The 56818-nt window shown below is 27.3% G+C and overlaps 2 protein-coding genes across 13 annotated transcripts in view; one reads left to right on the forward strand and one right to left on the reverse strand.

The window, feature by feature from the left end:
- LOC112693203 (maternal protein pumilio-like) overlaps nt 1-11649 on the forward strand; it is a 94230-nt gene extending 82581 nt beyond the window's left edge. For 3 of the 11 annotated variants that reach the window (XM_025568166.1, XM_025568172.1, XM_025568174.1), the window contains 11 exons: nt 1127-1424; nt 1767-2063; nt 4169-4273; nt 9239-9379; nt 9448-9612; nt 9733-9916; nt 10088-10337; nt 10412-10639; nt 10722-10884; nt 11037-11205; nt 11305-11649. In XM_025568166.1, coding sequence (XP_025423951.1) covers nt 1127-1424; nt 1767-2063; nt 4169-4273; nt 9239-9379; nt 9448-9612; nt 9733-9916; nt 10088-10337; nt 10412-10639; nt 10722-10884; nt 11037-11205; nt 11305-11554 — 2250 coding nt within the window. In that variant the 3' untranslated portion in view covers nt 11555-11649. The remainder of the gene's footprint in view (nt 1-1126; nt 1425-1766; nt 2064-4168; nt 4274-9238; nt 9380-9447; nt 9613-9732; nt 9917-10087; nt 10338-10411; nt 10640-10721; nt 10885-11036; nt 11206-11304) is intronic. The other 8 variants (XM_025568163.1, XM_025568165.1, XM_025568170.1 and 5 more) reach the window with 7 other exon arrangements.
- A 13127-nt stretch (nt 11650-24776) lies between these two features.
- On the reverse strand, nt 24777-37066 carry LOC112693175 (coiled-coil domain-containing protein 39-like). Of its 2 annotated transcripts, none has more exons than XM_025568123.1 (17): nt 36952-37066; nt 35947-36066; nt 35488-35634; nt 32922-33080; nt 32633-32854; nt 32378-32569; nt 32089-32304; nt 31810-32025; nt 31588-31752; nt 31413-31512; nt 31192-31346; nt 29802-30207; nt 29625-29731; nt 27250-27462; nt 26444-26667; nt 25436-25515; nt 24777-25106 (listed from the first exon to the last, which is right to left on the reverse strand). In XM_025568123.1, the coding sequence occupies exons 2-17, from the start codon at nt 36055-36057 to the stop codon at nt 25081-25083; spliced, it is 2739 nt and encodes a 912-aa protein (XP_025423908.1). In that variant the 5' UTR covers nt 36058-36066; nt 36952-37066; the 3' UTR covers nt 24777-25080. The 2 variants fall into 2 exon arrangements, with proteins under 2 accessions (XP_025423908.1, XP_025423906.1); XM_025568121.1 differs by lacking the exon at nt 36952-37066 and adding an exon at nt 36434-36638.
- Between the last annotated feature and the right edge of the window lie 19752 nt (nt 37067-56818).

Consider the following 56818-nt stretch of genomic DNA (forward strand, 5'->3'; position numbering starts at 1 on the left):
ATAATTTATAAATTCTGATAAAAGACGATTCTTTAACTACGCACTTGTTATTTATTTATTTTTTAATTAAATACTATGCAATATGATTGCTTATTCTTAATACAAATAAAAATGAGTTTTGCTTTGGTTGATTAAAATTGTATATAGTACTAGAATGAATATTTTATAACTATTTGTACAAACTATTTAAGTTAAAAGAAAAGAAAACTAATTTTTCCATTTTTATTAATAATATTCTAACATTTAATTTATTCACGTATTTGGTTCTTATTTGAAAACCTTTTATTATTTTTGACGTTTTGGTATGCAATAAAAATTACTTTATTATTTTTAAAGCATACTACACAAACTATCGGCATACTACATAATACAGTTCATAAAAATTACCGTTAAAAATGTACTTGTTAAAAATATTTGTTTATAAAATAATAAGTTCACATCCCATCGTTAATATAAATACATGTTAATTAGAAATTACAAAAAAAAATTTGATCATATTTACGTGGATTAATATATAAATATCTCGGTTATAATAATAAACTAAACTTTCGATTGTAAGTTTTATATTGTTATTCATTATATTTGTATTTATCTATTGCTTTGTTTCATTGTTTTCTAATAATAATATTTAATATCCTTCCAGTAAAATAAGTAATTTGCATATCCATTCACGATCTGGTTCCATTATTTTTGTTTAGGTTTTCGATTACGATATTTACTACAAAAAGTTTTTTTTTTTATTAAAAACTTATATTGAAAGTAGTAGTATATTATTAAAAATAATTTTAACGTTTATATTAAGTATTCACTATTAAAGTATAAACCTATAATGATAACCACGATATTATATAATAATATCATCGACTAAGCCTTTATAACAAGATATAAATAATTAATGTGTGCATAATTGTAAATAACTGTGTAGAACAGCATGATGATTTTTGGACGTTATAGTGATGATAAATAAACTGTACTTTTTTTGACGTATGGAAATTTTTTAGATTTTTTGTACTCTCATGGCATGGTAAAAAAAATGCTTATTTTTTAAAAAAAAAAACAACACAAAATCATAATGTGTATGTCATCATCGATCGTCAACTTATTCGTTTTATCGCCTATCGTTTAGCAGCTGTTTCGTAATCACCAAGCCCAACAAGCAGCGGCAGCGGCAGCAGCTGCGGCAGCCAATCCAGCCGCCGCGGCTGCGGTAGCGGCTCAACAACTGCAGCTCATCCAGCAACAACAGCAGCAGCAATTCCATCTACAGCAACAGCAACAACTGGCCGCAGCGGCTGCCGGACTGGCGGCAGCCGCATCAGCTCCAGCTGCTACCCCAGCAGCGGCCGCGGCCACGTTTGCGCCTCCCGGAACCACGGCCACCACACCGTACCTTATCAACCCTCAAGAACCATACGTGATCACCGGTAAGTTTCTTCATTATCGTGACACAATAATTATAGAATCATATACCTAGTATATACACATCAATCAATACACACTATGTTCTGCGAACTACATACCATGCATCCTTTGTGTGTATACATGTTAAGTCCTACATCCTCGTTCTGTTATTCAAAATAACCTTTCCAATCCTGCTGTAATTATTCGCTATCAGTTAATCATTGTTGTCACCTGGTTATGATAACCCACCAACTTCTTAATTTTTTATTGTTATTATTATTATTATTTTGTACCGTCTCTATTCAACTGTTTCATTACTATTCTGTGCGTGCGTGTGTGCGTGTGTGTGTGTTGTCTCAATAAAGGCTTTATGGGCTCAGGTCCGACCGTGGTGCCGCAATACTACGGCGTGCCGTGGGGCATGTATCCGGCTGGCAGCATCATACAACCGGCTGGTGCGGCAGGACAACCCGGCGCTGCGGCCAATGGAACCAACACGGCCCAGCAGCAGCGCAGGCCAATGAGTCCGTCTCAGGCTGACGGCACCCAGTACCAGGTCATACCGGCATTCTACGACCAAAACGGATCACTCGTAATGACCCGTAACGGCGGACAGCTGAGGCTCGTGTCGCCCGCGTCCGTTATCGTCAACGCCCAACAAGGTACGTATTGGTAGTGTTACCGCTCTTTCTCTCCGTTCGTAATATTTTTTCTCACTGTACATTTATATTTATTATTTTTATTACTATTATTATTTTTTTGGTATATTAAAACTATATGTATATATATACATACATACATACATACATACATACGCGCGTTCACAAAGTCGGACAAATTCCATTTTTTTTTTTTTTTTTATCGTTTCCTCCATCCCCCGGTCATTCACCCGGAATATTTAATTTCAATGAAAATAAAAGCGCACCACTACTACACTGCTGCACTATCTTTTATGACGGTTGTGTGTACAATACGTTTGCGCCAACAGTATTTTTAATTAATACTCAACAAAAATATTACATATACAATATTGTAGCGCGAGATTAATCCGTACGATTGTCATCGTGTAATACTCGCCCCGTCGTTGCCATTAGCAGATATCAATGGCGACAACGGTAATTACCTACCTACGCGTTACTTGCTAACAGGGATGGGTAGTGAGTGAGCAAGTGAATTGATTCAAAGAGTCGACTCTTTTAGGTGAATTGAATGTGTCGAATAATTGTGTCACACAAATTAATGGCTCGATAACTCGGTGTTACCTCCTAGTTCTTATCAGTTCCCGACTTAATATTATAATTTTGTCAAATATATACTATATAATAATATATTATATATATAAATTGCATAGATAAATAAAACATATAGTTGGTAAGAACTTATTGAATTAGGAGTTAACTTGTTGAATAAAATCATTGAAATGAACTGAGCTAAGTGAATTGAATCATTAAACTGAGTCGAAATTCCCATCCCTACTTATGAATGCTGACTACGCGTGCCACCGAGGGATTAAAATTAGTAATAATTAGGGCCCGGATTTCATTGCAAACTACATATTTTTTTAGTTGATCATACACAATGCTCTCTAAGAACATAATTAATTTCATGTAACGAGGGTTTCAAAACAACAAATTTTATTTTACATTTTTTTTTGCATTTTTCGACGTTTTTTCATTTTTAGAGCATTTTTAGTATTATTGGATCATTTTGTTGGTTTTTAATACATATTTATATTCGATATACTAAACAAATTTAGCCTATTCAAAATAAAATCAAAAGACAAATTATTTTCTTGATATTTAAGTAGGTTTATCGGGTTTTTCCATACACATTATCATAATATTAATTGTTTCATTTATTTTATAAATTGTCAATCTAGTTTTCGATTCAGTTTTTATCTTAATTTATTTTTGACTATGGAACGTCACAAGATTCGATCAAATAACAAATAATCAGCTAGTTCGTGAGCTACCTCTCAGATGTTACTCGTATTTACGTGTATTTGTAATTTTAATGTATTAAATAGTATATTAAATAAACCCAAAATAAAAAAAAATTATGTTATTTTTTCATTTTTAAGGTAATTTTTGTGATAAAATGCATTTTTTAAGGATACTTTTCGCTATTTTTTAGAGCATATTTGGTTTTAAGTGCATTTAAATCCGGACCCTAGTAATAATAGTTGTGTTTGTATGTGTGTGCGCATATAGTTTGAGTTGTAATGAATACCTTTGATGAATTTTTGCGTTTATCTTATAACTGATAATCGACCAACTAGATAGCCCAGTCCATTCTCTGTAGCATTATTAAGTACTTGCGTAATGAGTACTCAAGCTCCATCTTAACATTTGCCGGGTTCAGGACTGCCATTTCTCCCCTAAAAAAATATAAATTTTATTTGATTATTTAAATATGACTTAACACTTTTTATTTTATTTATTTTTTTTTTTTTATGAAACGAACAATGAATATTTATAAAAATATTAATTTTCGATATCTTTGTGTTTATTTTATAATAACACTATATAAAAAATAAATATAATAGTAGGTAGATGATTCAATTTTCTTGGTTAGACTTTTAATTTCATCATTTAGTAATCAGGAATATTATTTTATCATTATTATCAAATATTTTTGATCCGTTTAGCTCCGATTTAGCTCTTCTCCTTTCCTGGGATTATTTATTATAACTTAATAGCCCTGCAATTGTTCTGCCATCACCAATATTTTCGTGATATTAGTATTTTATCGGGGTGTTTTTTAACAGGACTCCAACCACAGCCTCAGCAGGCGGTCGGTTCGGCAGCCAACAATTATTCAACCAACTTGACCTCACTGACATCCAGCCTTTCTTCGCTGGGGGTCAGCGCAGGTACGTTTTTGTTGTTGTTATTGTTGTTGTTGCATGCGCATACACCACCTTTAAAACACGCGGCCGCTTCCGTCGTTTTATAGTAACAATTTATATCATCAATGGTACAACTAGGAAGGGGGACTTGTATTTTAAATAACTACGAAGTGATGATTATCCTCCCAAAATATTTATTTTTATTGTCAATCTTAAATTCGTCATTTTCCTAATTATTTCAATTTTTCTTGAGTAGTGTTTGTAGGAAAAAGTAGGCCTACTACAAATACGATTCTACCATGTTTAATTTAAACATTACTTACAGAAAGCTGTTCCTAAAATATACTACGTTATTTGAAAGTTTTTCAGAATACTCAAATGTTCCTTTAAACACCAACTGTGCCAATGAGGGTCTATTTTTGAAACTTCTGATCCTTCTCAGAAATAAATCCTTGTTGTGCCACTGAACATCTTATCCGTATATCGTGCAACAACAACATTTATTGTAGGATTCGCGTGTATTTATATTTTATTTTTAGCGCTGCCTTATTGTGTATTTGTTTTTTTTTTATATATATATATTTTGTATGCTTCTGTATGTTCGCGCACGGCCATTTTCAATTCAGTTCTCTTTTCAGAGATTCAAATGTGATGACGGACGTGTACAGTGTACATACTCACTTTGTGGTGTAAACACATTTGCAATTTATATACTAACACATCACACGCATAAGTTATAACATTAATTAACCATCACCACCACCCTTTTCACGGTAAATACTAAGTTATAATGCCGCCCTCTGTAATCGTCGATATAATAGCTAACAAGTGAAGTTTACACGTCATTGTTCTACTTTTCTCCTTACCATTATATCGTTATAATATTAATAATAATATTAATGTGTGATTGCATATTCAAGTGATATAATTTGTCACACACGTGGTTTTATAAAATATAATGTGTATATATATATATTGTTTACATATATATTTTGTACAATATACGTGCGTGTGTATGTGGATAGGGTGTAAACAAATTTCATAGTAGAAACGTGTAGGTACTTAATAGTATGTATGTTGGAGTATGCAATTATACACTCTTGTTACATTTTTTCGCTGTGTATACAAATTTATATACCGCTACAACTAACTAGCATGTTTAATTTATTTAATATTAATATTACTGTTTTGTTTTTTTTTTTTGTTCTTTTTTTCACATTCTAACAGTTTGAAATATGCATACAACATAATAGTTTGTTTATGTATATGTAAATGTATATCATCATTTATTTATTATTTTTCTGTGTTCATCCCTTAAATTGGTTTTGCAGTCGTAATAAATGTACATAATATGTGTATTCTAGGCTATGGGCATATATATTCGTAATAAATAAATTAATGGGTCAAACATGAAATGGCTGATTTCATTGTGAAATACTACGAAACAATTTCTAATTTTTTTTTTTACACTCGTGAAATAATATTATAAAATTTACATCAGTATTTTTCATTCGATTTTATTATATATATATATATAAAAAAAAAAAAAAAGTATTAGTATTTTACAATGATAGCAAAATTATCATTTTGTGATTTTACCTTACCTCTTAAACTACCATTTTTGGATAGTTTTAATATAAATTTTGTATTTATATTTTTTTGATACGTATTAATTTTATAAAATAATTTGTTTTGATACTACAAAATATATGCAGAAGATAACCGCTATCAAAATTCGTATGATTTTTTTTTTATATAAAAAAAGTCTGAAGTAGGACCGCGGGTAATATGAAAATAATGCGTATTTTTCCTGTCTTCTCCCTTTGTGTTTCCCTCTTTTACGCCATTGTTGCGTATATTGCATTTTTAAATCGATGCAATCTGAATTATCGCTTGTAAGTTATTTCAAATTTTCTCTGCTCACTTTTTACTTGTGTCTTTGTCGTTCATATACCGTCTATTATGTAGTTACGTTTTTATTAGGCACGAATTTACCCCATCGAACAACGCTACCGCCGCCATCTGCGTAATTATCTCGTTTTCAGGGTTTGATAGATTTATTATTTATACTAGTATCCATACATAATTAGTGCAACAACAACGACCTCTTTAGTATCATCCTGCCGTGCGTACACGTGGCCATTTAAATCTTAAGCAGACGGGTTAATTAAAACGGAAATATTCTGATAACGCGATCAAGATGAATGTGCATTAAACTTAAGCTCCCGGCCTTACCAGTTCCTTTAGAATAGAAAGGGAGAAGAAAGGAAATACTCGGGCGCAACAATAACTTACTGTTGAAATTTAATATTTTTATCATCATCCCATAGTAAAAGTTTTTAGGATCGATTAAATTAAAGTTTGGTAGTAATTTTCATGATCATACATTTTAGGATAATATCAATAAGTTTTAAGCTCAATTATTGTTTTCTCTAGGATATAGCCTCGCTCTTGTTTATATTATCTACTTATGTGCTTTTACAGAGTGGGCACATATTAACAACATTAATAAACAGAAAGATATCACTGCCCACCCTGTATATGCATGTATACACTTTCATTATTCAACCTTAAAAATACGTAATAGGATCAACAATTTCCCGACATTTTTTTTTTTTTTTATATATACTTATATACACAATATTAACTTAAATTAATTTAATTTTCTTCAAAATATCGTCCTTTAACACTGATATACTTCAGCGAATTTGTAACTTCTGGAAACGTCTTTGATATTCCTCAATTGATTTGGTACTGAGGTTTGCCATCGCATTAATTGTAATGTTTTTATTCGTCGCAAAACGTTGATCTTTGAGTCCAAGTCTTAGGCCTGGCACATACTGAGACATGGCGACGCAACGCAGCATAGTTTTCTATAATCTATTAGTTAAAACGTATAAAGCATATTGGGAAACAGGACAGGGAAAAGCAGAACTGTGCCTGTGTCGACCTCTGCGTCTGCAGTGTCCGTGACACAGTTTATTGCGCATGCGCTACACGCGTTTGGAACATTTTCCAGTTACGTCGACCTACCAATTGTCACCTTTTTAATTTTAATTCGATATTTTATTTTTTAAATTTATTTTATTATGGAAGAGTTTGTGATCGAAGCTTTTCGATATTATAGTGACTTATATGACACTAGTCTTATCGACTATATAATGAAAAAATGAAAAAATAACTTTTTTTTATAAAATGACTTCTACAATTTTTTACGTATTCTTAATAAATATAATATAACAAATTTATTAAATTCATCATCAGAAACAGATTTAGAACTTACATTTATTAAATTTTCTGCTATAATTTCCTTCATGGCTGGGTGACACTAAACTGCGTAGCAATATGCACTCACAGGTAATGCAGTTTTTTCTACACTACGCTGCATAACGTCACCCACGCCTCAATGTGTGCCCGAGCTTAACGTTTTGAAATTCCATTATACAAACTAGAGTTAAATGGTTTATTTATTCGATTCGAATTCCCGGTGCACAACCCTATATTGTCATAGAATACAATAAACATGATCTTCAATTGTGATGATAACACGTGCTTTTTTTTTCTTTTTTTTTGACAACGAAGACATTAATATATGCCATTCTGATGACTGCAATTTTATCTCTAGATCGTAAGCGAAAACCTGAGTTTCATTCCCAGTAATAATTTTGGACAATAAGTCATTTTCATTTGTTAAACGTTCGAAAAGTTCAGCGGTAATCAATTTTCTGTTTTCCATTTGGTGTTTGGTAAAAATGCATGGAAAAAATTTCACACAAACGCATTCCTAATGTATTTGCCATATCTTAAATGCATTAACGACGATCTGATTGAATCAGATTCCGAACTTTTCGACCGTTTCATAATTTTTTTAAATTGATAGTCGGCCACCCCGCTCTTTGTCTTGAAATGACTCTTAACCATTTTTGAAACGTTGAAAGCAATCATGAACGGTGGTTTTCTTTATTGATTTATCACCATAAAAATAAAAAATAAATTTTAAAACATTCGAGTTTTTTTGCTGCAATTTTGCCAAGATATAAACAAAATGTAATGTTGGCCCGTTGTTTGAATTGTGGCATTTTGAAAAAAAAAACGCGTAAATTCATACACACAATTAGGTACGGCAAACGCGAGTCTAATGTAGTTTTAAAGACAACCTACAGACAGCAAATTACAATTTCAAATTACAATAGTTAAATAATAACAAACTTTTTGATCCTATTGCGTGCTTATTCTTTACTCATACGAGTGTAAGACCGGGCGCATATTGAGACATAACGACGCAGCGCATATTAGGAAGCAAGGCAGGGCAGAACAGAACTGTGCCTGTGGTGACCTGCGTCAAGCAGTGTCCACGACAGTTTACTGCGTATGTGTCACACGCGTTTGGAATATTTTCCTGTTACGCCGGCCTAAGATAATTTCCACTTTTTTTCATTTTAATTCGATATTTAATTTTTCATTTTAATTTTACTGTGGAAGAGTCTGGATTGAAACCGTCCGGAATTACAATGTCTTATATTTCATGGTCGATTGTATGAAGAAAAAAATTAATTTTTTTTCAAAAAAATCACTTTTCCACAATTTTTTACGTGTACTTAACGAATATAATAAAAGAAGTTCTTCAAATTCATCATCAAAAACTGATTCTAAACTGCTACTTTTTGCTATCATTTCGTTCATGACTAGATGACACAGAACTACGTGTAATATGCCATCAAATGGGTCACATAGTTTTTCCTGCGCTGCACTGCCTTACACTGTGTTGCGTTACCTGCATCCCAATGTGCGCCCTGCCTAATATTCTACTAGTATATATTTTCGTTTTTAACCGTAGATATCTGCGTGTAGAGGCACGTGAACCAAAACATTTCTCAACTATTAAAACAGTGTAAATGACACCACTGCTTTTATCTAATTGTTACCTTTTATATTTTATGTACACCTTTTTACCTACTTACGAGATATTTTTACTTTTGTTTTCGACAGCAGGCGTACACGATGTCAACGTCAGTCTTGGTCTTGGTTCCGGAAATGGCGGCAGACGCGATTCTTTTGACCGCAATACGTCCGCTTTTTCACCATCTATGGACTATGCCCGTCACAAGTGGCCGCAGTACGGAACACTGGGTAAACATTTACGGTATTTTGTTTTTTTATTAGACCCCGGTTTAATAAACAAATTATTTTCTATACAGCGTCACAAAGTCCTTTGGGTCTTGCTTCAGGATCTCCTCCTCCTCCGTTAATGGGCTCCGCATCCAATTTACAATTGGGTCTGATGGGTTCGGCCAACAATGCCAACAGAGGTCTGATGAATGCTGCGCCAGGTGCTGAAACAATGTCCAAGTTCAGAGCTAGTGGTACGTGTGACAGTGAACATTTTCTTGTTTATTAGTAGTATCATATCACTATAAATCACATTTACTGGGTTCCATTGTTGCAAACATCAATATACTTATAATTTTTGTATTGTGTATTAGATTTTGCCATGGGTGGTCTAGCCACCAATGGAGCCATGTTCAACACTACGGCAAACCCGAACAATTCGAGTTCCTTATTCAACAAAATGGGTGGCGTTCGAGGTAGTGCATCCTCACTAGGAGGTTCTTCCATCACCTTAGATTCAAAACCGTCTGGTAGAAGCAGGCTATTAGAAGACTTTAGGTAGGTTACCTTCTTAGTAATATTATAATATTGCTTAACAGTTTGGAGATGAGCATAGATTATAATTGAGGTGTAGGCGTAAGATCCTACTATTTTGATAACTCATCTCCAACACTATGTTTTATTGGCTTGATTAATCGTAATCGATCCGATTCTCCTGCACTGTGGCAGGAACAATCGTTACCCCAGTCTCCAACTACGAGACCTGACCAATCACATCGTTGAGTTTTCTCAAGACCAACACGGCTCTAGATTTATACAGCAGAAGTTGGAACGAGCTTCTACACCAGAGAAGCAGTTGGTGTTTTCCGAAATATTGGCTGCTGCTTACAGCTTGATGACTGACGTTTTCGGTAATTATGTCATTCAAAAGTTTTTTGAATTTGGCACACCTGAACAGAAATCTACATTAGCGCAAAAAGTATGTTTTTTTAATCTTTTTCATAATTAACGTGAATATTGTATTCTAATAAATTAGTGTTTTCTATATGTAAGGTGAGAGGACACGTATTACCATTAGCATTACAAATGTATGGCTGCAGAGTTATCCAGAAAGCATTAGAGAGCGTAAGTGGAGAACAACAAGTAGAAATAGTACGTGAGCTTGATGGTCATGTCCTTAAATGTGTTAAAGACCAAAATGGTAATCATGTTGTCCAAAAATGTATTGAATGTGTTGACCCACATGCTTTGCAATTCATTATCAATGCTTTCCAAGGACAAGTAAGTGTTAAGGAAATAATACTATTATAAAAAGTAAAAACTACATAGAATCTACTACATAATTTTGATTTTTAATCACCAGGTATTAACATTATCAACTCACCCATATGGATGCAGAGTTATTCAACGTATACTTGAACATTGTACATCGGAACAGACAGCACCAATACTTGATGAAATGCATCAACATGTTGAACAATTGATTCAAGATCAATATGGAAATTATGTAATTCAACATGTATTGGGTATGTTGAACTATATAATTATATTAAACTTGATTTCGGGTGTCTTGCAAGTGCAATTTGTATTTATATATAATAGCGCTTTTGGGTGTACTTTTTATGAGTACTACTTTGTGCCATGTACTTAATAATTCAAATGTAATTTAATTTTATAGAACACGGTAAGCAAGAGGACAAATCTAAATTAATATGCTCAGTTCGTGGTAAAGTGTTGACATTATCCCAGCATAAGTTTGCATCTAACGTTGTGGAGAAATGTGTTACACATGCTACACGTAGTGAACGATCAATGCTGATAGAAGAAGTGTGCGGTTTCAATGACAAGTGAGTAACATACTCTTTAAATTAGTTTTATATATTATTTTCAAATTATAAATTAATTATTTTAATGTTAATATTATTATTATTATTATTATTTCTTAGTGCTTTACACGTGATGATGAAAGATCAGTACGCTAATTATGTGGTGCAAAAAATGTTGGATGTATGTGAGTCTTCACAACGCAAGGTGCTTATGCACAAAATCCGTCCACATTTTGCATCTCTGCGCAAATATACATATGGCAAGCATATAATTTCAAAATTAGAAAAATATTTCATGAAAAGCAACCAACAGTCAGTACCAGTATCTGAATTGGGACCTATTGGGCCACCTACAAATGGAGTGCTTTAAACAATTCTACATTTTCTGCTTAACATTTTTTTTTTTTTTTTAATCATTGTATCCCATTATTAGTATTTTGAATCCAATTTAAGTTGTATTTATTTTTAATTATTACTTCATTATTATTATTCAAAGTTAGTGGGTTTAACTTAATTTTTGTGCATTAAAAATATTAGTATCCAAATTTAATAGGCAATTATATGGCTTTGGATGTTTATTATTATTATTATTATTATTATTATTATTATGATTATGATTATGATTATTATGATTATTATGATTATTATTATTTGTTAGAAACAAAAACAAGTAAATAATTACTAATTAGCTTATTAGCATGGGGCTTTAATATATTATAATATTAATTACACTTTGAATACTGTATCACAAATACGACAAATTTTTTAACGAGTTAGTTAATATGGTGACGTTTACAAGGTATGTACATTAAAAAAATTAGCACCCAATTTATGACCTTAGCAAATTTCTTATACAGCGTTAATGTATATTTTGCTTCCATTATATTATAGTGTACAGAAAATTAAATCTGGTCAATATGTTTCTCTTTTTAAATACGTTTTTTTTAACTTAACAAAATGATTGTGTATAATATTTTGTATAATTTTTATATAGTATTTCATTTAATTTTTAAACAGGGTTTAAATTAGATTTTGATAGTAAAGTTTTGTTTGTTTTTCTGTAATATAAAATCAGGTTTCGTTCTCTATATAAATATTATGCATATATACATATAAATTGAGAGTAATTCATTCCTGTAATATTTTTATTTTTATTTTTTATAATTATATATATAAATATATATACGCTGTATAAAGAAATTATATTATGTACACATTTTATCGCTACAACGCTTGTATTTTTTTTTTCAAAATATATATATTATATATAATTGTATAAAATTGCATATTTTTTAAATCTGTGAAAGCTATTATGTTTATGTTGTATATGAAAATCTGTAAGCTAAATTCTTACCAGTTTCAGGTACATAATTATTTTTTATTTTTGTTATTAATCTATCCGTATTTAATAAAAACTGGTGATAAATATGTGTATATAAGTTTATGTTTTATATATACATATATATATATATATATATTATATGTATACAAAAATTCTTTCATTCGTAATAATTTTTTATTTATATTTTATTCAAAACGTGTTTCTCATAGACGCATAAGTTAGGCTATTATGTTCCTGATAATATGTACATAATGAAGAAAAAATGTGAACATTATTCTTTTTTCAAATAATAAATTATTGACGTTTTGTTTTTTTCCCCTTCATTTATGTATTAAATATTTAAAACAGAAAACTAACAACACTAATAAAATCCATTATAGAGCTGGAAAATATTTAGCATTTTAGAATTTATGTTATTATTATATTCTGATTAAAAGAAGAGTAAAACATCCTTAACAAAAAAACAAAACAAAACAATTGAAAGACTGCTAATTTTTAGTATAACGTGTATTTAAATTTTTTTCTAATTTAAAAAAAAATATGTATCTATGAACATACAATTGTACATTTGACTCCAACAAACTTAACTAATTTACATTTGCTTGTTAATTATACATTATTATTTATTTCAGCGCCTATTTTGAAATGGATTTATATAAAACTCCATTGTCATCATGGCTGTTGTTCTCTTGTAACTTTCCGTTTTTAAAAAATATTGCAGTTTTATACATTTACATATATCCTTTTATTTAATTGTTCATCATTCAATTATACGCAATCATTATTCAAATTATAAATTTCTTACCATAACTCACATCCAATGTATTTCGAAAATGTAATCACATACAACGCAATTTATATTTATATATTATCGAGTACAAAAGGCATCCTTCATTTAATTATTAAGGTCATACACCTCATTATCTAATTTATAATGATATACATAACTATGTTTATGTACGGAATTGTTGCCACCATCTATCATAAACACTTTCAAATACTAATAGATGTGATCAAATAGATTTCAAGATGCACTTAAAAAAAAAAAAAAAAAAAAATTGTAATTGTAGTCTTGTATTGAGTTGTTTTAAACAACTATAAATTTTAGACAAAAATACATAATCATTTTTTTCTTTTTCTAACTAGACGTGTAATATTAATTATAATCTATGACATAAATATTATTATTATAATATTAAATTTATATAAAATATACATAAAATAATATTTGGATGTTCCAGTATCCCTTAAATACCTTCGTAAATCTACATACATTAGAGTTTAGTTGGTACTAATATAGTTATATAAACTTATTTTGATTTTTATTTTTAGATTTATTTAATTATAATTTTTCGTTTATTATGATGATCATAATATTTTTTTAATGTATGTTTAACTAATGAAATGATTAGATTCTAGAGGTGTTGTACACGCTATATGTGCTCGATGAACACTTAATGTTCAATATAAATAATTATTTACATACAAACTTATTTTACTCGTTAAGTAGTAATACACTTATATAATATATAAATAAACACAGCCCGTTTAGTCAATGACCTTGCAATGGTTATAATTTTTTATTTCTTCGTATCTATATATTTTAATTTATTATTCCTGTGTAAATTTGTATGGGGTTATCTATTAACAATTAAACATTGGCAGTGTAAAGAAAACGTAAAAAATTTATATATTTCATAGCAAGACTGATGTGTAAAGGTTTATTGATATTTCGACAGTGTAAAATTGTTCATTATTATTTCCATTATATGATATTTATAAATATATGAAAATAATGTTAAAAAGTTATTAATTTTTATTAGGTTTTTTTTTTTATTCTAATTTGACATTTTGTTAGTATTTTTTTTTGTTTTTTTTTTTTTTTTTGTTTTTAGTGAATGAAGATCAGTGTATGAATTTCTTTAACTATATGTAAACAATTATTAATATATATATATATTTCTTTTTAGGAAATTCTAAACAGCATTAAAACTTCATGTGGTTTTAAATATAAAAATGTATTATTTTATTAAACCCTATTCGATTTACTAAGGAAATATCGTAGAGATATTTGATTAATATATTAATACTTAAGTAATAATAACATAATACTCTTAGTATATATAACTATTATATAAATATATACATATATATGCCTGTATATTCAATCGTAAAAACATTAATTTTATTTTTGTGTATTAATTGGTATAGTGTAACATTTGAATTTGTAGTTATCGTGTTAATTTGAAATTAAAAATTTGATGCTATACGCACGACAAAAACACATAAAAAATATAATAATATTTGTTATATTATATAAATAAAAAATGAAAATATTCTTAGTAATATATAAATTTTAGTTCTCTGTGTAATTTGATGTAATTGATGTAATGTTTAGCATTTGTGTAATAATGTACTATGTAAAGGTATATAAAAGTATAATAAAAAAATTAAAAAAATACTGTTTTATTTATTAGTTACTACCACCATTATCTTATTGCACTTTTTATTTCACAATAATTTCACCTTCCCCGTACACCCAATTAAATCATTATGGCATTTATTATGTTTTCAAATAATTGAGCAACCATGTGATGCTTCGCATTATAGAATATAAATAAATTCAATACCAAATCCATTTGAATAATATGGTACCATAGTAAGTGAACCGCTCTAGAACAAAAATGTTGATGAGGACTGTGCGATAGTTGGTAGTATTTATTTAAAAATCATACGATTGTATTGTATTTGTGTAATTGTGTTTACTATTGTGTGAAAAGCCATTTGTACAGGTTACATGTCTCCTCAAAAATCCAATCCCAAAAGTGTGGAAAAATCATAGGAATCGTATTTGTCACACAAACCGTTTGGTAAAGTACACAGATATGCAAACGATAATAGTGTTACAGGAATTAGATCGCGTGATTTGCCGGCTTTCGGTCATAACCCATTCAATGAAGCGATGGCGATTTTATTATTTGAAATATTAAATTTGCCGTAAAATGTATTTCGAGAATCAATATTATTGTAATTTGTTTTCATCGTTACCTCTAATGATATGAAGTATGGAACATTTTTTCGCTTTTCGATTCATTTTGATTGATAGGATTTTGGGATAATAAAATCGAAACTGTGGAAAAGTCTATTTATTTAGTCTATCTATTTTGGTGAGACTATGTACACCAAATGCAAATTTTTTTTAAACACTTTTCACAATCTACAATTGATTGTTTTTCGAATGGAATACATTAGAATAATTAATTACCTACCGCACGTGGCTCATGACAGACGGCAAATCTAAGGTTGTCATATTTTATTTGGCGAAATCCGGAACAATTTTTTTTTTCATTCTTATTGACGTATCTTTTATTGATTTTTTGATTAAACAACACACGCTACAATATTTTAAACTGACCTAACAAACGTTCTTCAAATGACATGCCATTCTTTACTTTGTTTTTTGAAACCGTTTAGAACATTACATTTCTCGAAAGAATTATTTTCGTCAATAGGAGGTAACTTCACGGTTTACAGGTTAATATTTGTTTACGTACATGCTCCGGAGCGCCTCCGAAAACGGCAATCACCAATTGTGTTATCCAAAGTTCGTCCCAGGCGGCCTTCACGCTGTAGACGTGTGAAAATTACGTAAATAACGAATGCGGAAGAGGGAAGGGGGGTAGTTGACGGATATCCATCGAAGAAACGGCTTCGTGGCGAAAACCGATAACTCACTCGTCGAGTACACAATACGGTTTTGTCGGAACTTACGTCGCGTGATTGTGTACTTAGCGACGGCCGGTGAAGCAGAGAAAAACGTACCAGTAAAAAATAAAATACCATAATAAGCATATAATAACCAAATAATTATTGACCGAACACCTTACCACAACAATTGAATGTAATATCGTGTGTAATTGCAAAAGAAAAACACATCGTGTAAACACGATATTGCCGTCACCGGCATCTCCGTAGCTGTGGCGCGCGTCACTGCTGCTGCAACTTGTTTCGAGTAGGTACCTATTATGCACGTATGCGAAGATTATAAATAATAATTAAATGTATTTATTTTTAATTTTTTTTTTTTATTTCTTTACACAAGCTTCAGATGGGAATCGGTTCAATTTTCGTCCGGAACGTTTTGAATGTTATCTGGTGATGTTGCGCCATCGTCGCTAACCCTTAATCTCATAATATAGTATAATTGTAATGCGCCGCTGGTGCAATTTGCCGCACGCAATCTTCCGCACTTTTTTCGATACAAGTTGAACACCGTCCACTTGGCGGAGCTCAGATTTTCCAAATTCATTATTCATACATACCTTAAAAGTTATAACGACACCGAGGCTTGACAAAACCGGTTGTAAACAATTTTTTTGTTCGTATACCTATGCAAATAAATAAATTAAAAGTAAATCTCTACGCAAAAATAATAATTTTTCTGGTTGTATTCCTTCCTTAATTTTTTCATATTTAGTATCGTTTTTATTTTTTTCATATTCAGTTACAATTTTATTAACTTGGTATGTACACCTGATGATGAATTTTTAATTCGAAACCGGTCTTACTTTATAAATATAATGATACTCCTGGCTAAGTTTTCATTTATTTATTTATATTTATATATAAGCTTTTTGTTTATTTATTTATATAATAATTTTTATGTTATTAATAATTATTAATAGAACAGTAAATATAAAAAATGGGTTAATTATGTATACTACAGATTTAAGATGTTTATGACAGAAAATGTTCACCATTTTCATATTTGGTAAGACATGAATATTGCGGTTTATTTGGGTTATTTGGTTTATTTGGGTCTTAAAAAAAAGATTCCTTAACAAAATAGAGGGTTAATACTAGGTTACTCGGTAATTGAAACTTTTCCAGTAAAAAAAGCAAGAAAGAAATCTTTGTTATTTTAAAACTTCTTTTATGGTAAAATGTTAAAAAAACATAAAAGTATCATTCTTTTTATTTCATTTTAATTATATAAGGTGTTAAATCAATAAGTTGTTTTCCATTTTTATGCAGGATTACAAATTATTTTGTTTTAATTACTAATAATTTTAATACTATTAAAATTCTATAGTATTTTTAATGTTTTGATATACTATAATGTAGTTATATTATTTAATAAGTTGTATATTTTTATTGTTCTTAATTTCTTCCTTTATTTTCTGCTGAGTTTTTAGGGAAATTGTTGATTTAAAGACCTCAAATAAATTGCTGCATTTGGCTTTAATTTCATTAAATCAGGCTCTGGTAGTCATCAAACCGAATGGTAAACGCTCCTAGGGAAGACCTCAGCAATTATAGCAAAATAGAGTCAATACAGATATAAGAATGATAGACGGAACAGCAAATATCGAGACCACTACTGACCGTGACGTATGGAACAGATTAATAGAAGCTGCGAAAGGCCTTAATGACCCATAAAGTGAAAAAAAAACTTAAGTTATAAATAAATTTATATTTTAAAGCAGTGGCGTAACTGGGAAAAAGCCTAGAGGGGGCAATATAATATATTTATAATTACCAAAACCCTGACACCCCTCCCCTCACCAGTTAAAATATATTTTTATTATATGTATTTTATACACTAATTGTTTGATTTTACATAAGTCTTTTATCTCATTTTATCGTTTAGATAAACATAAATTGTAGGTAGCATGTATTAGATACCAATATTGTTAAATAATATCCATAAGAGTTCATTAATAAAAGGTGCTATTTGTACTGTTGGATTATCTGGGGTGGAGGGGAGAAATCATACCTTTATCTCTTAAAAAATGGTCAGAGGAGGCACTCGCCCCCCTTGCCCCCACAATTACTCCACTGTTTTAAAATACTTAATCATAATTTATTATTAGTACTAGTTTAATGTTTATAAATTATAAACACAAGTAGAAACTGTTTTCGAAAGATTAATAGTAATGATTAATCAATTTACTATCGGAACTATTTCTAAATTCCCATGATATAATAAATTACCGACTTTCTCAGTAAGATCCTAGATCGAAAAAGGTAATTTAAATTTAGAAGAATAGGTACATTGTTTACACTGTGCATCTAGTTGCGCTTTAAATCTTTCAGTATTTTCTACATACTACTTACACAATATTTCTTTTCCATATTGTTAATAATATTATTATTCAGATAATAATAGTATATACGTTAGGCAAGTGGGCTACCACGCAAAAATAGAGTATTGAGTGATCACTGTTTTGTGATTTTAAATGTTATATATTCGTAATGGTAGGCTTCATATATTTTTTTTTTTTACTTCTATTTGACTTTATTGGGATAAGTTAAAATGTTGTGTAAAAACACAATATCATTTTATTTCTTCTGTTTTTCATTATCTTGACGTACATTCAACAGGATATAATAATTCTGTATTTTTAGAAATTTCATTTATCTTCTATTAGGATAAGATATTTTATATACTACCATTGGTTATAAATAATTATGAATATTTTTGTTGATAGTCAAAAATATATGTATATTTTTATAATATTGTTCCAAATATCTAAAATACATCATTTATTTTCAATTATGATAATTTAAAAAACAAAAAATAAACCAAATATATTATGTATGATATTGTAAGTGTTAAGCTTTGTCGTAGCAACCAAAGTACGCTCTATAGAAGTAATTTTTTGGATTTTCGGCACTTAAACTAAACCTTTTTACACTTAACAATTTAACCCAATTTTAAAAAGTTATTCTAAAAACCTAGTAAAAAATTGTAATATTATTTTTAGATTCTGGGTGAAACATAATTGTGAAGAGAGGAATATATAAGTTTTATCATGTTGTTTTTTTTCCCCCTTTACGATTTTATCCAGAAATCGTGCTTACATTATCAAACAAAAGTATAGTTTCTGATAAAAAATAAGTCTAATTGATGCATTCAAATAATTATTTTGAATTTCTCTAGAGTTTTCTTTATAAATAAGAAAACTGACGAAAAGTGGCCAAATCAACTGCAACGTTAACGGAATACCGGTGTTCGTCGAAATGGAAATTTTTCTCGTAATTCGAAAAATGTTATAGACTTGAAATTCTTTTGAAGATGATAGGATTTTCGAAATATTTTAGTTTTTTTATAGGGTAATTATATATATTTTTTAAATTATCACGTTTCCATAGCTTTTTTCTCGAGCCTAATGCAAACTCGTGGGACTTCGAAAAAACTTTAGAAAACCGTGGCTGTTCAACTGTTCGCTCACGTCATTCGAGAATTATGTACATAGTATGCAAATACACGGCTAATAACAACTCTGGTACCGTCCGGTACTACGCGTGGTCACCGATTTAATTCTACGTTTTTATATTACATTGTGTGAGAACGTGGAACGTTTGTTGACGACAACATTTTAATTTTTCACCATATCTGACATACTGCATTACGACATTATTTACGTATTCTGTGTACGGCATATATCAATTCGTATAAATGTAGATACATAACACAACGGTATTACGTACACGTCATAATGTGTGCGTATACCTACCTCGACGCCCGTGACCGTGTGCGGTGTGCAGAGCCGGAGAAAAGAACTATTGTTGCGTCGACTTCGTGTGTGCAAGTACAAAGAAACCGCATTGGTCCGGTCGCACAGTACACGTATACTAAAATAATACATAATAAGTACTTTATACAGTGGCGAACGAGGTTGCTGTAATAATAACAAATATGATATGTGTAATGTGTATACATAGGTATTCGTATTTTATAGTCCTGCACAGTTTATGTTGCAGAGGTTCTAGTCCCCCGGCGTTGTTAAACGCATGTACCAGGGGACCCTGTTCTTCTGTAATTCTTTGGGTTTTGAATTTTAAGCGCTGCGATTAAAACGATACTTAAATCATGCCCAAGTCTTCGCCTCTCAGAGTTCTTTGCACATCTTCTGGGGACACTTATACTACTGGAGTATTTGCTATATAATAATATTATACCGTATACAATTTAACATGATTCAACTATAATTAGGCACACTGTTACAATATATTATTATAATGTCATCATCATTGCTGCGGCTTATGATTATAAAGTACATACGGTCGTGTAATTGTGTAATAATTTCTGGTAGAAATTCCGTCGATGTGTCAGAAAAATTTTTTATCGTTTTTAGTGAGTAGGTCATCGCACTCGGACCGTATGACCGCAGCTGTTTCCTGTATCTATGAATCTATATATATCAAAATCTCGTGTCACAGTGTTTGTGACTATACTCCTCCTAAACGGCTTGACCGATTTTAATGAAATTTTGTATATACATTTGGTAGGTCTGCGAATAGGTTTTTATATATTTTTTAAACTCCTAAGTGCTATTGTTTAATACATCGTAGTTTAATAATTTAATTTAATAATTTTTGACATGGTCGATAACTGTGCAATTGAAAATTAATTATTAAATAATACTATTAAAAAACTATTAAAAAATATTTAAAAAATATTCATTTTATTTTTGGTATTAAATGACGGGTATTGCATCAATATTAAACAACAAGATCCCGTAACAGGTGCCAAAACAAATAAAAATATTAGTTCGAAGGATTATTATGCATATCAGTTGATGATTAGATGCTATCAGGATAACGTTATTCTACAATGTTGTGAGTTTTATCAACAATTCATGGTCGACATGTATGTAAAGATAGAGAGCGAACGATTACGATACTTGCGATTCAATCAAAAAAAAAAGCTGCGAGCGGAAGATTCTCAAAACAATTGTTAGATATCGGTAATCGGAAATTTACTACATATGAAACTGGATGCATAAAATTACCAATCGATTTCTGCACAATCATTAATAATACACAAATCATGAGTGGCTGGCAGAAAAAGCAATTTTAGCAGCAAAAAATGTGGACGTCAACAAATTGAATTCAAGACACAACATTTGTTACCAGGAGACTTGGTGTCATACAAATGTATTGATACAGTTTGCGACGCTACTGAAGCTGTAAATTATCCAACAGAATTTTTAAACTCATTGGATTTACCAGACATGCCACCATATAATTTACAACTAGAGGTTGGATCTCCGGTTATTTTACTTCATAATTTGAGCCCACCATGGTTGTGCAACGCCACACGATTAATCATTAAAAAATGAATGAAAAATGTTATCGAAGCCATAATTTTAAATGGCAAATTCTGAGGTGAAAATATATTATTACCACGAATCCCTATTATACCAACATATGTACCAGTTCAATTTAAACGCCTTCAATTTCCAAATTAGATAGGTATTTGCAATGACTATCAATAAGTCTCAAGGCCAAATGATGTTTGTCTGTGGCTTAGATTTGAGCACATCATGTGTTTCACACGGAAAATTATACGTGGCGTGCTTTCGAACCATCCAGTTTGTGTTGGCGAAAGATGGAATAACATAAAATATTGTACACTCTGTTTTGTTAAGAGATTGATAGTGTTTTTTACTAATATTGTCATAATTAGCGATATATATAATTTTAAAGGATCAATTTCAATAAATTATTAAAAAAATAAATGTTTGATATTTTTTCATTTTTATATTCCGTCACCATTCATAGAACTCCATACCTCTTACACTTATATACCACATCCAAACACACTTATATTAAATTTAGTTATTTTTTTCTAGCAGAATATTTTCTAGAAATAATTTATATGACAAAAAACGTTTGTCGGGTCAGCTAGTATATATTTATATATATTTATCAAACTATATTTATGGATCGCGTGCGATGATGTACAATCATTTTACAAAACATAATATTATATTATACATTATAACTGATATGATATTTGATCTTTTTTCTAGAATATTATTTATCTATACTAATAATCTGTATGTCTTCTCCGGTGTACTATTAATAATAAGATACAATTACCAATCGTCTTAAAATAATGAAAAATCATCAAATTTTAAAAATAATATTTACAATTATTTAATCTATTTTTAAATCGAATAACCAAAGAATTTTAAACAGATATTTTGAAGTATAAAGTCATTCATTTTAAATACTAAAATTTTATTTATTTTGTACAAAGGAGTATAAGTGATTTACATAAAAAATGAATGTTATTTTTTATATTTTGCTCGACTTTCCACAATGTCACTTAGTGTACACGTATCGCACTTAAATATTAATTTATCTTATTAAAAATATTTTGAAAGCAATGTTGGCTATTTATGCTTTGTCTATAATGCGTTACGTAGACAAAACGCATTCGTTTTGGAAGGATCGGATGACGAGTGTTAGTAAAGTGCACTCGCGTTTTGATGATTCTATGCGATACATGTATTATAAAACAAAATATTCACGTTCTTATACATTATGGCAGTAGCGTATATAAAAGGGGGTCTAGTGGGCTACAGCCCCCCCTCCCCGAAATGTTTTAAAAAACCTAAAAATTATTTTAAACGAATTTTATATTTGAATAGTGCTTTATGTTTATTTAGAATTTGCGTCTAATGTCAAATCGTTTTGGGACATTCTGTAAATTAAATGTAGATAAGTACCTACTGAGTCTTGTTAGTAATTCTTAGATAACTGTGGTAATTTAACTCTGTCCATAGTAGCCCTTCCCGAAAATATTTTCTGTATACGCCACTGCGTTATGGTGTATAGGCCGTGAAAGCGGGATGTTGCGCGGTAAATAGTTAAAGTTTTAGACAAATAAAAGAATACACTGTACTCAGGAGAAAGGAGGCGGGGATTGGTCGAGCAAAGGAATTTTCGACATAAGCTGATGATTTGTATTAATTGTATTTACACGTAATGAATGATAATAAATAGATTAAGTACACTCACCTATAAATGTATTTATATTATTATGTATGGGTAGTGTCACATGCTCGGACGAAGTTTTCCTCTTCGCTGTGTGATGAACAGTGACCGGTATATACTTTGTAAAACGATTACGCTAATCCACCCCCAAAGGCGCCTGCGGAGACCGCTGCAATGTGTGCAAGCCCATTATTATCGCAAAGTACTGACGCATAAAGGTTATATAATTGAATAATTTAACGGGATGGTTTCCTTCTAAAACCATATTAGTAACAAATAACATCTGTTTTACTGTATGAAATATTGCACGATGTGTTATTTAATATAAGTATTTACTCTGTAGATAGGTAGGTTGATAGACATATATAGGTATGTGTGTATGTGCGGTAATAAGGCGTCCGAGCATACGGAAAATAGTAAAATATATAAAATATCAAATATGGTTACATCAATGTAAAACAATTAAATTATGTTATAATGTTATATTAATAATGTCATAGAGGTAAATATTAACGAATTAACTATAGAGTAAATATAATTTTTAATCAGCACCCATAAAAGTAAAGAATGATTAGGTATCTATTGTTCAATTCATTAAGTATAGCAGTAGTTCTCAAAATTTTTGGTTCACGAAGCCCTTATGTTGCTAAAAAAATTTATGGAGTCCCAAAAATTTGAGACAACAATAATTGCCAATTTAATATTGAGTAAAAAAGCTTGGATTTACTCGGATTCACATTTGCTATAAAAATGTTGTCATTTTATCTTGTATTGATAAATTTACTTAATTTTATTTTGTGAAAATATCAGCCAATCAATAAAGTCAATGTAAGTCTGACTTTTAAATTAAATGAGTGTTACTAAAACCTAAAATGCATTGCGCAATTCAAGTAATCGTACCAGTGTTTTTCTTCGATAACTTAGAAATGAAATAGTATTTGAATTTAATTTACTCAAATGTAACCACAGTATAGACTTCTCTCGTGGAGCCCTAAGGTTCCATGAAGCACAGTTTGAGAAACGCTAAAGAATATTATTAAGAAATATTATTTCCTCCATAATGCAACATTTTATACATCATGTGATTTAACACCAAAAAATAAAAATTAATAATTAAAAATATTAATTACATTTTTTTTTTTATAAATTTTACATTTCCAACTTAACTATCACAGGAGAACATTGTTTTGTCAATAACCTCAACCAATATCATTATTATCACTACTTTATTATTATTATTATTATTGATATTATAGTAATTGAAAACTTGTAAAACTTTGTATCGTAGTTCAGTTAAAATGCATGCGAACAATATTTACCATGTGCCTTACAACAATAATTAATTTTGATTAAACAGCATATTTAATAGCAGCTTACCTCAGATTGAAATAGGAATTTGCGTAATGCTAGCATATATATTGATATAACCCTAATACAAAAATCTTTGTTTGGTAAAAAATTAACAATTAAAATGTTTATTACAAATTGGTCACTTATTTTTGATAAAATAAAGTAGAAAATTTTATTCAGGTACTGTGCTGACATAAGCCCAGCAACCTGAACACAGAAACATTGTTCATTTTTGTTACATTTTTGATTAAAAATTACAAATTCTATAAAACAAATTATTACTAATTGGTTACTAATTTTCCATAAAACAAAAGTCGACATTCCCATTTCATGGTGATTTTGTATTAAAGTGTGTATGATATTTTATCTTAACGTTCTCTTTATATGTAGTCCAATGGATCCAACTATACCTTTTATGTTTTATTAGCAATTGAAGCATCTGTTGGAAGAAATATCAGAAAATTAATAACATAAACAAAAAAAATAAAAGACACAACTTAATAATTGTTTAGATTTTGATATCAAACAACTTAGAATGAAAATTATGTTCTTTTTTCCATTTTTTTCAAGCTACTATTTATCTATGCTACTATAACGAATATTATACTAGTGGATTAAACAACTAAAACTAAACAACTAAAAATACTATCCTAGTCAAATTATATTCTTTATATTCTTTATAATAAATATGAATAAAATTATCATTTTATCATAATATTTATATATATAATAATATATAATGATATATATCCCAATACAGCCACTTACCGGATTTCCGGAGGTAACCTCTAGGCGAAGGCTCCAAATTGATCACAGAATACAAACTCTTTCTGTCTTCGTCCGAATTGCTGTAATTTTATTAATATTTGATAGTATTATTAAAGTTTATTAATCTAATACTACTGATACTAATGAATATTATCATTATTGTTATACATTTAAATATGAGTGTATCACTATTTTTATTTCTCCCCAACAAGACTATAAATACTATTAATATTCTTAAAACTCATATGACAGTAATTTATTTTTTTGTTTCTCAATTTTAAATTATTTCAAACAGATTTCATTCAGACAAAACGTATATTCTGTTACAAAATTCAACTTTATACTTTAACATTAATATCTGTCGTTAATATTAGTTATATTTATTATTTTAATTATCAATGCAGTTAAATCGAACTTGATTGTTAAATAATAAAATAAAGTGAATTTCGATTAGTAAGTAATTGTATTTTAATTGAAAAACTGAAATTAATTTGTTTAATATAAAATATGTACCAATCAAAATAATAGTTGATTTTAATAAATGATTTTAATACCTATACAACATTATTTTGCATAGTAAATAAAAATATTCTTTATAAAAATATTGTTCATACATTTCGGTTGAATTTATTAAATTACTAAGTGGGTTTAATGGTTGTTACGTTGTTTAATTTTTATTTTAGATTGTTTCTACCGTCAAAAGTGTAAATATGTATCAAATACAATAAATAAATATAAATTCTCAAAATATAGCTGTACTAATTATAATTATATTATTTTTAATAAGGCTCTATACAGAAATGAAAATCAGAACATTATATTTGTTTCATGACACTCTCTGATTCCTATAGCTTCATAATATAAACAATAAAAAAATTACATGACATTTTTTTTGTTACTGTGTATAACTGTGTATAAAGAGCATTTGTATGGTTCTTGTTTATACTGAACTTATCACATTATCACTTATTATATTTTTCTAGTTGTTAAAAGTTTTGATTTTTGCACCTTTTTATGCTGCTATTACTGCTGATTAAGGACATGGCACTCGAACCGCAACTAGATTTTATTTTGTTTAGCATCAGACCTGACACGGTGGGTAATTCCAAGCCCTTTTCTGACAAGTACTGTTTCACGGTCGGTTCGACTCCGATATGTCGTACAGACATTTCTGACATTTGTTCCAAAACACATTTGTTCATTTTTTTTAACATCCTGACCACGATGTCCCGCTGTGAAAATACCATTATAATTAATATAAACTATTAATTTTGTGTTTGTACAGTTTTCAAAATTGAATTCTGTTTTTACCGTCGTTTTTTTAACTATAATTGATAAAAAATGTACAATTTATGTGTAAAATAAAATAGTTTAGATTTAAGTATAGTCAATTCAAAATCGATTTTTCTTGTATTATTTCACTGATTTTCGAATCTGATCATTGTTTGACATGTAATAATATTAAAGTGTTTTGCATTATAAATTTGAATAAGATTTGAATAATAATGGGTGCAATAAAAAATAATCAAAACCACTTCCTTACTCCATAGATCTTTGCTATATTTATAGCTTGTTGGAGATATTTTTGTTGGTTATTAAATGACTAAATAATAATAAATATCAAATATGAACTAATTTAAATAAATTATATATTAAATGTAAGTAAGTACATCGTATGCATTAAATATGATTACTTACAACAATTATCTATTCATAGAAAAAGGGATTTCTTTTTCTTCAACAAAACTTTTAAAATATTTGATCCAATATCTCATTTTGATATATGAAAAAGCAATAATTTAATAATATCATACTTTAATTAACTCGAGCGTATTTCGTTTATCTGGATCACATTTCTTATCAATTTTTTTCATTTCAAACTGAATTCGGCTATTCACTCGATTAAATTTATTCGTTTGCTCATCAGCCTCTTTGAGCACACGTTCGAGATCGCATTTATAAATGTCCCGAAGATTAATTAAACTTTCTAACTCTTCATTTTTCGTTTTATACTGATCTTCTAAATCCTAAAGTATATAATGAATTATAATATTATATAATTTGTAAATTACATGGTTTAATCAAATTAGTACCAATATACATATTTGTATACTACTAGCTGTCCCGACACGGCGTTGCCCGCGTATTAGTTGGTTTTTTGGCATTTTCGTAGGCCATGTATTAGTGTTATTATGTATGAGAAAATTTAAAAGTAATAGGTAAAGTATCTAAATGTTGAAATTAAGTACAAACCAACATATATATTTTCTGAATTTACGTCGTACCGAACTTTGCATTTTATACCTTTGAACATTTCTCGAAAATTCTATAACTTTCTTCATTACAACAATTGCAATGCAAAAAATAATATTGAGATAAAAACTATCCTATATATTTATTACAATAATTGCAATGCAAAAAATAATATTGAGATAAAAACCATAGGTTAGGTTAGTTATATAATTCTCGGAACAATTCATATCTACACGCCGCCGACGATAAAACACACACAATAGAAAAAAGGTTAGATTACAGGTAGCTATATAGATACTGTCGCGGTCGGTCACGGGAAAACCAGAAATACACCATGCAATTATACACATTTATTAAAAAGTTAATTAAAATATTTAAAATATTAAAAAATTTGAAAAAAAAACTATCCTATATTTTAAGTTGGACTAAATTACACACGGTGTAAAAAATTTCATCAAAATCGGTCCAGTAGTTTCGGAGATTATCGCGAACATACATCGTGACACGAAATTTTTATATATACTATATATGGAATTTTTGAAAACTTTTTAATACTTTTTAAAAGAAAAAAGAAAATTCTTGAAAAAAAAATTTGAAAATCATCCCATAGGCAAGTATATCAGCTTTTATATTTTAATTAAATGCAAATAAACTTTATTAGTCAAATACTCAAGCAAAAAAAAATGTCTTGAAAAATGATACTTAGATGGTTAGATAAATTCAAAAATTATAGGCAAATTAAGTGTACAAAAAGAAAACAATTATAGAATTTCAATTAGTCTATAAAAAATCAAGCAAAAATGTTTGATTACTGAGCGAATGACTCGAATTGGCAGGTAATGTTTGGTTATTGAATAGCATTAAATAAATCTTGATCAGGAAGTTAAATGGGGAAAGACCATGGGACCGCCTAAGACAGTGATTCTCTACCTCTTCTGTTTTACACCCTCTTCTATAAATTGAAAAATCACCCTTTTTTTTTTTTTTTTTTTAATATAAACCAGGGGTGGCGAACCTATGGCACGTATGCCAGAAGTGGCACGCTGATCAAATTTTAATGGCACGAGCAAAAATTAAAATTTTTAAAAATTGTACACAAAAAAAAATTATACTGTTTAAAAAATGTTGGTTATAAGAAATTCAAAGAAACAAATTATATGTTTTTTATATTATTTATACTTTATTTATATAATATTATAATAATTAAAGTTATATTTTATGTATTTTATAAATGACAATATTCCTTATGCTTTTATATTTATCGTCAACTTATGTTTGTGAAAGCCATAACAAATTAAATAAAATTGAAAGAAATACATTTTTCGACCAATGAAACGATTGCTGCTTGTGTTTTACCAGGAATTACAAAAATTTAATAAAAATAATGTAATATATCTGTAATTTTAATTTTATTCTTAGAAAATATCATTTTCTTTGGGCACGTGAACGATTTTCAAATCCTTAATTTGTAAAATTTGGCACTTGAACCAAAAAAGATTCGCCACCCCTGATATAAACTATACAATATTTGTAATCAATCAATAAAATTGTACTTCATAATAACTGCTTGCGACTTCCCAGCAATGTGTACACGCCCCCTGAATGGGGCGTGCCTCCCAGTTTGGGAACCAATGGTCTAAGACAAAGTTGAAACCTTAAATGAGTGAGGCCCTAAGGCGGGTGCCTACTCCGCCTAATGGGTAATCCGGCACTGATTGCAAGGTTAGATTCTTTGTACTATAAACCACTTGAAAATAGTTTCCTATGTAAATAATATCTCTAACTCTTCAGCTAAATAGTTAACACGAAACGCTCAAAATGGTATAGGATTCAAAGACCTCTGCACCTACATCTGTCACTTTTATTACCTAGAAGTATATCTGGTAACACTTCTACACTGGCATCGGGTTTAGTACATACATATAAAAGCACTCACTTTTATTTTATTTTTGGTATTTTCAACAGTTTTCTTCTTTTGCAACCACAAACCGTTGAGTTCTTCTATCGTCTCTTCAAGAACGATCTTTTCTTTGTACTCGTCACCTAAAACAATACAAATAAATGAATTCTATAAATACCCAGTTATCAGAAGTAATTTAATTAATCAACTGACTTGCTGGGTTCACGGAAGACAAGTTGGCTTTGTAACAGCTATTGGAGGCACTCATTACGTGCAACGTGTTCTCCATGGCCCTGATCTCGGATTCCAGATTCTGTACGCTCTCGTCCAACGTGTCGCCTATGTCCTGTAGTTCGAGTTTCTCTTGTAGTACTCTTATCCGATGCTCGCTAATCGTGAAAAACGACTGATCATCGTCATATTCGCAGTCGTCTTTGTCATCATCTGTCATTCCAACTGACGTCAATAATATCTGATACTTGTTTCGTCGTTGTTCGATGTGCTGGACCAAAGCATCCAAATTACGTTTCGCCGATGACATCTCCTCTAGCAATATTTTTTTCTCCGCTTTCATTTGTTCGTAAAAGCTTGCCAATTCGGCTTTTCTTTTGTTTATGCCCTTAAATTACAAGCACAAACAAAACCGTTTGGTAATTAATTTCAACTATATCATCCATTTACAATATTATGAATTAGAAAAAAATGGTGTAGGCAAAATTTCTAAAAGAAGAGTGAAACTAAAATAAAAATAAAGAAAAAACGATAAAGTTTTATATTTATGGATATGTTACGGGTAATGTTAACATTTGGATAATGTCAACATTATCCGGCTAAAGTTAACATTAGCCAAATGTTATCATTGCCCGCCATGAATATTATTAAATGTTGGCTAATGTCTTAACAACCCTAAAAATTTAACGTGCATGAAATAAAGTCATTGTAAATGATTAACAATATTAAATATATTTAACATACAATAAATTATTAATTACCCTAAAATACATAATATTATTAATATGAATTTATTTTTTATTTTTAATAATCTAACCTACTAATGATACAATATTAAATTCCATTTTATATTATAAATTATTTCTTAAAATATTATTTTAAGTAGCTATAGAATTAAAATGCTAATGTTTTAACCTTTATTATTACATGGCATGTTTCCGTGACATTTTGAATTGCACAAAATGCTAGAAGATTTGCATTTATACATCAATATATCGAAATATTGTTCACTTAATCGGTAAGATAACTGATTAACTCGGTTACAAGTCAAGATAAAATATAATACTCTGGAAGTCCAACGCTTTATTATTGTATAGAACGCTAATAAAAATTCTATAGTCTATTTAATATTCAACTTTTAGCATTGTCCAATATTGGCTGGTTAAGGTTAACATTATCCGAATAATGTTAATAATTCCTGCTTATAAACGAAAAATTACACATTAGCCATAACAGATGGCTAATGTTGACATTAACCGGATAATGTCAACAATATCCAAATGTTAACATTACCCGTAACAGATATAAGGGGACATGTCTCACAATCACCCTGACTATGTTATCACTACTGATAACGTACTACTACACATACCCAAGTAATTTCATCTCTTTGTTGAGCTATTGTATACACTTTTTTGCATTCGTTTTCTGTCAACTTCTTTATTTGTTCCATTCTGAGTTTCATCATCATTTCTTCCATGTGATAGCGATGGTTTTTTTCTTTCAACGACTGAATTTCTTTTTCGTCTACACAGTGGAAAACAAAAATTATAATTATTTTAATCTTTACTATAACTAAATGATTGTATTAACCTCCTGCATTACGAATAAATAACTCTTCAACCCGATTTTGAGTTGTTTTTAACTCCATTGTATTTTTTTCGATATCTTTCGTTATGCGCTTGGTTTCTCTCTAAAATGCGTCAATTCAATAAATTTGAAAATAAAATATTTTTCCAATTTTAATTTATTCTCCATTAAAACTTACTTCAACAGATTTTAACTGGTTTACTAACTGACGCTGATTTTCTTCGATTCGATATAATTCTTCCTTGCGCGTTTTCAACTTTTCTTGAAAATCATGCATTTCTTCAAGATTCACTGATCCTTTTATTTTGGCACAGTTTATGCGCAATGTTTCCAATTGAAAGCTCTAAAATAATATACTTATTTATAAATTAATGAGTTTTTGAAATATAGTAACACTTACCAAGTTATACAAGACTTCTTTTTTGTCCATAATTAATTGTTTTAATTTAAATTCTTCTTTACTCAATACACTTTGTTTGGTACGACTTTGATCTAAATTATTTGTTAATAAATCTATTTTACTTTGCAACTGTTTTATTTCATATTTTACACTATTTGTCATATTTATCACTTTATTTTTTTCAATCAAGAGTTGTTCAGATTTAACTTGTTGATTCTAAAATAAAATAAGTTACTAAAAGATACTCTATGATTTCAAATGAATAAATCAGATAAATACTTCAGCAATCTTATTTAATTCACATATTCTTTCCTCTTTAGTCATCGAACTATTTTTTAATTCTGATATGTTATTCTTAATTTTTTCTATGTCTCCTTCCTTATTTTGTATCTGAGTTTTCAATTTTACTAATTCATTTTGCATATGCTTACGTTTTGTGCGTTCATTGGATAATTTATTACATATAACATTCAGAGATTTTTGAGCAGTTAATACCTATTTGGCAATATTATTTATTTTATTTATATTATTCATGTACTTTTTAATAATAAATACAGAAAATTTTGACCTCTGATTGTAAGTTTTCATTTTCTGATTGTTTAGCTAGTATCAATCGTCTGAGTTCATCATTAGTTTTTTTTATTTTGGTAATTTCATATTCCAGTTCTTCATTATCCTCTTTATAATCTTGGTATTTCTGTTCATTTTCTTTCTTTTTATTATAAATTTCTCGAGCCGCTTCTCTGATTTTATTGATCTCCTGTAATTTGTGATGTAATTTATAGTTTTGATTTATAATTTTCTTAACAATTTAGGTACTTACTTCAACAATATTTTGCGTATATTTTTGGTTAGATGTACAAAAATTAACTGAATTTTCCCATTGTTCCAGCAAATGGTTTCTTTCTTGTTGTGCTTGTCTATTTAGCTTAGCAGTTTGTTCCAGCTCTCTTTCTACTTGAAGTAACTCATTCACTTCTTTTTCTACTGTTGCTTCTCTTTCAATCACTTCTCGTTGAAGCTGTTGTCTCCGTAAGTCTAATTCCTGTAATATATACATCACATTAATATTTAACAAAAAAAAAAAATCATCGCTGTTATTATTTTATTACTTTGAATCGGTCATCATCTTCTAAATGATAAGCCTCAAGAAGATTAACATCCATATCACGTTTGGCCAGGTCATTGTTCCATGCTAAAAGCGTTTCTTCTCCCCACTCGATAGTTTCTCTTTTTTTTATTATGAGTTCTTCAGTTTTTGTCATCTCACTCTAAACAACATTGATACACTCGATAATTCTTAATTGGAACAAAATTTATATCATTATGAGTATATAATTTTCCCAAAAAGAATAAATTACATCCATGGTTTGAATGGTTTCTATAATTTTAATTAACTTAAAAATAATTAATTTATAAACTAATTTTTGTCTACCAATTTTCTTATAATCAAAAAATCAAGAGAAACAATTTCATAAAACCAATTGATTGATATTAAGCTTTTCTAATAATAATATAAAATTCATGTAATATACTAATAACCAAATAATTTTGATTTATTATTAATGTTTCTTCACAATGTCTAAGTATATAATTAGAATCTAGCTAAATATTTTAACTAGAAAAACTTCATACTAAAGATGTTTTATTTGAAATTAATTTAACTATTAAACGGCATTCTGAAGCAATTTTTTTATGATTTAATTTCTAAATTATTCGGGTTATTTTGTGAAAAACATTATTATTTATTTGGAAAAAGGAGTTTGATGAGGTAAATAGTTTAATGTGATATTATTGTCGGATATGAGCTGTTCCAGGTGTTCTTCTGGGGGACGATCTGTGTAGTAAGTATTTACTAAATAATATTTAGTATATTATATGAATAAAACCAAAATATCTAATTATATCAAAAGAGATACTCGCATAAACGGTTATTAATTTCAAGTTTGTTTTTAGTATTTTCGATCCCTCAGGTAAACTGATCAATAAGAAAGTCGATAAGTGATAATCTAAGAATACTTTCTATTTCAAATGTATTTACTCAAAAAGTACATGCATCATGAATCTGTTGTAGACACTTTCAGTTACACAGTTTGTTCGTGAAAAAAAAATAAATGAAAATATCTTTTATAAAAATATAAAATATAAATCTATAAGCCAAAAATGTTTTTTTTAAATAATTTAAATATCGTTTTAATATTTACTTTATTGTACATTTTTATTTATTATTTATCTACTATGAATGATATTGTATTGATATTAGATAACATTGATAATCATACTATCAAATGTTCATAAAATTCAACACAACACATTGCGTTTCGCAATACAGAAGAAAATTAATGTTTTACGTTACGCTTACCTAAATCGTAAACATTTAAATTTTATTTAGTTTTAAGTGAATAAAATAAAAACTTTCACATGAAAAAATTCTTTCCATTTTTGGACAAACATGAAAAATGTTGTATTCGAAGAGGAATATAATAAAAAATAATATTATATTTTTTTCTAAACACAGATCGAACTGGGTTAATAACAATAGACCTCCGCACTACATAGTTATCTAACGGTAATTTGACAGATCAAGATGACCTTTTTTTCAGTAATAACCATACAATAATATTTTATGATGAATACATTTTTCTTCCTAGTACTATTATGCCAGTCATTAGTTGTTTATACAATTTTGTATTCAGTATCCTTAAAATAATTTGCTGTATTGTTATTATTATAATTATCTGTTTAATATTACGTAGTAGTGTAACATTTAAAAATACTTACGATCCGTGGTTAATTTTTAAATATCTGTCGATAATAATTATTAACTAATTTTTTGTTTACGATAAATGATAATAAATCAATAGTAATAATATTTTCAATTACCAACAGTAAATTGTGTAACTAATATAAATTTAATTTGATTTTAATTTTGGTGAAAGTAAAATAATTAAGACTAGAAAGAAAATTGTTAATACATTTTAGATGTAAAACGACCACAATGGTCTGAATGATTGAATAATATATATTTTCTTGAAATTTACTTTTAAATTTAAAATCTATCAAAATATCAAAAAATATCTAAGTATATTAGCTATGAATATTTAGTGCATTGAATGATATCCTAAGTTCTATATATCTATAATTTAATGTATTTAGTCTTTGGAGATTCGATAGTAGGTTCGTGAAGTAATATTCATTTAACTGGCACTTCAAATGAATAATTCGTATTTCCGGAATGATGAACGAACTCTTCAATATACATATGCATATTTATTCTACGTGCCACGAGATTTAGTCAGCACGTGCAATGAGAAAATTTCACGAAATATAGATAAAAACTCACAGGCCAGACTAACTTTTTCTATTTATTATCAATAGCCATAATTTATAAACATTCGGACTGTTATAAAGTTCATTTATTCATCCTGGATTTCACTCTAATATCAAAAGATGAATTATCTTTTCAAGTACCTAAATAAGTTTGTTTTAATGTAATGCTTTTGACTTTTCTCTATATAAATATATCTACGAGTATATCAATTTAGCAAACATAAAATTTCTATTGAATATCTTTTCTTTAGTTAAAATCAGGGTGTGCGTTATATTTTGTACATAGTTCACATAAAATACTAGATTTTAGTTCTAAACTGTATAATAAATATTAATAATATCCCTTACTTCTAATTTACTAAGCATCTGAATCATTTCGTTTAACTGTTTTTCAGCTTCTTTTTTTTCCTGTTTAATTTTTTCATTATTATTTTGTTCTAATTGTAACATATGACTTTCAGTCTCGTATTGTTGACGATAGGTTACGATCAAATTCTATATAAAAAAAAAAAAAAAAAAAAAACGTAAAACATATAAATATAGAAACGTATTTATCAAAATAAAGTATACACTGACACATATATTTTATGTTTCATAATATATTAATTATATTAATGCCTTGAACACAATTTTTAAATAAACACATATTACAAAAAATTCATATTAATAAGGTTTAAGTATAAATTGAATACACTTAATTTTCAATAGGTTAAAAATCGATTTTATAGTAGGTATGTTCTTTAAATAAAAAATGTTTAAAAAAATCTCTTTAAATCAGTTAAAAAAATTCTAACTCAATTAACTTACCTGATTTTGTGCCTCTTGATTGTATAGATTGGTGATAATATTTTTTCCTTCTCGGATGTCATAATCTAATGAATCATCCAACATCAATAACTCTGCTTTTTTTTTAAGCATTTCTTCAACCTGTTTAACAATTCATTATAATAAAATAGATACAAATAGTTAACCAAGTTAACAAATAGATACCAAGTAAATATTTGGAAAAAAAACAAGGAATAGGATATAATAAGTAAGTTTGACAAGATATCGTAAGAATAAAATTAAAGATATTTTTATCATATTGATTATAATTATATAATATTTTAATTTATTATAGTGATTTTATTTAAAACTTTGATATTTTACAATTATTTTTTTATTTATTTTTTTTTTTTTTTTTAAATCGTACATTTATCAAATGTTGGTATTTTACTAAAAGAACTGTGGTAAATCGTATTTAAAAATTTTCTGTTAATTTATACAAAGTCATTTATTTTGTAATACATGTTACCTCTTTTTCGAGTAATTTATTTTCTTCGTTAGCCACTGGTATGTGAAAGCCATGATCAAAACCTAACTGTTTCATTACATCAATGATTTTGTTTTCGCGATCTGCCATATTCACGGTTGTAATAAATTTACAGAATTGTAAGTATACGAATAGAAATAAAATTACTTAGGATTATTAATCTATATTAGTGCACATGTAAGGTTATTAAATACCATCATTTAAACTATACTGTTGAAAATATTGAAGTACACAAAATAGTTTCTATGGCAACGATGTTAGTTATGGATTTGGTTAATACATGGTAAAAAGTAATATATTAAAGTATAGCCCAGTGTCACAACAAACGGAGAAGTCAGATTTGAAATAGTTATTTTATAATCAAACTATATTATGTCAGTATCTCAATATTTACATGGTAACGTTTAAATAAGATAGTTTAGTTATGCGGTAAGCGATTCTGATCCATTTCCAAATTACAACAAAATATAAAAATAATGAATTAAAGCTATTTGACTTACATTTTTTTTGTAAATTAGAATCACAGTGGTTTCAGTTTTAATCGTTATCTTACGTTATTGTGAATAACTTTGTAATAATACTTAATAGTTCTGATAAACGTCCTTCAATCGTAATTTAAACTGTAGTTTTTTATTTGAAAATGAATTGACAGTTCTGTTTTTGCGATGTAATAATTGCGAATGTGTGCGTAAGATAATAAACTATACACGCATAGACCCCCACACATCATATTTTTAGTCTCAGTTTTGTGTACAAGTATTTTATCTTAGTTAGAAAAAAATTGTATTGCTCCTTAGAAATTATACCTACACTATGTATTGCTATTATTATATTCATCTAAAATTTAGCAATCAAATTTTTATTATTATTAAACAATAAATGCCTATAGTATATATTCAAATATAAGTTAAAAATCCATAGACCAATCGCAAGAAATGATTGCACTAGACATATTATGTTATTAACAGAAAAGCTTTTAACAAGACACAATTTCATTATTTGTACTTTTACTTGTAATACACTTTGCACAAAGGGAAAAAAAATGTTAATTACATTAAGTTTGTATACTACGATTAGAATTCATATTGAATGAGCAAATAGTCAATTTAATATTATATATATATATATATATATATATATATATATATTTAATTCTATAAATTATAATTATATACATATATTTATATAATTAATTAATTTAATAAAATTTAATAAATAAATAAAGAAAGAATATCATACATTTCTTTGACACTGTAATAGTTTATTTAGGTATAAGAATGCTCTAGTTTTCTCTTTCATTGTGTCATATTTATATTGACGATGAGCGTCATCTAACGAAAAAGTTCATTAATTTGTGTGCTAGAATGAAAAATATAATTGTTAACAATTAAAAATCCCATAAAACTAACAAAAAAAAAAAAAAAAACATTAAATAATATATTTTAGTATCTGCACAGTTTGCATTAATATAACATTATAAAAATTTCGTTTTGTCCAGTATCACGATTCCCAAAGAGTTTTTCCTCTACGTAGAAGAAGAAAATCATTTTTTTTTTTTTTTTTAATAAAATATCGTTTATTGAATATTTACAATCTGTACTATTATATGTACAATGAGTAAATTTGTTGGAGGAATGACAGTGATGGGACGGTGAAAAGGAAAGCTCACAGTAGAGCTACCTTTACATGAATTTTAAATTAATTTTGGGTGTTGAGAAGATCTTTGGATCATTTCCGATTAAGGCGTCGGGTAGGGTTGCCTGGAAGTGTATTAGAATGAAGTTGAGATATAAGTTGGTTTGGGTGGCTTTGCATTTTGAAGTGTAGTCTTGAATAGAAATTGACTGCAATCTGGTTGATGGATGGGACATTGAGGTCTTCGTGTAGAGCGGCATTTGTGACGTACCATGGGGCAAGAAGAAAATCCTATATGCATAACAAACTTATTAAAGGGTAGTAAATATGAACATTAGACAGTACATAAACTATAATAAATAGCACTCTAAGAAATATAGTATTTCGTAATAAACGTGTTTGATTTGCGACCTTGATATTTTTACATTTTTGTAGGTTTGTATTAAAAATTTAGAAAAAAACATGAGTCATCATGGTAACAATAAAATATCGTATTTGTAGTGAAGTGTGTAAACTTACATTGTTATCAATATAATATCATTATGTACACTAAATTGTACGCAATATAAAATATATATATGTTTAATAATACAAACTTATTACGTACACGATATTCCTGTCGTTCTTAAAATTGCATTATGTTTAATTATTTTTGTTATATTATTATAACTATTATTGTACGTAAGACATGGATTTTTGTATGATATAATAGGAGCAATTTAAATACACCTAATACATTTCCCGAATAGAAATGAAATGTTGACAACTATAGTTATAGGGACTATTAGGTGATATCAATGTATGATAATATTTCGCAAAAAGCAAATATAATTATATTGCCGTCATTGAAATAAAAAATTATTATAATTATAGCCGTCCTGTCAGAACTCATAAAGTTCACACTCATTGTGTTAACTCAATTTAAAGACGTTAATTAAAAGTTTTTACCATTCCTAAAAAATGTCACAACCGTTCGGCTGTATGCAGTAGTAGCTCATCTTGTTAAAAATGTATAATTTACAATGTATAAATTACTTATTCAAAATAGTTACTAACTAAATAAGAATTTATCTATTCATATATATATATATATATGTATTCATAAAGACGAGATCAGTTTTTATTTCTTTTTAAATCATAATATTTTGATCTATAAGTACTTGTTAGTATAGTACACATATTTACTTTCCATTTTGGAATACCTACCATTAAATTAATTCGTTCTAAAATTGATATAAGTAAATGGCAAGAATTACTAAAAATCAAAGCTAAATCTTATAATATACCAAGACATAATATAAATAAATACTTTAGATATTATATACATTACTCTAGATATAATGTATACTGTATTATTTTATACCTTTTATTAAACTACAGTATTTATATTTTGAATGACTTGAAAATTTGAATTGTGATTATCCACTGCAGAGAAATAAAATAAAATTAACCGAATTCGAATAGGTCACACTCACTTAATATTCTGTTTTTAATATCTAAAGAAGAAACTACATCATGTTATATATGCTGTATACTTTAATTGTTAACTGTATCATTACATAATGCCAAACATTTTAATCTTACTGCTATAAATTTCACAATGTTAGATAATAGTGAGAAGATACTGAGAAATCAGTCATGACCTAGGACTCAATATTCAAAATACAAGAAATTTGCGGTTATTAAAAAAAAAAAAAATCTGATTCATATAATTTATTATAAATATATTGTAATATGATACAATTGTACTAAAATATATTAGTTACCAAGTCGCTGAAATATTTTAGATTGATAATAAATACTGCGTTGGCTATATTATCTCGACAGCATCTAATGTCTATTAAAAAATTAGATAGATAAATATATACAAAATTTTGATTACTCAATGACAATAATACTACAAAATACTTTAAAAATTGTAAAAAAAATATATACGAGTATCTTATACAATAATTGGATGAATAATATAATATAATATATAATAATAATTTCATGTCCAATAAGTTGACAACGGCACATTAGGCTGGAGTTATATAAATGGTATCAAAAATTGAAAATTCGAAAAATTAAACTTGAAAGTTAAAAACTAATAAAAATTTAAAATTAATAAAAACTTTATTAACTTTATAATTAATTACTATTATTATAAAAGTAGTGTTACTGCAATATATGTTTAGTTTTACTATTTAAATTAAGCCTATAAGTATTATTTTTAAGAATTGTTTACATATTTAATAAAGACTATTTAATTTACTCTTTCTAGTGACTCTTAAAATATTTGATTCCTAAGAAATAGAATTAAATAATGCAGATTATGGTTTAATTAACTTTTTAATATTTTAACCATAAATATTACTCCATAATAAGTGTTATACAAATAGTAATACATTTTTTTATAAAACCATATTATACCAACAAAGAATGTATTTTTTTTAAAAAATGAATCACCTATTTATTATTTATTACTTATTTCCCATACATAAATATACATAATATAAATATTTTTTGTTCATTATTTATATCAGAGGTACCTATTAGGTCAAAGTTAAGTAAATTTTAATTTAATTTAATTTTTAAGTATACATTTATAAAAAAAAGTGTAAATTAATTAATAAAATAAAAAAAATGTTTTCCTTTACCTTTATCTAGATAAATTGTATCCAATTATTTCTTATCTTTATCTCGATATATTTTTAGTTTTCTTTGCACAATGCTGCTAATAAGTAATAATTGATTTCAACACTAAATTGGTAGATACTAGAAACAAAAAGGTTTTGAGTTAAAAATAAAAATTGAACAAGTCTGTAGCTACATACAATTCTTGTAATACTGAACAAATGAAATTAGAACAATCATATTATTTGACATAACTAAAAAATTTACATTTTTTCACGATTTCGTTGCTGCAGAAAATGCAGAACATTGGTACATTGTTTTTAGGACGAGCTCTGACCGGCATTTTGATGATATTCATAGGCGTGTGCAGACCTGTATTTCAGGGGGTGCCTACAATACTTTTGGGCCCTATCTTAACAAAACTTGTTGGTATATTTAATAAATTATTATAAATAAACAATTAAACAAACATAACTTTAATTTTTATTTAATATTGTGGTATATTAGCTCCAATTAAAATGTTTTTACTTCAGTAGTCAATTGTAGCTGTTAAATTATCATAATAAGTTTTGCACGAAATTTAGAACATAGTGGTTTTGATTTATACGATGAAGTCGGCAGTAAAAACAGTTGCCCTTTTATTCAAGCTTTCATTTATATACCTATATTTATAATATGTAAATACATATAATTGGTTACATTATTAATTCAATGCATAGCAACTAAAATGTAATATGGGATTTAATAAATCACGTATAATAAAATATACGTATCAAGCAAATCGTAAATAATTGCGCAATGTACAATTATTAATATTACTTATTATTATTATTATTAATATTACTTACACACTTATTACAACACAATGTGCATACAATAAAATAAGAGTAAGTATCTGATAGTGTGTGAATTATTTGGTGTATGTAAATTAAGATATTCAAACGGTGCATTCACAAAGATATCGCTGGAATGTTTATCCATGAATTTTCAAGGTTAAGAGGCCTAAGTAAAATCTCCAAAAATATCCTAGTAAAATCTATTAAATTCAGTTGAATAATTAGACATTTTTTTTAATATCCTTTATATCGGACATAGTGCCGATGCTCTTACAAATACGTCACCGGCATATTTGTCCGTGGATTTTCAAAGTGAATAGGGCCCTAGCGAAATCCAACAATACCCTAGCAAAATGTCGATACCATAACTCCAGCATAATGCACTGGTACCAACTTGATGGACAATATAATCTCACTTGATTCAACTAAATAATTGTATTAACTAATATATAATTATCAGGCTTACGCTACGATGTATTTATCGTAGTACTATACGTATGATTATAAATTATATGTGAGGTAAGTCGTAACCACTTGAAAATTAATAATTACCTTCTTGAATTAACTGTATAGTGTGCTTATTGAACATTCAAATATATTAGTACATACTTATAAACATTTTAAGATATTTAAATAATTTATTGTGCTAAAGAGCTTATTATTTATAATTGCCTGTTAATAACAAATGCTCGATAAGACTATTTGCACTAGTAAAATAAGTACATATTTATTAAATTCCTATGGTGCAAATTATACAGTGCTATATAACGTAAATTATAATCTCTTGCAAATAATAATTAAATTCTTGAATTTAACTGTAGTGTATCATATATTTCTTTAACATTTAAATATATGATTACATATTTATACACATTTTTTAAAAAATTCAGTTAATTTATTAAATTTAGGACGTATAAAATGGTAAAAAATATCACTGAAATGCATGTTAAGAAACGATCTGTAAAGCCGTTACGATAAATGATAGCGATAAATTGTTTCAATTTGTCGTTGCAAGTGAATAGGACATTGTAGCGATTTATTAGAATTTAAATTACATTAGATCGTTGATGCCGGTCGGCATTAATTTTTGCGAATCGTAATTATAAGTTAGAACGTGTTAACATGTAGCAACCATTTATCGTTACGATTTGATTAAGTTAGTATTGACTATTCACGGAGAAAGTTGTGCTGATGACAAACTGGAGTTGAGTGAACCGCGGTCATCAAAGAATATTGGAAAATAAATCAGTACTTAGCGCTATCAGTACTCATTTTATCGATTAATTTGAACAATAAATTATCAATCATATCGTTACGATTTATCGTAACGTATAAACCCGGCTTAAGATCATTATCCCTGAATATAACTCAGTCACCTCTGAACGTAGGTACACAATTAGTTTATAAGTCAATTAATCAATTAATCTAACAATTCATGACAAATAATGTAATAAAATGAATTATCAAGTATAATATGTTATAAATATCCTATAAAATGACCAGCTATTTTAATTCACAGATATTCCGTTTACATTAACAAGATTTCAATTATCCGATATATTTGTTTAATGTACCTAGTTAACTTAAATGTACTTGCAATTGTTATGATGGATCATCCAGTATTTTAAAACCTGTATATTATTATTTTTACATTGCCACATTATATTATTACGTCTTAATGTATGGTTCTATAATCGATATACACTATTTGTTCTTCGTATTTGACATTTAAATTGATTGAAGTGACATTAAATATAAAATTAAAATATTGAATAAACTATAGTCGTTCATAAGTAATTTAAAGTTTGAACATCCATGTTATTAACTACAAACATCTTCAGTGTTTCAAAACAAAACAATTGTCACTTGGTATGTTTTAGATTTGCGAATACCTGAATACAGTGGCGCCGATCACCTAATTTATCTATGACATATGTCATAGTAGATTTTATAGCTGGGGGCCCACCAAAAATTACTAGGGCCCGGTTGTGGGCCAAAATTTTACTTATAAAGAATTTAAATGATTAGTAGATAGCAATACTAGTACCTAACTGCTAATAATCACAATAGCGTATTTATATTATAGGTAGTTAGTAAACTATGATTCTTCTGATTCTATAGAATATAGACTATAGTCTATAGACTCTAATACCAAATATAGTATACTAAAATTACGATACTAACGTAGTACCTCAACATTTGACAGCTCAACTGTTAGTTATTAGACGTTACTAATAATTAACAGTTGAGCTGTCAAATGTTGAACATGGTCAATGGTCATGAAAGTATAACAAAATAAACTATATATGTTATATTGTTATAACTATGAATAGTTATTTAGTTATGGATTTAATAATTTAACGTATTTAAGGTAAAGGATAATGATAAATGATCGTTATGTCTTTATTTATTTAGTTATTTAGGTAGGTATATTGATTTTATATTTTTATGGTTTTACTTTTTACGAAGTAATTGAGTGAATAATATTTGACAACTGTGTATGTAACTGTACATTACTCTGTAGTCTGTAAGTAAATTAAAAATTTGTTACATTATTTTTAAATAGTTTTAACTGATATAAAAATTAAGTTCATCATTTTAAATAATACTATAATAGTATAATAGTAAGTATTTACTGCATGTAGAATTATAGACTTATTGTTATAACCAGGGCTCGGAAGTTTAAGCAAATGCATATTTTTCTTGTTTCATCCTAGAATATTCAAAGTAAGATACAAATATGTTTCTCACTTTTGATAATCTGTATGAAGTAGTCCAAGCATTTATAGACAAATCAGATTATGAGTTTGAAGTTTTAAGAATGAAAAGAATAAAGAAAGTACCTAAAAAACATGATGAAAGATGTACAGATGATCGAATTCAAGATCCCATTCGGTTGTTTAAAACTAATACAGTATTCCCAGCACTAGATCATGTAAACAATGAAATGAATAAACGTTTTAAAAATGAAACTAGTCAAAACAAGATTAAGATCGTTAATATCCGAAGACCGCCTAGTTAAAATTTCTTGTGAGAGTGATATTATGATTGATAAAGATTTAGTAGTAAATATTTTTGCACAAAAAAGTGTTGTTTTTTTAATTTAATTAATTTTATAAGATTTCAATTTTTAATTAAATAAAAACTTGACAATCTATATAATATTATGGTAATTAATATGTTATTTTATTTGTATTATGAATATTTAAATGATAATAGGTAATTAGTTCTTGATTTCATATGGTTTATCAAAATCGTGTTAAGTCACAGCTTAGTAGCTAGATAATAGCTTACCTATGTTCAAACAGATCATAGCAAAAAATATATTTAAATATTTGTTCAGCTAAAAAATTAAAAAAAAAATGGTTATACACTAAATGTGTGAGTGGTTTGTTTCGCATTCAATAGTTACGTTGAAAAAAAAATTGGGGACCCCTGGGTGTAGGATGTCATAGTATTTTTAAAACACTTCGGCGCCACTGCCTGTATAATATATTTAACGATTTATATACCCGTTTCTTGATATTTATCTACATTTCAGACGTAAAAAACTACAAAACTAATTTTTTTATTAATTATTTAATCCTGTTTCCAAGCCAAATAATTGATATAAAGTTTAAAACTCAAATGATTTATCACCAGGATGTAATTTTTAAAAATAAATCTGGTTTATAATATTAAAATTAAACTTGTAACAATTCCAGTAATCAAATGAAAATGAGACGTATGATAATATTTTATTTAAATAAATACAAATTATACTTCCTGAAATGAGTAAACTTGTATTAACCATTTATAGGACTTAATTTTAAATTTTCATTGGATAATAGGAGTAATGCGATCTTTTGCATAACATAATAACATATTGTACATATTTAATATACGACATTCGTATTTATATATTTGTATTTATAAAAATCCCGGAATAATTATTGATTTCAATTTTAAAGGCACGTAAACGTAATAATAATATGACTATGGTCATACAAATTAATATATATAATTTAACCTTAAATGATTTTATTACAGTAATTAACAAGGTTTCTATATTTAATGTTGCTGAAAATTAAACGAACAAGCCAAAAAAAAAAAAGAATTTAATGATATTTTTATTATTTAGTGGGTAATGTTAACAATAATGTAGGTACGTAGAATAATAATTAAAAATGCACTTCCCGATTAAACCCTGACGTCGCTAATATTATCACATTTATGTTAAGCAACAAAATGTTTTCATTTTAATTATAAATTGTATTTACTTGTTAATTATTGATTTTTTAATTCAATTGATCTGATAATTATAGCTTTGAATGTTTTATTTTTTATTTCACTGCTCTTCAACCAAGTAATAAAAATCCTATATGAAAGTATTACTATATTAGGAACTATTTTTCAAAAGTTATTTATAAAGAGGGATTTTAACTAAAAATCAGTTTTTAAAATAAATATAAATTCAAATAAGTAATGTAATATGCTGATATCATTTAAATTGAAAAAATTGTAAGATTTGACCTCCTCTTAAACGTTTTATACATACTTATTTGAATATAATTAAAAATTAAAAATGTTTATTTGAAGTATTGTTAAATAAAATTCCATATGTTGTCCTAGAAAAATAAGCAGATACACCACTAGTAAACAGTAATTATGTATAGTAAATAAAATTATAAATTAATATATGGTAAAATATGATATGTAATAATATACTATTATTTAATATATATATATATATATATATATATATATTATTCGGTAATTTACTTGCACTGTTTATAAAAAAATCATATTAATTTGTATATAAATATTAATTTAAACTTATAAAATATATGATAACAAACTTTGCAAATGATATTTGTAACAATATTTATGTCTAGGGACCGAATTTATATCCACGAAAAATCCTCAAAATATGCTTCAAAAAATGCTGTAATATGCTATAAAATATGTATTTATTTTTAAATATGTACAAATATGTGAAATGTATTATAAATGTAAAAATAAGTATTAATTAATATGGCATTAAAAAAAAGTATAAAAACTTTTAAAATATTTTGTCGTCAAGTCGACTTTGAATTTTATATTATTTATGTATATATATATATATATGTTGTATATGACTATAATATGAGATATGAGTATGTATCTTATCTTTAGAAATAATGACCGGTCGCAATTTTATCGATATTATAAGGCTGTGAACGTGAAAAAACGAAAACAAAAACGACAAAAACGAATATATGTGCTATTAATAATATATTAATAATATATGCACTATAAAATTACAAATATGCAAAATAAAATTAGTGTTATTTTTAATAAGAAAGATCTAAATCGGGGACAATGCTCATCAAATTTCAAAAAACTTATTCCAATACATGTATGCATTTACATATAAATCCGGTCCCTATTTATGTCTAACGAAAAAAACCTAGTTTTCATAGTGAATCTATAGAGCAATTATACTCTGTTAACATATGAAAAATAAATCTTATATAACAATTATAAGAAAATACATGTTAAAATATTTTAGTTATATCTTTTCTGTCCATTAATTTTTAAATAATCATATAAAATTAAATAAAAAATTTTAGATTAGACACACTTGCTGGAATACGTTTGCATTGTATAATTGTTGGGATTGAGTTTTACGCCATAATTATTTACTGATGAATCAATGACACTTCACAATAACCACTATTTAATTTGTTATTAAATATTTTTTGGTGCGTCTTTTAAAATAAAAAGTCATTACTTTTCTATTAGGATTTATGAAACCCATACAAAATTTAATTTGTGAATGAGTAATCCAATGCAAGACACAATACTTGCACCATGACATGAATATAACCTATAGCTATGAATATAAATATTAATATACTAAGAAGAAGGATTCCGGATGTCCCGTAACCTAGGTTTCTCTAGTATGTGTGTTTCGACAAATTCCGATTCCGATGACTCGACTATAAAAATAAATTGTGAAATATTCTATGTATTATTGTTTTTTTTTTTTTTTAACTCATAATTATTTTATACCAATATTTTCTCTTGGTATAACTATTTGTTATTCAATATTGTACTTTTTTCAGTCGATTCATATGGTGGACTCTTTATCCGAAGCGATATTTAATAATTTTTTTATTATTTTGACTTTGGTCTTTTTGAACGTTTAAGTTGAATTAACTCCAATTTTAAATGAATCTTACATGATTTATATTTCCTATTTCTATTATGAGATATCCATTAAATTGTCAATGTATGTATGTTTATGACAGTATATATTTTAACTATATGAGCATTAATTAATTATAACAATACATTTGTATTAAATACCAACTGGCCCTTAAAATTATCCGAACACGTTAACAGTTATCACTGAGTAATTTACAATCGCTTTTTAAATTGCTTGATGAAGGATCCATTATAAAGTTGGGGAATAAAAAAGAAACTGCACACTAAAACCACACCTTTCACAGGATGTTTTTTTATTTTTAAGTACATCATCATCATTATCAACATCCGAATTTGAATCATCGTAATTACTCTCCTTATGTTGTTTAAAAAAAAAAAAATATTTTTACCTTTTATCTATTTATATATTATTTAAAATAACCGATTGAAACCCCCTTAAAATTCTAATCTAATGTGTGTCACAAAAAAATGTATTAATTTTTCACTAATTATTAAAATCATTATAAAAACAAAAACAAATTTATTGAAATAATTAATTTAATAAATAAAAATAAAATTTCTTAATAATTATAATGATAAGTTAAATGTTGCATATGACTTTTTAATATAAATTAATTTATAACTACATCCATTAAGTAAATATTTCTAAATCACTAATCATGTTATATTATTCATTTTTTGTATGATATTAAGGTATACATTTTTCTTCAATTATTGATTTGGTAAATCTTAAATCATAGTAGGTAATAAAATAATTATTTATTTTATAGATATTATAGTAATATTTCCATAATAAATAGAATATAAATAGAGAAAATTGTATGCGTCAGTATTTTTTTATTTATCGATAGGTATAAAAAAAATATTATAATCAGTTTATTGCTTTCATAAAATATGAACTATAAATTATTTAAGATAAGTTGGCCAAAAGTTATTCCGTTCTAAGAAAATTCGAGTTTAAAAAAATATATCGCTAGATAGTGGTGTTCCAATACCAACCCTAAATACCAACCCTAAATCCATTCTCAAAAATAAGCTTATGCATTAGTCAAGACAAACATAATATATATTATTGTACTGTATAATATAAATGTGATTTCTTACTAGTGTTGATTATTTTATAAAGCAGATTATAGTTTAATACTATCGAACAAGTTTAGTGTTGTTTACATTAATGGTACTTAGGTATTGATTTTTTTTAACATAACATTAAAATGTATAGCTTATAAAACTTTTCGATTGCAGTACTCGGATAGTAAATTACAATTCGTTTAGCTTTAGGAATATTCTATTATATAATAAATACTAATATATTTTTTTGAAGTCTACTTATAACATCATTTTTACTAGCTGTAGCTACTGCTGTACACTTGACCAACTATTTATAAATTCAATGAGTATCAAAAAAGTTTCCGCACACTGTACGACACACATATTGATTGTATCACGTTGTGTTTTAGACGAAGGTGAAGAAAATACATTGTATTTTGTATTTTTATTATTAGAGTATTAATGAATTTAACTATGATCGCTTCTATTTAACTTTTAAATTCCATAGATTTATATTACAAAAGCTATCGATTAAAACGTTTAAATCAAAAAAAAAGTAGTTTAGTTCCAGTTTATAAATACATTTTTTTATAAATTCAATTTTATAATTAAATTTTTACAAATATTTTTTTATATTTTTAAATATCAATTGATCGTTAACAACGTTTAACTATTGTTTTATAATGTAAAATATAGAAGAATTTGGAGGAGCAAAGCCCTCTATTTAACAATAAAACCTTTAAATCCTCAGGGACACACATATTTTTATACTTTTGCATCCCCTTTCGATTTTTTTCCAATTCAAGCACAGTGTACCTATGTATATTTTAAAACCAATAGTCTTACTTTGGTTACAATACAATAAATTTATACATAATACATACATTTTAAAAGAAATCATGATATAAATTAAAGTGCATTCATTTTTAGAAAAACATCACTAGTAAGTACTTTAATAAATATAATATTTAAGTAAAATTACATGCAATCAATACATCTAACTTCTGATATAAATGAATTCATTAAACGTAGCAACAACAAATTATATAGATCTAATCGTGATTGATTCTGCTTTAAATAGAAACACTGAATTAACTGTGAACATAAATATTATATTATTGGTGTTTAAATATTTCTGTAGTATTTTACTCGCTTACCCAAACTGTAACTTTATAGTTTTAATATTATAAAATTTATAGTTAATACTTTGAATCAATTCGATTTTGTGTATTAATATAGTTTATTCTCATAATCGTACACTTTAACTCAAATGTAAAATGATTTTCTTTATTTATCATATTTTATTAATAATTATTTTAAATTATACAATTGTACATATAACTTTGTAATTCTAAAATTATCATCTTTGCAATAAACATTTCGATTTGTTATTCGCAATTGAATCATTTAATTAATTTAAAATATAAATATAATTTTTAATTTCAATATTTCAATAACCTACTATTAAATAATATTAATTTAAAATCAAATATTTTAATAGTGTATTTTTAAATTAAAATGGGAAATATTGAACACAAATTAAAAAACCTTAATGTTACAATTACTTCCAAATTAAAAAATAAAAATAAAAAATAATTTTTTATAATCAATTTGATCTATACAGTATTATTTTCAAGTAAGTTAAGTCACTTAAAATTAATCATATTCTATTAAATCTTCAAATATACAGTAGTTACATTAATATTATGGTCTAAGGACTAAGAGTCATGACATTTATTAACGATTCTTTGTTGGTTCATTTTCGAAACTAAGTACAAATAAAGTCCATTAAATTATATTGGTCAATGTCATCAGTCAATTATCAACAATCAAACTGCTTGCCATCGCAAACAAATGTATACATTCACTGTGTAGAAATTTCCAATTACTCGATAGACCGTAACATGAAATCAATGATACAACAAAAACATTATACACCAGACATGTTAAACAGCTGCCCACGGTTAATTTTTTTATGGCCCGTGGCTACCAATATTAATGAACAATTAATTGTAAAATTAAATTAATAAAAAAAATTATTAAAAAAATAAACAATTTTTATTTCGTGTGCAACTTTCTTAGAATGTATGTACATTATACTACTCTTTTATCTAATCATCTGATAAAATTATCTTGCTTGTGAATTAGAATTTATTATTTTTAAAGAATTATTTATCATTTGTGGCTATAAATGGAGGTTTTTCTCTGATGGGAATAAATAAAGGTTTTATTGATTGATTGCAAAAAGAAGCTAATGAAAATTTTAAATATCAACTTTATAGAACACAGTACATATGTATCAATAAATGTTAACATATGTACAAAAATCATTAATATGACACATGTAATAAAGCCTATAAAATCAATAGTCAATTTTATAGATCCCTAGATTTGAACTAAAAACAATTTTAATTTTTTAAGCTATTTAGAAAACCAGTATTCAGGCTTATCATACTTCAATGTATCCAATCAAAATGTATCAAAATCCTGGAAATTAAAAGATGCTATACCACTATTTTTAGAATCTATATAACAAGGCAAGATCAAATTATAACAACCATTAATGATCATGTTAAGATTTTCAAATTATATATGGAAAATATAATTACAAAATTGAGATTTAACTTATTTTTCAATTGGTATAGCATATAAAACAAGTAAAAATGAATCAGTTTTCTAAAAAAAATATGTTTGAAGACTGAATGCTAAAATAATATATATATATATATATAATTATTTAAAAGGCAAATGTTTGTTTATTTAATTATTTTAGTATTCATTGCAATAAAATATTAATTTTATAATCTTGGCCACAAATAAAGCAACTAAATACCCAAATATGTTTATTTTCCACTTCAGAATTGTTAAGTTTTTATGTATTTTACTTAATTTTATAACAGCTAAGTTAAAAATAATCAAGCATAAAACAATAACAAAATTAGTTTGATTGTATTAAAAAATAGAGTCAAAATTTTATTTTAAACAATCGTTGAAAAAATTATAGCATGTATAAGAAATCGAAAGCCAAATAGTTGAGTGTGAACGTTTGACTAATCTATAAATATTATATTTTTTAAATCAGTAAACTTTTATATTAATCTGATTTGTAAAGATAAATTGTTATAAAGATTTATTTTAATTATATCTGATTAGAGCTCAAATAGTTAAAAGATGGTCGTTATTACTATGTTGTAATTTATAAGTGCTTTATGAACAAAACTTATAATAACACCTATGATCCTTAGAACAATGTAGGCATATTAGACGTGACATTTTGGTAACATTAAATGCAATGAATTAAAGTAAATCATCATAATTGATCTATAATATAATTGTAACAGGAAATAATGGCTAGTGACTATTAAAGGCTATATTATATTATAATTACCATACTTTTAGAAAGTTTGTGTTTTGTTGATTTTAGATGGCTGTGAAGTATTTGATCCTTCATACAAATTAATGCCCTTTACGCTTTTTATTTAATTTATGAAATCACTTGTACTTTAAATAGGTATTAATTTAGTCACTAATTCTCCAGAGTCCTTGTGTTTTTACATCATCAATTTTCAGGGCTACAGTTTAATGTTAACTATAACTCATTATGTATTCATCAAAATAATCCGTATATTATTTTAACAATAAATGATCATAAAAACAAATTGCAATGTTTTAGTTCAGTATATGACAATAAATTAAAATTATATTTAATAACATAATGATAAAAAACAATTATGTTTGAGTTTCATTAAATGTCTCATATTGTATTTATTTAGGCACTAATATTCATCTACAGTATGTAGTGACGTATTCCAACTAATTAACCGTTTCTCGTAACTACGACTAATTTTCCATTATATTCAACAGGTTAAAATGAAAAATGATTGTCTTAAACACTTAAACACGATTTAATTATAAATTCAAAAGATTTCAAAAATATATCCAACAAAATCTGCTTTTTCTTATTGTATAATACTAGTATAATACTGTTTCTAATTTAAAAAAAATTGTCCTCGCCACATCTACTTACAATTCTATAAAAAACATTGGTAATGTACTTTACTTAATTGTATATTGTATTATTCACCTTCACTGAACTTGATGATTGATCTAACTACCTATCTAAAAATTATTTACATTTGTAATTATAATAATAATTAATTACTGATTTTTTTAAAAAAATTTTTAGCGAAATATTAAAGGATTTATTTTTTATTTTTTGCTATATTTTTATAACTTAGATTAATTTAGTTTTATTCTTTATCTGAATGATTAATTCGACATAGTAACTCAAAATATAATGCCAAGTATAAAAATGATTACTTTTCAATTTCACGTATTACTTACACTTTTTTATTTGTATCATTAGACAAATTCAATTTCGTCTAAGAAAGAAGACGTGTTTAAAATAAACAACGTATTAAGTAATGAAAAATTAACTTGGAAAAACTTAATATATATGCATCAATCACTCTGCTTTCATCAATCCAGTTATTCGTTAAAATGTTAAGCACATTTCTTATGTAAAACTCCGTTCATTTATTTCCCTATACAATGGTTAAGTTTTTAGCAATCACCTAAATGTATACAATATTGTCAATTCTAATAAAATAAATGGATATATCTCGTGATATTGTTGACCATTAATCATTACTACATGAATAAGAGAACAACCTATATAATACTAAGGTAATGTTTATTTCTAATAAAGATAATTATAAATTAAAGTAATTATTATTTTCATACAAAAACATAGTTTTTAATCAATGAACAAATAGGATAAGCTTTATTAACTAAAGTATTTATATTTTATTGTTATATTAAATGATAATTTTCAGAATAACAATTATAATAATAAAATAGTGAATTTTCAGTAAATATTAAATATCACAAGAAAGCTATTGAATAATTACAAAATTACTTTTTTTTTCTAAGTTTTATTTTGATAAATTAGCATTGATTATCGTTCTATTAGTACTTATAATCAATAATATTAATTTTCTATGTAACTTCAAACAAATATTATCAATTGAAAATTATAAAATAGTAACAAATCAGTTGTATTCAACCTCTTTCAGGTCAATCACCCTCTTTTTTTTCTTCAAATTGTTGTTGTTTATTATTTATATTATACTAGAAAAATATATAAGTGTGAATATATGTAAGGAGTTTACCCCCCCCCCCTATAAAAGCGTCTTGAGACGCCAATGACATTTGTATTTATACACTAAGACAGAATAATTCAATTTTTACCGTACTTATGTATTACCATTTTATGCATCTAAATAGTAAATAGTAATAAATAATTAATTTAATATAAATATTGATAAAAAACTAAGTCAAGTAGTTGAAATTTCAGTAAATAAATGAGTACGATTACTAAAAAAAAAAAAAAAAAAAAAAATAATACTAGGGACATTTTATGAAATTAATAGTCATGTTTAGAGTACGGATTTTAAAAGCAACAAAAAATTAAAGAAAAGCACTAAAAAAAGACAATAAAGCTGTATAAATCTTCTAAAAAAGCTAAAAAAATCCATTAAAAATGAAAATAAATAATTTTTAGCATTTTGTAAATTACTATACGACAGGGGCGGATTTAGGGAAGGGTTCAGGGGGTCAGCTGACCCACAGTTAATATTTGTTGACAAAATTGGCCTCTTGGAAATTTTTTTCTCTTTTTAGATCTTGATTTGGACTCTTGAACAATTGGCCCATCGGAGTTACTGAAAAATGAATGCCTTGTTTATTCGAAATTTAAAATTTTTCAATTCATAATTTATATTTTAAATTATATCATTTTAGTAAAAAGTTAAGTAAATCATATTTTATTCCGTACGTTTGTTTCGCTGATAAAATTAGATTATATTTATTAATCGTAAATAATTCATTATCGGTGGTATCACTAATTCTAAAATGTAATATAAATATACTTATACACTTTTATGAGCATATTGTGTTTTTTTTTTTTACAAAGTATTCATTTCTATTTCAGTTTCATCCGTAATAAATGGCCTCTTGAAATGGCTTAACCCACAGTTCCCCGACTTAGGATCCGCCCCGATCAGTATTACAACGAAAACTAAACTGTAATTCTGAGTAGATATTTTCTAGAACAAAAGCATATTTTTGTGTTTATTGTCATCTCAAGATAAATTTATCTACTATATACCATACGATACGTAACAAACTGAACACACGGGGAAAGATTGTCAAGAAATGATTGAATAAGATTTGGAACACATTATATAATATAAAAGTAAATATTAATCAACTACGTTTATTTAGAACATATTTTGAATAAATTTAATATAAAGCAAAAGAAAAATACCCAAAAAAGCATTTATATACGAAAAATAAAAAAAAACAAAATAAAATGTCGTGCATTTTGTTCTAAGTAGTATAAATCGCACTTATGGCTGACATAGCTTCAATTTATAGCAGTAGAAAAAAAAATTAATGCATTTTAAGTCCGTACTCTAGTCATGTGAATCACTAAATACTAGTAAATAGTTAAACATCGTAAGACAAACACGTCTTAATTGATAATTTCGATAATATTTGCAAAAATAAAACTAGGATTCTGATTTAAAGCTGTTAGTCGGAATAAAATTGACAAAACAAACTAAAGAGTTATTTTTTTAACCTAACACAAAGTAATGCTGTAGTATATAATTTTTTATATTAGTAAATTATATTAAAATGATGGATGATTGAAAAATATCGAAGGATGCGGACGCCAGACAACGAACGCAGGTGCTTATGAGGTAACAGGGATTATACACACCGTTAATCTTATAAAAGTCTATTACAAAATCATTAAAGACACTATAATATATATATATATAAAGAGGGGATAAATCATTGTAATTTTTATAAGGGTAATACTAAGAAGCTGTAATTTTCCCTCTATTCGAAATTCCTGGGAAACTGAAAACAAAATCGTTTCATTTATAAAAGCATTTATAATATTTAAGGATAATATAATATACTATAATATTTAAATTTAAGGAATATTTATAATCTGTATTTTTTTTTTTTTTTTTTTTGATAAAGTAAATATGCTAATGAATTATAAGAAATATTTTAAATTATACTTGACTTACAAGACTCACAAGTCTCCACAGTGCCTACTCTAGGAATCCACAAACATAGGAGGCATTTTTAAAAACTTTAAGTTAAAGTCTGGACGTAAAAGAGATCTCGACACTAGTGTCGTTTTACACAAATGAAGAGGAAGTTGAGATATTAAATAAATCAAGTTCATATTTGTGGCCATTTTTGTGATAAAAAATAATTTTTTTTAATTATGATTAAATGTAACTCCCAGCATTTTGATGTTTTAGGTTCTAATCCCTATCCATTTACACGCAGACATTATAAAAATAGTTGGGCACTTTATTGTACGTACGATGATCACTTAATTTTGTAATCTGTTGTCGTGATATTCAACCTCTTTCCCCCACGTGAAATATAAGCTGAATACGCGTTAGTGTAGTCAAAATCGTTTCACGCGCGTCGCAGCTAAGAAGCCATCGGACGACCCTATTTTTAAATTTCTTTTGTTCAGCTTACAAGTGTGCACATCAAAAGAACCGTGTACATGCCTATACCACATCGGTCACTGCCATCACCACCACTACCATCAACAAAACCACAATCATATCCACAGCGACAGTAACATAACCCGTGTTCGGTTTCGTTGCAGTACTGTGGTATTACCGTGATTCATCGAAATAGTCATCATCTGACGTACCAACCGGACGAGTATAATAATGTGATGTATACGTTTATTTTCGCGGTATGAGTGAAGAGTGTTTCTGCGAAACGGCGACGAGCGTACTAAACGACATGCGACAGCTGACGATCGGCCGGAGAAAATGTACATAATAGTCCTTATATTTCGAGAGAAATTCACCCGATGAGATGACATTGACGAGAAATAAAAATTGCACGTGCGTGTCCGGTGGGTGACTACGTATTATTCGTCGGCGTACGCGTGCGAAAAACCGGATTCGTCCGAACGACTGTGAATTGAGATAAT

This window comes from Sipha flava, unplaced genomic scaffold (genome assembly GCF_003268045.1).
Source record: "Sipha flava isolate LNK unplaced genomic scaffold, YSA_version1 81_pilon_pilon, whole genome shotgun sequence".
NCBI lineage: Eukaryota > Metazoa > Arthropoda > Insecta > Hemiptera > Aphididae > Sipha > Sipha flava.

Excerpts from the sequence above, each read along its gene's own strand:
- LOC112693175 (XM_025568121.1), bottom strand. The coding sequence starts at position 36,541 with ATGGCAGATCGCGAAAACAAAATCATTGATGTAATGAAACAGTTAGGT. Across the intron at positions 31,347-31,412 it reads ATTTATTCGTAATGCAGGAG|ACGAAAAAGAAATTCAGTCG; the intron begins GTTAATACAATC and ends TCCACTGTGTAG. Across the intron at positions 25,516-26,443 it reads AGTAATAGCAGCATAAAAAG|CAATTCGGACGAAGACAGAA; the intron begins GTGCAAAAATCA and ends ATAAAATTACAG.